General features: G+C 39.0%; 6 protein-coding genes across 7 annotated transcripts; 1 reads left to right on the top strand and 5 right to left on the bottom strand.

The window, feature by feature from the left end:
* Positions 1-10,275: 10,275 nt before the first annotated feature.
* Positions 10,276-32,740, bottom strand: rrbp1a (ribosome binding protein 1a). Of its 2 annotated transcripts, XM_056252993.1 has the most exons (28): positions 32,535-32,739; positions 29,226-30,815; positions 25,609-25,763; positions 25,368-25,490; positions 23,660-23,812; positions 23,161-23,279; positions 22,341-22,494; positions 20,385-20,517; positions 19,956-20,107; positions 18,278-18,312; positions 17,933-18,008; positions 17,798-17,835; positions 17,611-17,692; positions 17,481-17,518; positions 17,300-17,375; positions 16,343-16,383; positions 16,154-16,241; positions 15,584-15,676; positions 14,771-14,863; positions 14,565-14,654; positions 14,394-14,486; positions 13,775-13,867; positions 12,602-12,685; positions 12,383-12,463; positions 10,948-11,031; positions 10,770-10,865; positions 10,440-10,583; positions 10,276-10,351 (listed from the first exon to the last, which is right to left on the bottom strand). In XM_056252993.1, exons 2-28 carry the CDS (start codon positions 30,796-30,798, stop codon positions 10,313-10,315), a joined length of 4,026 nt encoding a protein of 1,341 aa, XP_056108968.1. In that variant the 5' UTR covers positions 30,799-30,815; positions 32,535-32,739; the 3' UTR covers positions 10,276-10,312. The 2 variants fall into 2 exon arrangements, with proteins under 2 accessions (XP_056108968.1, XP_056108969.1); XM_056252994.1 differs by lacking the exon at positions 12,383-12,463 and having other exon boundaries at positions 32,535-32,740.
* A 4,501-nt stretch (positions 32,741-37,241) lies between these two features.
* Positions 37,242-46,866, bottom strand: snx5 (sorting nexin 5). Its single transcript, XM_056252992.1, has 13 exons — positions 46,718-46,866; positions 45,911-46,015; positions 45,589-45,699; positions 43,915-44,036; positions 43,673-43,796; positions 43,115-43,210; positions 42,927-43,032; positions 42,745-42,820; positions 42,381-42,420; positions 42,195-42,281; positions 41,641-41,800; positions 41,206-41,291; positions 37,242-38,671 (listed from the first exon to the last, which is right to left on the bottom strand). The coding sequence occupies exons 1-13, from the start codon at positions 46,751-46,753 to the stop codon at positions 38,621-38,623; spliced, it is 1,200 nt and encodes a 399-aa protein (XP_056108967.1). The 5' UTR covers positions 46,754-46,866; the 3' UTR covers positions 37,242-38,620.
* A 541-nt stretch (positions 46,867-47,407) lies between these two features.
* On the top strand, positions 47,408-50,161 carry mgme1 (mitochondrial genome maintenance exonuclease 1). Its single transcript, XM_056252990.1, has 4 exons — positions 47,408-48,082; positions 48,161-48,383; positions 48,582-48,714; positions 49,928-50,161. Exons 1-4 carry the CDS (start codon positions 47,560-47,562, stop codon positions 50,057-50,059), a joined length of 1,011 nt encoding a protein of 336 aa, XP_056108965.1. The 5' UTR covers positions 47,408-47,559; the 3' UTR covers positions 50,060-50,161.
* On the bottom strand, positions 50,145-53,029 carry si:dkey-76k16.6 (uncharacterized protein LOC566817 homolog). The gene is made up of 5 exons (XM_056252991.1): positions 52,897-53,029; positions 52,626-52,742; positions 52,426-52,534; positions 52,206-52,332; positions 50,145-50,737 (listed from the first exon to the last, which is right to left on the bottom strand). The coding sequence occupies exons 1-5, from the start codon at positions 52,969-52,971 to the stop codon at positions 50,341-50,343; spliced, it is 825 nt and encodes a 274-aa protein (XP_056108966.1). The 5' UTR covers positions 52,972-53,029; the 3' UTR covers positions 50,145-50,340.
* A 1,395-nt stretch (positions 53,030-54,424) lies between these two features.
* si:dkey-76k16.5 (uncharacterized protein LOC566887 homolog) lies at positions 54,425-55,951 on the bottom strand. Its single transcript, XM_056252973.1, has 5 exons — positions 55,651-55,951; positions 55,460-55,567; positions 55,249-55,369; positions 55,036-55,165; positions 54,425-54,894 (listed from the first exon to the last, which is right to left on the bottom strand). The coding sequence occupies exons 1-5, from the start codon at positions 55,723-55,725 to the stop codon at positions 54,495-54,497; spliced, it is 834 nt and encodes a 277-aa protein (XP_056108948.1). The 5' UTR covers positions 55,726-55,951; the 3' UTR covers positions 54,425-54,494.
* Positions 55,952-68,010: 12,059 nt separating this feature from the next.
* Positions 68,011-70,054, bottom strand: LOC130086794 (cystatin-like). The gene is made up of 3 exons (XM_056252988.1): positions 69,795-70,054; positions 68,481-68,591; positions 68,011-68,388 (listed from the first exon to the last, which is right to left on the bottom strand). The coding sequence occupies exons 1-3, from the start codon at positions 69,993-69,995 to the stop codon at positions 68,311-68,313; spliced, it is 390 nt and encodes a 129-aa protein (XP_056108963.1). The 5' UTR covers positions 69,996-70,054; the 3' UTR covers positions 68,011-68,310.
* Between the last annotated feature and the right edge of the window lie 430 nt (positions 70,055-70,484).

Below are 70,484 nucleotides of genomic sequence, written 5' to 3'. Positions count from 1 at the left end.
TGTCAAAATTAATAAAAAAGGCAGTATCCTCACAACTATGTTTCTTTTTAGAAAGAACGGATATTTCCAAGGATTTCCAGTCAGGATTTAGACCGTACCATAGTACTGAGACTGCTCTCATTAGAGTTACAAATGATTTGCTCTTATCCGATTGTGGTTGTATCTCTCTATTAGTGTTACTGGATCTTAGTGCTGCATTTGATACCATCGACCACAACATTCTTTTGAATAGACTCAAAAATTATGTTGGCATTAGTGGAATTGCACTAGCATGGTTCAAATCATGCTTATCTGACAGTTATCAGTTTGTAGCAGTAAATGAAGAGATGTCATATTGATAAAAATTTCAGTATGGAGTACCACAAGGCTCAGTACTAGGACCGTTGCTGTTCACCCTGTACATGCTACCCTTGGGAGATATCATTAGGAAGCATGGAATTAGTTTTCACTGTTATGCTGATGATACTATATTTCTCTATACTATATAGCTCTATATTTCTTCGCGCCCTGACGAAATGCACTAATTCGAGCGAGCTCTTAACGCATTCTAGTCCTTCACGTCTACTGCGATCTCAAAATTCTGGCCAGTTGATAATACCTAGAATATCAAAATCAACTGCAGGCGGTAGATCCTTCTCCTGTTTAGCACCTAAACTTTGGAACAGTCTTCTTAACATTGTCCGGGAAGCAGACACACTCTGTCAGTTTAAATCTAGATAGAACATTATACATTTCTATTATTCAAATCAGTTAAATGATTATTAGGCTGCATAGATTAGGTCAGCTGGAACCAGGGACACTTCCTATAACACCTGATGTACTCGTTACATCATAAGAAGAATGTCATTTACGCTAATGTTAGTCCTTCTGTTTAATCCGAGGTTTACTGAACTCAGCCGGATCCGGGCCGTATCCAGATCAGACGGTGGACCTGTGCCTGGACCCATCCACAACGCATCCCTGAAGTTCCAGCCTCATCAGCCCTGTGAAGGCCACATCGACACGACAGCCATCGGCACTGAACCTCAACAAACCCGTCTCCATACCGGCGTGATGACTCCGACTTCCAACCAGATGGAACTGAATAAATATTCTGAATGTTCTGATCCAATCTGACTTCTGACCTGTAATGCTACCTGAATCATAATCATACACTGTTCGTTTGTTGGCCAGAGGAGAAATGGCTCCCCGACTGAGCCTGGGAGGTAGTTCCTCGTTTAGCGATAAACTCCGCCTCTGCTTCACGTCCACCTTCCGCCATAGTTGTTTTCGATTTGCACGTGAGCTGCGAATGGGTCCTAAACAGAAATACGGTACGTCATCAGTGCGGCTTTACCGTTGCTATCGTGGGAAGATTAATTCTTATCGTGAGGAGCACTTTTACCGGTATAAATCGCAAACGTCTCCGGTTACTATCGTAACCTCGGTTCCCTGAGAGGCGGGAACGAGACATTGCATAAGCTATGACGCTGCGGGAACTCCTCCCTTCTCCACTTTTGGCTACTTTGGCCACTTTTGGCTAACGCCAGCTTGGAACAGCTGGCCAATTGTCGTGAAGTATACAAATACTGACAGGCTCGCGGGCAGTATCACGTTTTCCATCGGGAGGCCACTATAGGCACGGACCGTGAATCCGCACTGCTCTGGGGCAGGGCGAGTGACACAGTGTTGAGTGTATGAGGAAGTAAAGGCTCTTTGTGTGAAGGGATATGTTTTTTTGTGGAACTACACAAACAGACACAGCATTCACACAAACATTGCAAATGTCGTCTGCAGGAACAGAGGGGACATGACGCAGAACACTGCACTTGGGGGCAGGGCCTTCAACGAACTCTCCCCTCCTTTTGGATGGTCTGTAGGATGAAGGCTTGGCAGCCGAGGATGGCGCGGACTTCTTCTCGGTCCGTGACACCTTTCCCGGTCCCGCCCACGGCGAACATCCGGCTCGGGGAGCCGCAGCGGACTGCTTTGTCGGTCTTTGGGCGGGTCGAGGTGCCGACGAAGAGCAAGACCTCTACGAGAGTTGGAACGAGCGACGGGGCATCGTGTGACTGATAGCCTTCGCGCGCTTCTGCGCCTCAGAGAAACGTTCAGTAACAGACTCCACGGCGTCACCAAAGAGGCCAGAGGGAGTGATTGGAGCATTTAGGAGCGTCTCTGCGTCCTTTAGGTTAACCACAGGTGCCTGTTAAGGACGACCATGAAGCCCATGGAGCAGCCAAAGGCCTGGGCGGAGCGCTTTGTAACCATGAGCGCGAAGTCCGTTGCCACGCGCATGTCTTTCACGACGTCCACGTCGCCGCTATCCAGGGACCGCAGAAGCTTTGCCTGAAACACCTGCAGTACTGCCATGGAATGCCGCTTCGCCTGCAGAAGCCGAGATCCGCGCCCAGAGACGAAAAGTACGGGCACAGGTCCACGGCGACGGTCTCCTCGACGGAGGGCATGCGCACATAGCCTTGGGCTTCCACCCCGTCATGTGGGAGAAGATGGCCTGGGTGGAAGCGTGGACGTGCAGCGATTGGAGTGCAGACCACGACTTCACCACGTGCTCTGGACATCGTGGAAGAACGGAGAGCCTGGCGGCGGCACGACTGGAGATTCCCGGGAGGAGTTCCCGCAACGTCATGTTAAGTTATCACTCTCGAAAGGGAACGAGAAGATATCGCCCATCCCTAGCAGCGTGTACTTAAAAAATAAAATCATGTGATTTTCAAAAACTTTGAATGTCTCAACTCAATTTTTTACAAAAGATACCAAAAACTTTAAAGGGTTAGTTCACCCAAAAATGAAAATTATGTCATTAATGACTCACCCTCATGCCGTCCCAAGCACGTAAGACCTCCGTTCATCTTCGGAACACAGTTTAAGATATTTTAGATTTAGTCCGAGAGCTTTCTGTCCCTCCATTGAAAATGTATGTACGGTATACTGTCCTTGTCCAGAAAGGAAATAAAGACATCATCAAAGTAGTCCATGTGACATCAGTGGGTTAGTTAGAATGTTTTGAAGCATCGAAAATACATTTCGGTCCAAAAATAACAAAAACTACGACTTTATTCAGCATTGTATTGTCTTCCGGTTCTGTTGTCAATCCGCGTTCATGAGTCTGCAGTGACGCTGATGACGTAAGACCCTGCTGAGATGCAGAGGTGTGGACTCGAGTCATGTGACTTGGACTCGAGTCAGACTCGAGTCATGAATTTGATGACTTCAGACTGGACTCGACAAAATGTACAAAGACTTGCAACTCGACTTGGACTTTAATATCAATGACTCGCAGAGGCGGACAGAGTACAGAGCTTTGTTACTTGAGTAAAAGTACAGATACCCCTTGCTAAATTTTACTCAAGTACAAGTAAAAGTACTACATTCAGATGTCTACTTAAGTAAAAGTACTAAAGTACTTGTTTTTAAAAGTACTTGAGTATCAAGAGTACAAGAGTAGATTTTCTAAATATTGCATTACTAATCTACTGCCACAGTGCTTACATTTATGCACAGAAACGTCCTACATGGAGTTATGAAAAATGTTAATGTTAATACCTTGGAGAATGTAAAAGGAATTGAAAGTAAAATCAAGTCATTTTCATCTTTTTACCATGTTGCTTTATTTAATTTAATTTAATTTTTGGGGGGTCCCATCTTTAAATGCGGGGACAACACACACACACACACACACACCACATGTAAGGGTGGCGCTGCCAATAAAGCACCTAAAAGCTGTCACAAAGAACCGGCAAAAGGAATGATTATGAATATGTAAAATATAGCAAGGAGATATTTTAATTGTTTATTAATAAACACTTGTTAATAAACAAGTGTTTTCTTTGTCAGTGTCGGCTAGATGAAGTTGACGATGCTGACTCGCGATCTTCAGTAGTGAACGCGCCAGAGAGAAATGCACATTTCATACGGATTACATAAGCAGAGAGCAGTCTGTAGTCTGTTTTCTTTCGTTTTGATTTTTTCTGTTTAAAAGTAGACATGTCTGTGAGAGGCAAGTAGGCTACCTTATACACTGTGTTTCGGTTCATTTATGAGACGAGATCCAGTTCACGTGCCGGCGCCTCCGTTTCTTATCTATCGTCTGCTATTTACTTCTTATTTATTAAACCCAGGCAATTGGTTGATGAAACATTGATTCAAATTAAGATACAATTAATGCAAAACGAATTTCAGGTTAAAGAAAGGTTTTGTGTTTTCTGTTTGATGTCTCTGTGAAAGTTTTAAAGCATTTTTTATGCCGCTTTCAGAGCGCTCACGTCCGTAACGGAGAACACGTCCATAACATTGTTTTTTCCTCATAAATGCAAACCCGAAAAATCAAATAAAACAAAATTAATATTTTATGTACTGTGGAGACTGAGCGCCAACCCTTCTTCATTCGGTGGGTAGTAGCCTACTTTGGTTTGCGCAGTGTAATTCACATAATCAGTAAAAATATATTTTGCCTCCTAAAGTTATTTTTTTTTTAAATAAGAAATCCCTCGTGGCTACGCCACTGCCACATCTGTGTTAAACACACCACATACTCAAGAACATCAAACCAAATGCTTGGCTTACATTAATGTGCAATATAAAATCTGACCATGGAGTTGACTTTGGCGGAAAGCTGAAAGTGATTGCTGATAGGCTGTCCCAATCAGTGGCGCCTGCACAATCCAATCACGTTTGGAAACAACAAATTGAGGGTTTCCGAGATTTTTCTTTACTTTTTTTTTTTTTTACTCAGGTACTCACGGTTATGGATAGAAATGTATTGGAGTAAAGAGTACAATATTTGCCTCTCAAATGTACTTGAGTAAAGTCATGAGTACTCCCCAAAAATGATACTCGAGTAAAGTACAGATCCCTCAAAATTGTACTTAAGTACTGTACTCAAGTAAATGTACTCCGTTACTGTCCGGCTCTGATGACTCGTGACTTCACTTGGACTTGAGCCTTTTGACTCGAGAAGACTTGCTACTTCCCATGAAAACTGGGGGAAAAATGTTCACACGGCCGCGCCGCTCTGTTTATCTGCATCTGTGAAAAAAATGTGCACCACCTGTATGCATGCAGAGAGCACGCGCGCTGCCTGCACGACATCCAATCACTGTAGTCCCACGTTGTTTTGATTCGACAGCATCTAAGCAGGCACATTGCAAGACAACCAATCGGTGGATCTGGCGACTTAAAACGGGGGTTGGAGGTAACGAAAAAAAAAAAAAAAAAGCTACGTAGCTTCTCTGACTAAAAAAACCTTAACAACGCTGTGTGTGTATCAGGGCAATGTTTATTTTAATTTCAGAACATGCACTACATGGGTGCAAAATGTAAAAAAAAAAAAAAAAAGTTTTCACAAGCAGCAAGGGGGTCGCACACCGGACGAGATGCGCCGCGTCGCGTCTAGGACAACTCGAGGTATCGCACACCGGACGCGCACTTTCTCAGTTTATGGCCAGCAATATTGTTATGTTTAAGGACATTATGGAATTAAGATAATGTCTGTATTATGTTATGATTGCACTGTACAATCGTTGCTAGTCTGCAGACTCTGAACACTTCACCTCAGAGTGTCCGTTAACTGAATGAATTGAGAATCTCACCTGAAAATCCGATAACATCAGCAATTTTCATTTAAGCAACTGATTTCTGTAAATGAATGTAAAACTAAATGTATATTGCATGCAGCACAGGGTGAAGTCAGACAGTATTTACATTCAGTGCCGATCCTGACCTCCCTGGGGCCCTAAGCTAAATTCTGCTAAGGGGCCCTCTACCTGACCCGTGAAGCCGTGAATAAGAATAAGTACAATAATATAGAACAGAATGATATTTATTGAATAGAGTATTTTCTATAGAATATTAAGATAACAAGTGAATATTGTGTTGCAGATATCAATAATCCCTGTGAGTGATGACATCATTGAAATCAAGAATTAACTTTTGTACAAGTGAACATGTAATTCCTGATATCAGAAATAGACATTGGTAGATAAAAATGTAACTAAGGGGCCCTACTAGTAAAAAATTATCAAGAATTCACATTGCAAATAGTAAAAAAAATAAATGAATTCTTGATATAAAAAATGCATAAACTGTGAATGAATAAAAGCTAAAATGGCTTGCCATATGTTAAAGGTTTGTTTTAGTATGCATGTTGAAGCAATTCTTGATTTATGGTTATTATTTACTGAGGGATGTGCATCCATATTAACCAGTATGTCCAGCTAATCAACATTTTAAATTCAATATAGCCTATAAATCAATAGTCAATCAATGTCAAATTGTCAATACATTGCTTTCCATCTTGCATAAGCAGTTGTTTAGAGTTTTTAACTACACATTGACTGAGACTAGATAATCAGTGTCTTGTTTTAAAAGTATGTATAATGTGTAATTTGATGAGGAGTGTCATCATTCAGGCCCAAATATTGTAGGCTACAGTATGTCTGGTCTCTCTCCACATATATTTCTGCTTGAAAAATGCGCGTTTCATTTCGTGCACGCGCATATGAACGTATGATAACACACGCGACGCGGTTATCTTTTCCGAGCCGTTGCACTTTAAAAAACACAATAGAAATGCACATAAACTTAACTTTACTTTGCTGACATCAAACTTGGAGAGGAGAGAACACAAGTTTACCTGATTGTTGTTTCCGCAATTCACTCATGTTTTTCCCCCCTCTTTTTGTGACCAGAAGGATAGTTTCGCTTCATTTTGTCATTGATGTTGTAAACATTAATTGACGCGCTATGACACGAGGGGGAGGCGGGGCCTTGAGTAATTTGCGGGGCCCTACGCAGCTTGCGTAGTGAGCGTATAGGGCGGATCGGCTCTGTTTACATTAACAAAGCCGAATGGCGCTGCCGGTGTGTGTACATAGAGAATAGTGTGTTAGAATTTTAAAGACGTGGCGCTGCGCTTCTCGTCCGGTGTGCGACCCACCCTGAAAATTCACCTCACAAACCAGGGTTCTAAATTAACTTTTTTGATCACCAGCCAATGTGGCTGGTAACTTTCTAAAGTTACCAGCCATTTAGAATTTCCACTATAGCCAAATTTTTCCCGGTGAAAATAAGAGAAATTATGAGTGCCACTGAATGCATTAGATCATTTTATTAACATTGGCATGAAAAAACACATAAAGTAGCCTACAATAGGCCTACAACACAGAAAGTGCAAACATTTCATTTCAAGTTTGGGATCTATCTATCTATTAGGGATGTGCACGAATATTCGAATTTTCGATCTGTAATTATTATTCAAAAAATAAAATACTATTCGAATGGTTTTTCGCAGTTATAATTAAATGCACTGGGTGCGTTTGGATTGTATTTGATCACATAATGTCGTTGTCTGCCTCGCGAAGTTTGGAATTACTTAGATGATAATGATAGCCTATTACAAAATGGAATTACGTTTAATCAATTATTAATTAAACTGAGTTATCATAATATCACCACCACAATTAGAAATCACATGAAATCCAAAGAAACACCAGTCGACTGAGGAGGAAGCAGCTGTCCATCACTGCATTAACGACTGCAGGTCAGCAGCTGTACCCCGAGGGAATCGTGATCCGAGATGATATCTTTTGGTAGCAAAATGATTTTGAGACATATGCTTCCTTTAAGTTTCGTTGAGGGAGACAGGTTTAAGAACAGAAAAACGCAAAGTGCTGTTACTTCACTTTGCACACACTCACGTGTCTCTGCAACGTCTGTGTCAGCGCAGCACGTTTTCTCACTCGAGCATGTGGATATTATTGTTTTTCTCAACATGAACGTGAAACAATATAAACACGTTAATCATATGCTGACTCGAGTATGTACGTTCTGTACGATAACTGCGCAGTCTGCTTTTCTTTTTTTTTCTTTTTTTGTTGCGTTTTTTCCCCGTTTGCGCAGCTTGAGCTTAAATGCTTTTGTTGTTCATATTTTTTTGTTTACACATATTGTTTAATGTTTTCAACTAAAAGAAAACCTTAAGATATATAGTAAGCTTGTTGTGTAATTGCCTAATGTATACGCTTGTTCAGAAATAATGACAAAAACCTTAAACTTAAAAAAATAACGTAGCCTATCTCTCGTTAAACGACATTTAAATTTAAACCCAGCAGTCTGTCCCAACCACCGCCGCATTTAGTTTAATCTTAACTTTTTACTTTACTAGCTCCCTCCTCTTTCATTCTATGCTCCCTGCTCTGGCTCGTTCTTCATCTTCCTTGTTTTTTTCTGGTGGACGGACGCGTAGGCTACGCTCCGTTCGTTTCCAATTTCCATGATCATTTCTTGCGCTGGTTTCACTGCAAACTGCGCAGCCAATGGGCGTATGAAACGTCATCACGTAGCATTACGGCACAGTGTTCATGGGACATGTAGGAAGTACTGCCAGGGGGATAAATGACCGAGAACAGAGCCTTATGCATCACCGGCCAAACTGGCTAGTAAGTTTTTATTAACACCCGCCAAAATGAATTTTAACCCGCATTTGGCGGGTTGGCGGGTGTTAATTTAGAACCCTGTCACAAACGCATCGAAACTGCAAACACAAGATTTTTTTGGAACTTCAATGGGGAATAAAGACTAACAAGACAGATAACAATGTTGGGATGGTTGTTGCAGCACAGACTGTATTCAGTGTTCATAAATTCATAAATTGTATTTCTGTGGTAAAGGGCAGTGCTTGTATCGACTCCAGGAAGAGTAGCTGCTCTTGTGCAGCTAATGGAGATCGAAATAAATAAATAAATAAGTGTAACACCTGTTGACTTCCGTTGTTTATATCTGAGAGTACAGGCCGGGTTGATTGTGTTCAATAAAGCAAGTGTATGCAACTATATTGGCGTTAACCGTCCAATCTATTTAAAGGATAGAATGAAACAAACAACATTGAACACTACACAAACAGTAATTATTCATTTTCCATAGTGACACAGGAGGTGCCGGATCCAATAAAAAAGGTTCCGGATCCAACGTCAGAGGTGCGGAACATGTTCCGGCGTGTTCCGGCTCAAATTAAGCCCTGGGTAAGAGGACTTGAAATGACTCGAAACTAAAATGGTAGGACTTTGGACTCGACTTGAGACTTGTTGGCTTTGACTTTTGACTCGACTCGGGACTTGCCTCATCTTTGACTCGACTTGACTCGGGACTCGAGGGCAAAGACTTGAGACTTACTTGTGACTTGCATAACAATGACTTTGTCCCACCCCTGCTGAGATGTATCTGGTGCGTCCGTGTATTCGGGTTCAAATAAATATGGCTGGGCAAAAAAATGCATGTCTTCCTCTGTGTCGAAATCCTTAGACATGTTTCCGAAGATCGTTTTGTTTCCAGCGTGCGTCTCCCTCAGACTGTAAACGAAGCTCGGGCGCACCAGATTACACGTCAGCAGGGTCTTACGTCATCATCAGCATCACTGAACGCGGATTGACAACAGAACCGGAAGACAATACAATGCTGAATAAAGTCGTAGTTTTTGTTATTTTTGGACGGAAATGTATTTTCGATGCTTCAAAACATTCTAACTTACCCACTGATGTCACATGGACTACTTTGACGATGTCTTTATTTCCTTTCTGGACAAGGAAAGTATACCGTACATACATTTTCAATGGAGGGACAGAAAGCTCTCGGACTAAATCTAAAATATCTTGTTACGAAGATGAACGGAGGTCTTACGGGCTTGGAACGACATGAGGGAGAGTCATTAATGACATAATTTTCATTTTTGGGTGAACTAACCCTTTAATACAGTTGGTCATGTTGGACATTATAAAATGTTTATCCAAAGTATTTTTTTAATTATAAATCCAGATGCATCTATGTCAAAATGAACAGCCTTTTTGAAACATTGAAAGCCATATTGCTGTTTATTAATTAATTATCAAAGTTATACAGTGGTGTTGAAGCCAGCTACAGAGAGGGCATTCCAAATGCTGTTCCCATGTACCATACAATTATGCATACTCATTCACTTACAAGTAATTAATTGCACTAGTTGATGTACGAATAACGTACATACAGTTTCCCTTTTAACACTGACATCAGGAGGAGATGCAAGAACACTAAGAATATATAAGGCAGTTGAGGAATCATTTCTGACATAGTCAGAAGGTTTAAGCTGGAATGTAAAGTGAAAATAGTTCCAGCACACCTCCTAAATACAATTTTGTGCACTAGTTAGATTTCTCAAAAGTCTTCATACAATTTCAATCAAGACTATAGACCAAGGCAAAAAAAATCAAAAAAAAAATCAGGAATGCTTCATTTTGGTCATCTTAAGGCAATTTTTGGCAAACAATTTTTGTTTTCCACCTCAAACAGAAGTGCCTTGCTTCAGCTCTCCATCACCCTCCTGGAAATCGAAGCACATAAACAACATTAACATAGACATCCAGCAATTCATCTTACTATATAAACTTATGTACAGTATAATGTTTTACCTTGTCTTGCAATTGATCCTGCAGGGTTATGACTTTCTCTTTCTCTTTAGCAAGTTGGTCCTGACTGTTTCTCAGAAGCTGCTGGAGTTTGGTGGCTGCCTGGCCCAAATCTTTGGTCATCTTTCGCTCCTTCTCTAGACACTCCTAAAACACCAGTCAGAAGCATTATTGTCATGTCAGCATTAAAGGGTACATTAAAAATGTAAAAAAGTACTAAATCGTTCCACCCTTTGAGAGTGATTTCACATGCAACATCAAACTCTAGAACTTGTGAACATAAAAAAGGCACAAAAAACTGATCATACTGTTTATCATCTAGTCAAAATGTACCTTCAGCTGAACAACATCACCCATGACTGCAGTGTCTTCAGCTGCCTTCATCTGTTCTAGATGGCTCTGAAGCTGTCTTTTGAGGGCCTCCTGAGCCTAAAAAGGATGGAATTAAAGAGTTTAATGAATAATGGGCTTTAAAAATCAAGAAGAAACAAGGTCATGGACACTGCTGTACCTGCTCCACTTCTGCAGAGAGCTGCTGGTTTAGAGTCTGTTCACCCTGCAGTTTTTCCAATGTCTGTTCCAGCTGAGCCTGGACCTGACCAAGCCAACAGAACAGTATCACATCAGCTATGAGAGCTACTGCAAAACCTTTCCATGCCATCCAACACAAGAGCTGCATTAGTACACACTGCATTCAAAATACAAGCATAAAAAAGAAGTGCGAGTTTCAAATACAAAAGACATGTTAGTGGTTAAAAAGGTGTGTGAGAGCGAAAATCCAAGAGTGGATGAGATATTCAGAGGTGAAAACAGGCACCTAGGTTAACAGAAGCCGCTGAAACAAAAATGCTGAAATATGACTGGTTAGAATTATGAGAAAAACGTCTCCTCATTGGCAGCACTGGACAGGGAAAAAAAGATGTGTATGGTACATAATTATAGCCTCTAGTACAGGGGGAAATTATCCTCAAAAATAAAAATAGTATATGGTCAAGTAATTTAAACAAAATATGACCAAATTTGAGACGTATTGTAACACTGACTTTTTTTGTAAATAATAACAATAGTGTATTCGGTCAAAAGTTTGGAAACATTACTATTTTTTAAGTTTTTGAAATAAGTCTCTTATGCTCATGAAGCCTGCATTTATTTAATCAAAAATACAGTAAAAACAGTATTATTGTGAAATATTATTACAATTTAAAATAATGGTTTTCTATTTTAATATACTTTAAAATATAATTTATTTCTGTGATGCAAAGCTGAATTTTCAGCATCATTACTCCAGTCTTCAGTGTCACATGATCCTTCAGAAATCTTTCTGATATGCTGATTTATTATCAATGTTTGAAACAGTTGTGCTGCTTAATATTTTTTTATAACCTGTGATACTTTTTGTAGGATTCTTTGAAGAATAAAAAGTTAAAAAAGAACAGCATTTATTTAAAATAGAAATCTTTTATCACAATATACACTACCGTTCAAAAGCTTGGGGTCAGTATTTTTTTTTTTAAAGAAACTAATACTTTTATTCAGCAAGGATGCGTTAAATTGATAAAAATGTATAGTAAAGATTTATATTGTAATATTGTAAAATATTTCTATTTTGAATAAATGCTGTTCTTTTTAAGTTTTGTATCAATAAATCCTGAAAAAAAAGTACCACAGGTTCCAAAAATATTAAGCAGCACAACTGTTTCCAACACTGATAATAACTGAGTATCAAATAAGCATATTAAAATGATTTCCGAAGGATCATGGGACACTGAAGACAATTAATACACACTGTCTCAAAACGTAGTCGGCAAATCATTTTTTGTCAGCAACCATTTTTTGAAAGACTACTTCTGTATGCATTGCTTCGCTTTGAGACAGCCATAGTGCTAAATAATCTATCTAATGCTGCCAAGTGAGATGCAGGGTGCCTTTCTGCGTCGCACCCTAACCTGACACTCCTCTGCTTCAGGCTGCCCATTCTCCACCACTCCCTGAGCTCGCTTTGTCACGTCACTCAGTTGCTGCCTGACCTGGAAAAGGAAGCTGTCACTCAACAAAACCAACAGCTTTTTTTTGGCAAAACCTCATGTCTGGCACAGGATTGTGAATAAACAAAGGATAATGGGTGTAAACCCTTAGCAAATGTTTGTATGTCAAAGGAAACCAACCTGTGAAAGTTCCTCCCTCTGTTTGTGTGCCTCCATCATGGCCACACTCAGCTGTCTTTCAGATTCTGCTAAAACCTGCTTCAACTAAAAAAACAAACAAACCAACTGTTAAAGGTGCTCTACGTAACTTTTAGCGACCTCTAGTGGTGATGTTTCAGATTGCAACCAAATTTTACAAGAGCGCTCGTGCTCGAACTCATAGACAATACCGTCTATTACGCAAATATCTCGGCGAATACTTGACGGATTCGTCGAGCACCGAGCTCGTTGGGACCATCTAGTCGAGCTGAAAAGAACCATATAAGTTCCATAGTTTTTGGTGGTGTTTTCGCGGAGATATTAGCAGAAAACCATCGGGCGCGCTGCAAAATTGCAGACGCCGGTGACGTCACGATCTTTGAAGAAAATCGCTCGTATCTCTGGAACGCAAAGACCCAGAGAGCTCAAATTCGGGGGAGGAGGTCCCAGGGGAACCCTTGCCCGAACGCTAGAGTGGCGGGCCTCGGGGATGCCCCCCCGGATCGCAGTTCGCTGGGACCCCCGATTTCGAACGGCTATAACTCGGGGAGCCGGGCGAGTTGGACCTCGGGGTGGGCTCGTTCGAAAGGCCCCGTCCAGCACTACAAACGATTAGAGTCTTGGGAATATTGATCAAAGATTGACTGAGATATAAGCCGAAAAACATGCGCCTTTAACCGGACGTAACTCCCTGACCGTCTACATTGACTGTAGGAGAGAGGCTCGGGAGCGCACATGCACGTCACATCCGTTGGATTTCGTGGTAAATCCGACCCGGAGACTTCACATAGAAATAGGAATACTGGCCTTCAGAGGTAATAGCAAAACTCGACAAGTGGATCATTTTAATGTGTGATTACAACCCCTTCACACACAGGCAATAAAAAAAGGATTCATTTTAGTAGAAAAGTTACATAGAGCACCTTTAAATGGCAGAGCAGAACGAGCCACAAGTAAGTCATGTGTTATACGTATCAGAAGCTCAAGACCTATTCACAACATCAGATGAAATTAAACTGCATGTATATCAACCCATCAAACTCTTATTTATAAGACATTTAATAATGGATTGAATGACTAAGATGACTTTGTTTTGCTTTTGCATCTCAAATTGTGTTTTAGTGAATAGGCCTTTAGGCAGGAGTGTGCGCTCACGTGCGTCATCTCTTCAGATTGGCTCTGGCTGTCAGTGGAAGCTGACTGCTGTTTCTCCACCTGGGCCTCAAGCAGCAACACTTTCTCCTCCAGCTGCACTCAGGGAAAAACATGGAAAGATAAGGGAACAGATTCCATGAGAAATATTGAGAGCTGTCATAAATGTAATTCTTTATATACACTTGGTTCAAACTACTGAAGTAGCATAAAACTACACATTAGCTTGTTTTGTGTATAAATGCAGGGTATCTGCAGTGTTTTTCAAATCAAATTTACTTGCATTCCACTGATGAAATCTATACCTGTTGGGTGCTCTGGTTTGCCGCTCTCAAACTCTCTGTTGTCTCTTCTAATTCCTGCACCTTTTTGAGTGCCTATGAAAACACAACATGACAGATTGAAACTTTCACGCTCACTGTCCCTTGGTGGTAGTCATCTTCCAAATTTCCCCCAAAAAGTTATCCATAAACACAGCTTGTCCAAGTAAACTTGAATAACAAAACCATAACCAAATCTAAAAGATATTTTCTATAACCAAAGAAAACAATTTTTCTATATGTGTGTGTGTGTGTGTGTGTGTGTGTGTGTGTGTGTGTGTGTGTACAGTGTATAGACCCACCATCTTCCGTTTGTCCTCTGACTCAATTATCTGGGTCCTCCACACCGTCTCCTCCTCCTCTACACTCTTCTGAAGTGTTTTCAGCATCCCCTCCTACAGAATAAGATTAAACAAATATGGCTCAATGTCATTCCCATTCAAATGTAACAGATTAATAGTGTATAATCTCACCGTCTCAGCCAGTACGCTCCTGTACTGTTCACACTCAGACTGTAGTGTGCACTGACTCTCCTGGGCTGCCTGTAGTTTCCCCATTAACTCCTATATAATAAAACAACATTGTAATAACTACAAATATGCCTTACATGCCCACTAGTGAGTGATGAAGAGCCACAAAGATGATAATAGCGCAAGGCCAGAAACTGCAGCATGCTCACCTCCATCTCTGTGCTTAGCTGGGATTCTTGGCTCTGTTGCTTCTGGTTTAGCACCTCTTGTACATTCACAGCAAAGTCCTGAAGCCATTTGGTCTGAAGGAAAAGAAAGAGAGACTCCGGATTAGGCACCATTTAAGGATGTGAATAGAGGAAGTGATGGAAGATATGTACATCCTTTATTAATAAAGTGACTCCATTTAATGTCAATGACAAGATTAAGTACACTACCATTTGGGGTAACTAAGATTTTTTGTTAGAAAGAAATAATTTAAGCACCGATGCATTTAATTGCTCAAAAGTGACAGTAAAGACATTTATGACATTACAAATGTAAATAAATACTGAAATAAAAAATGCATCATGGTTTCCACAAATGATATTAACCAGCACGGCTGTTTTCAACATTGATAAGAAATGCTTCTTGAGATCCAAATCAGAATTTTTTGAATTATTTCTGAAAGATCATGTGACACTGAAGACTGGAGTAATTATGCTTAAAATTCATTTGTCATCACAGGAATAGATTACATTTTAAAAGATATTACAATAGAAAACGTTATTTTAAATGGTAATAATATTTCACATATGACTGTTTTTACTGTATTTTGATCAAATAAATGTAGCCTTGGTGAGCATAAGAGACTTCTTTCAAAAACATTTAAAAAAAAATTTCCAACCCCAAACTTTTTGTAGTGTACGTATAGAGGGACTTATGTTACATGTATTTGCATTTCAAAAACAAGCCAACATTACAAGTGAATTCAAAAACAAAACTGAGAAATGAAACAACGAGAAAACTGAAATCCTAGACACCTGTGCTGTCTCTATGTTGATTTGTGGAAAAAGAGAGTGAAGAACTTCTTTGGTCTCGGCCTGAAAAGATTTCAGCATGCCCTCCAAACTCTCCTGTAATGACATTATATGCTCAGAGACAACTGAACACAGTATTTACATTAACAGCACCAAACCTCTTAAACTTGACATTCTATTTTCTGTCTTAGGTAATAGCTGAGACTCTTAGCACAACTAAACACTGACTAATCCAAAAGAAACTTTCAAATAGTGAAACAATGTGAAAAAAAGATTTGAGTAAGATTTGGGAACTGCAGTGTAAAATAACACTTCCTTGATGATCCTTGATATGGTGTCACCATTTTCAATACCAGTAGTACCGGTCACATTTTACACACACAGAAAGACCTATATGGTATCTTTATGTCAACACTCCTGAAATGGAAATGCAAGAGCTCTGCAACAATCTGCTTTATACAGCAACGCCATATACCCAGCTGACATGATGATGTATGCTGCCTACGCATATTTTTATGAATCACTGTGTACATGCAAGATAATGACACGTCCACAATTGTCTCGGCTACTTACGTAACTCTTGCCTTGTGACTGATTTAGTTCATTGAGCAGCTGCACTTCCTGTTGTAGTGATGTCACAAGGCTCTCTTTTTCAGATAGACTGAAAAACATCACGAAAAACAACTCAACAAAGAATGATCTTAATGTGGGTGGCTGACAGGAACAAAGATGCAGTGGCCTTCAGTAGTACTGAATATGTACCTTTTATGTAGTGACTCCAGTTTGGCTGTGCTGTCTTCCAGCTGTAAATGAAGAGTGCATTTATAGAAATAGTCCAAAACACTTTTTTTTTTTTTTTTTAAAGGGGACCTATTATGCCCTTAAGTCTTGATTTAGTTTTTGGGGTCTACTACAATAGGTTTTTATGCTTGAATGTTCAAAAAATAATTTACATTGTTACAGCACTTCGCTTCCCAGTCTGTCTGTAACGCTCTGGCTGCATCTGAAATCGCATTCTCGAGCAAGTTCTTACTTTGCGACCGCTAAAAAAGTATGTTATATATAGTATGAACGCGTGTATTATGAATGTAATTTGGACGCACTACATTCGCCTTGTTGACTATGCAATGTGACCTACCAGGGTCAGTTACGTTGCTTTACTGCCATTCACAAATCCTCTCCAGTGGCCTCATGGGATAGTAGTATCCATCATATACGCACTTCAGAATCTCGCCAGAAGTAGTAGGTCATCTGGGTACTTTGACTACTCTTTTATGAGTACTGTGAATTCGTACGTACTTCTTTCGTCACATATTGTTTTTCGCCTTCTATATATGAGGGAAGTGTGTGATTTAGGATGTAGCCTTTGCTTAGTTCCAGTCTATATGAAGCCCCACCTTCCGAAAGCAAAATGTGCTCTGATTGGTCGGCTGGACCAGTGTGCTGTGATTGGACCACCGATTCGAGCCTGTTTCGGAAATGTTTCAGGGAGTTCAGAAACAGTGCTTGCTTACTGATATAGAGGATAACTCTCTTTGAATGGGACTTTTTGCTTTGTAACTTTGCAGAGATTTTTCTTGTTCAAACAGAAACATCACACACTAAAAGAAAGTTGAAAATATAAAAAAAGCATAATAGGACCCCTTTAAACAAACTAATTATACACTTTAGCTTTAACATTTTTGAAAAACAGAATAATAACAGCCAAGTCTCACTTACTTTAGTGTTGTACTGTTCTTTACACTGCCTTATCTTTTCTTCAAACGAAACCACCTGAGACTCTTTTTCTTTCAAACTACAAGAACAGGAAAGAGAGAACACATGCCATTAAATCTTAACAGAATATGAAGAAAAGAAACATGAATGTGAAGCTGTTACTTGGATCACAAATGACGCATACCTGTTTTGTAGCTTTTCCAGCATTTCTGTGTTTTCAAGCTATAAATAATAATTAAATTAAACGGCATAAATGGTTAAGACTGAATTTAATTGTTATTTGAGGGTTGCAAGTTTGCATATGATAAACTTACTGTGTTGAGGTCTGAACTTTTTTCTTTAACCTGTTGGAGTTCTCCCTGAAGAGTTGCTATTTGCTCATCCTTTTCTTTTATGCTTTAATTCAAATGAAGAGATAAAATAAACAAATTAAAATCATTCAAATCATCTAAGCACTACTGAACTATACTAGTAAAGCAGCAAAAAACATCCTCATTGTACCTGTGCTGCAGTTGCTGCATCTCTGTTGTGTTATCCATCTGAAGGGGACATGTGATTGGTTCAAATAAGGTAGTACAATAAACAATAAAAAACGTGTTACACACTACAAGTTAAATTTACGAATGAAACTGGCACCTGATTGGCGATGGTGTTTTTGAGGTGGGTCAGCTCTTCTTCAAGAGTTGAAACTCTACTTTCTTTCTCTTTCAGGCTAGAGATTAAACAGTTAATGTGAATTCATGGTCAACAAATGTTGAGAGTGCAAAGCTGTTTCAAATGTATTAATGTACAAAAATTTTGTGAAGTTTATGCTAAATACAAGAAAATGTCAATTAAAAAAACCTCAATACAATGTCATCTGAAAAGTTTTATCTTTTCAAGTTAAAGCTATGTTTTAAGGATATATAGATATTTTCATTGGAAAACAAGGCAAAAACAGTGTTTAAAAAAAAAACAGCATACACAAACGGTAAATCGTACCTGCTCTTTGCTTGCTCCAGTTCAGCCATGAAAGCCTGTAATGACGATAAATGCACATGCTTATGAAATTACTGCTCCACCATACATTATATATTCATACATATGTATCTCACTTGTTGTATACCCCATCTCTAAGTTGCTTTAGGATCAGGGGTGTCCAAACTTGATCCTGGGGGGCAACTGTCCTGCAGAGTTTAGCTCCAACTTGCCTTAAAGGTTTCTAGTATGCCTAGTAATACCTTGCTTAGCTATTCAGATGTGTTTAATTAGGGTTGGAGCTAAACTTTGCAGGACAGTGGCCCTCCAGAGGCAGGGACACCCCTGCTTTAGATAAAAGCCTCTGCTAAATTAATAAATGTAAATGAAAATGCATAGACTGATACAGATGAACAGTTATTATTAGGAATAGGGGTGTAAATCGGACAGTTCATCACAATACGATACGATATTGATTCTCTCAGCCAGCAATACGATATTTGCCGATACCTCAAAAAATTCTTCGATACATTTAAGATTCCATTCGATTCAGGGCTATATCGATTGATTTATCGATATTTAGATATTATGTGCCAAGTTTACACAACTAGTTACGTTTATTAACTCACAAATGCAACCAAAATAAATAACATGAACGTTTAATTCAACTTTTTGAAAATTGAACTTGCTCTCCCAATAGGGACATTTACAACAAGAGTTCATTTGCAAAAACAGATGTTTTTTTTTTATTGTGCATTCCAAGTAATATAAATCAAACTGCAGCTGGGTTGTTTTGATTAAGTAATAACTCAAAAAATACAGGTAACTTACAAAATTAAAGTTCATTGAAAGTATATTTTTTATATATTAAAAGTTCTTTTTTTTTTTTTGCAAAAGCAGATAACTCCAACAATCGTTTTTTTTTTGGCAAAAGCAGATAACTCCACATTTCATGTTTCAGAGTTAAACAAAACCAAGTAATTGCTATGATGCATAATAAAACACTCGGTTAATCTTTGTAACGTTAATCTCCTCAGCTGACATAGACACCTGACAAACTTTATTGTTGTGATTACACGCAATACAGGGAGCTTTTCCCTCACCACTAACTTTAGCAAGGTTGCGTGAAAAAGTTTCAGCTTTTAGATATCACAGGTTCATCACTTTTAGTCAGCTTAGACGAAACTGCTCTTAGCTAGCGCATCTTTTCGAAGTGACTAACAGCCTTGTCACCTGACCAGAAAACTGCGCGCTGATTCGCTAAAACTGACTTTTCGGGTAGTGTTCACAAACAACAAGGGTGCTTGTCGGTTTCTGCTGTAAAACATGAACTCCGGCTTTTGTGACAAAACGTGTTTGGGTTCAGTCAATCTTGTCAGCCGTCTATTTCAGCTGAGAAAATGACGTGAGGATGTGGAGAGTGTCAAAATAAAGGTACCGTATATATCGATATTTTAGGTGTGGCATCGATCCATTTCGATGTATTGTTACACCCCTAATTAGCAATGTAAAAAGTTAACATGCAAATAACTAAATGTTTAACAAACTTCAACCCATTTATTCAATTTGACATCTACAAATTATTTTATGAGACTTTTATATAAGGTGAAATTGAATGGTTGATACACACATAACATATAATACATGACTATTATTATGTGACACAGATAAATGTATTGGGACATGGAAAGTGGAGTGTCACCTCTGAATTGTGGTTTTGTTCTTTGTTCTGGCTCGCCTCTAGTTGCTGCTCTCTCTCTGCCTGCATATGTTTCAGCTGGCTTTGCAGACTCTCCAACTGTTCGCTCCGCTCTTTCAATTCCGCCTCCACACTGGCCACACGAGCTTGAGCCTCTGAAACAGTGGTTAGGAAGAGAACACTTATTTCTCATTATTAATTCATCACATATCTGATGTTTTTTTGTCCAAAGCAACACAAGCAACCTGATGTTAAGTGTTTTGCTCAAGGGCACTTTGGTGATACTGCAACTATCACACCTTGCAGGATTTAAAGCCCACATAGAACCATTATCTTGCTTTTCTAATTATACAGAAATGATTTGAAGCAATCTGGATCCATCTTGTGATTCAACAATGTGCTTCCTTGCTTAAGAACAAAGTTGGTGCTGACCTGCGTGAGCAGTGGTGTCTTTCTGCTCAAGCTGTGTCTGAAAGCTGTTTCTGCTGCTCTGGGTCTGTCTGAGCTCCTCACTCACTTCCTCCAGATGCTTCTGCAGGGCCTGTTCGCTGCTTATCCAGTTCGCCTACAGGGGACAAACCATAACACAGAAAGCACATGTCAAGTTTGATCGCGCAACTCCGCTGAATTCAAAGTCTTAATGAACAAAGCAGGTTTGAACATGTTAAATTCCCACTAAGTGGATCCACAAAAATGTTATTACATTTACATTACATTTAATAACAAAACGTCAAACCAAGATGTAAAATCTGGGTCATTCCGTGACCCAGAAAAAAAAAAGTGTCAAATGTATGCAAAGTGACCCACATCTGGTGTTTGACCACTGAAAACGTGTACAAATTACCAGTTTACTCATGGAGCCACATTGAGATCCCCATATCTCTGGGATTGAACCATATTGGGTCTTAAAAAAATTAAGATACCAAAAGAAATGTTTGTTAAGAATCAGAATCTAAAAGGATATTAAGAGACCTTTAATACTTCTTGAATTACAGGCATGCAAACTTAGGGCAAAAAACACAAGAAGTGCTTTTTTGAAGTGTCATCGTTGGCATATAATGCAACAAAGATTGCTAAAGTCAACAGATTGTACTAATAGATCTACCAATCTCTGTGTAAAAATAAAATAATGATGCTGCCTTCTTAAGCCATTAAGATTCAAGTCATAAGCCATTTTTACCACCCTGTAAGTTGGCTCTAATGTCATTTTGACCCCCCTCTACAAAATAGTTACTCAGTCAATATACACATACATACATAACATTTTATGTTTTGCCTTTCTTCATTTTATATTTGCCTTTCTTCAGAAAAAAATATTAACAAAATCTAAAATTTGACCTGGATAAATTTCCAAAATTTGGTTGATTTGACATGTAATGACTCATCTGTAAACAGAAGATGCTAACATTTTTCTTAAAAAAAAAGAAAAAAAAAGATTATATACATATTTTTAAATGTAAAATGCCATTTGGTGTGATATTTGGTAATATAACAACATATAATGCAATTTGATATTTTGATATATTATGAAAAAGGCATTCATTTAGTTAAGTGTGGCTTAGACATCCAATTACTTTTTGGAACAACTGTACATTAAATTCATTAATTTTAGGTCCTGATGATAATTTAGACTAAATTCTAAACAGGGACTATGCAAACATAACATGGGAGCATTGACTCTCCACACATTACCCATGTCTCTCCCATGCAGTACACCATCTAGATGCTCAAAATGAGCTCAGTAAACACTTCAACAAAAGGCAGCTTTTTATCCGGTGGCCTTTGATTTGTAGATGTGGATTAGCGAAAAAAACGCAGTTTGTTCTCAAAGCTAAAGCCATTTTATCTGTGCTTCCAGTATGAATAATCAAATACTTCTGTCTGAAACTGTACTACTTAGGCAGGCTCACATTCCAAATCGCTCGAAGAAGCACTTTCTTGTAGCTCTGGCCATGTTCCAACTCACGGAGCACTGCTGAGCGATCAAACTGGCAATCAAATGTTCTGCCAGCATGTGAACAATCCCATTACTAGAGGCACCAGCATTGGGGGGTCAAAGTCTGAGCTGAGCTTTACCAGCAAGCCTAATCAAGCTTCTTTAATACACACACAGATTGCAAGAAACTATGCTTCATACCTGCTGATGTACAAGGCTAAACAGCCCAGCAAGTGGTAGCAGAATGCTCTAATGAGGCTGGTGTTCATGCTGGGAGAGGTTTTATAAGAATTAGAGTGGCATTTTGAACTCTTTCATAAGAGGGGTATGGTACTGCTTGGGCTATTGTTGTTCAGCTCTTTGGTACAAAACTAACTACAATTCAGCAAACTAAACAATACTGATTGGTGTCTGTGGTGCACAGAATGGTTTAAGAAGGATGGACCTCTTACCTGCAGCTGGGTCAATTGTTTCTCAGCTGTGGCAGCTTTAGACTCCAGATTTTTCCTGAGTTGTTCTTCAGCCTGCAAGGCATCATTCTTCTCTACCAGTTCCTTATTGAGCCGAATGCTGTCCTGATGCAGTTTGGCCAATTCAGCATTTTGTCTGATGCAGCAAAAAAAAATTAATAATTAAATGGAGAGAAAAAAAACAACAACATTCTGAACACACCAGTGTAGTATTAAAGTCAACATGGAACACCATTCGCAACACATTTTGCTAATGTAATTGATAAACATCCAAGTGAAATTCTATCTGGTTTGCATCAAAATGTATGTTACGTATCAGAATGGTGCCAGGGACTTAAAGGGATGTAAAAAAAAAAGAAAGAAGAAGAAATATATATTTTTTAAATATTTATCACTGAAGAATCCTGTTTTAAAAAAAATCTGGAACACACAAGCAAAAAACAACAAATTGGCCAATTCAGCATTTTGTCTGGACCAATAAAGAAACAAATAAATAACAAATTTAAATGGAGGCAGAATGTCATTATATTTGATAAATTATGAAGACAATGAAAAAAAAATTGGAATGAGTCATGAAGAATTGTGCACAAAAAGATCAGGAATGTGCAAGTTCAAAATAAATAGAACTCAATTTTGTAGTAGGCAACCACGGCTGCTTGGTTCCTATATTTTATATGTCATGCTAGGTAGTCTGTTGCAATGTTATTGGTCAAAGGTTTTGAACATCAAGGTGTGGTCTCTGAAAAAGATAAATTAAGCAAGCAAGACATTTTGGGGTTTGGCAGGAGCTGTAGGTTCATACTTGCTCTCCGTCTGACTGGTGGCTTGGTTAAGCGCATCTCTGAGGATGGAGTTCTCTTGCTGTAGACGGGCCAGCTGAGCATTAGGGCCTTTCTCTAACTGGTCCTGGAGAGCCGAGATCTGAGAACGAACAGAAAGGGCTTGTCACGTAAATGTCACGTAAATATTAGGGCTGCCAAAGCTCACTAATGTGATTAATTAAAAGGATCTAATCCTGGTAAATTGAATACATTTACCTAATTTCACATTACAACTAATATTAATGACAAAACCATCACTGGTACAATCTACTACAAATTTTTACACAAAACATTTCATAATTTCAGCCAAATCATAATTTGAGGCTAATCATATTAATAACCCAAACTGCCATGCAATTATTATTTTAATTTACTGTCCTACTAAATATTTTTTTTGCCTGATGTCCTTGCAATTTCATAACTTTTCATAGAGTCTTGCTACCATACAGGTTAACAGTAGAGAATCTGCTGAATTCTCACTTTGGCATTGAGCTGCTGAGACTCAGCGAGGTGGTCTTGATAACTGGCCTGCATGCGTGCTTGCAGGGCGATAATGTCCTGCTCTCGCTTGCTCAGCTGAGAGCTCAACCTGGTCTCTACAGATGCCACCTTTGACTTCTCCACAGACAGCTCCTACACACAAACACAAACACAGGTCATGATCTGGCGTGAAAATAGGCTACTGTTCAAAAGTGTGGGGTCGCTATGAGATACATATATTTTTTAAGAAATTAATACTTTTTTTCAGCTAGGACATTTAAATTGATAAAAATAAATAATTTTAGAATGGTACAAAAATAAATGTAACAAAAATGTCCTGAAAAGAATGCTAAAAAATGTATCATGGTTTCCATAAAGATATTCAGTAGCACATTTGTTTTCAACATTATATATCCACAGTATTCCTGCGCCCCATGACGCTTTGCGCGAATTATGGGTGTAACTTCCGTTAAGATGTAAACAATCAGTGAAAGACTAAGCTCTATGGACGCAATAATAGATTTTTAAAACTTTTACGATGACATTACATTATTCTACTCACCCTTCAACCATTGAACATTAAAAGGACATTTAAAAGTGTAAAAGCATCAACAAGGTAACTTTCAACAGACCATGAATAATCTCAAAAGCATCTTTCCACAGCTAAATCGGTCGATTAAATATCACTGTGGTAATCTGTATTATGTAACATACATACGTTGCCTAAATAAAAAAGTGTTTTACTTCAGCATTACGTGATACTATTTTAAAGTGATTTCAGTCATTTTGACAGATAATAAATTGTATTTACCTGTGAAACCAAACCTGGAAAGAGACGTGAGGATTTGGAGAGGATTCCAGTGAATTATTAATGGTATACATCGTAAATTAAATCGGGAGAACAGGGCACAAATGTGCAGTATGTGTTGACCTTTGTCATACTATTACAGCGGAATTCAAAAGGAAAAAAGAAAAGAATCATGAGGAAAAGAATGCAGAGCTCTTACTATGGATATTCTTGTTATAACATGTCACGTTAAAATACCAAGTGTTACGTTATTCTCATGTTATTCTTAGATAAAACATGAAAGAAAACTGATTGCTCATTAAGTCAAACTGACGGATCAGGTTTATTTGTAGGGCAACCTTATGATTTGAAATGATTCGTTTCAGTCTTTTTGAATGGAAGTTCCCCAAACCGGAAGTGCCGCCCATAATTCAAAACGCAGTAAGCTTGTCAGGAATAAGGTGGATAAGAATGTTTCTTGAGCACCAACCAGCATATTAGAATGTTTTCTGAAGGATCAAATGACACTAAAACCTGCAGTAACGGCCGCTCAAATTCAGCATTAGCATCACTGGAATAAAATACATTTTTAAATAAAAAATAGCTGTAAATATTTCACAATATTATTGGTTTTTACTGTATTTTTGATCACATAAATGAGTGAGAATAAGAGACTTCTTTTAAAACCATTACAAAATCTTACCGACCCCAAACGTTTGAATGGCATCATAGGTTCAAACCTTGCAACTGTCAATATCAGACTAAAGCAAAACATTTAATAAAAGGACTGTCCAATTTTCACCTAATAGAGTCCATAATGATAGAGTGCTTGTAATGCTTGATGCATATGCACATATCAAACTTTTCTTAATTTTTTATGTGATTATTTTTTTATACTAGCTTGAGTGTTTCAGGTCTTACTTTACTCAAATCCCTCAGTCTGCTTTTAGCAGCTGCTGAGTCCTCCTGCTCAGCTGCCAGCTGCTTGTCTCGTTCCTCCAGCTGTTTCTTCAGCACAACCACAGGATCACCCTTCTGTGTTGCCTATAAACATGCACAAAACACTGTTTAGACAAACTTTTGCAATAAAGTGATGGGTATAATAATACTCACTTAAAATATAAAACAAGACAAAAACATAACTTTAGGAAGTTGGCCATACCTTGTGCCACGTGTCTTGAATAATTCCAGTCTTATCAGACAGAATCTCAATGAGCTTCTGGGCCTCTACTTCAGTGAACTCCATACTCCTCACCGTGGAAAGCAGAGACTTATAGGGCAGGAACAGTGGGCTGTCTGCGGGGTCTGCAGCCATCGCTAGTGAGGGAGAAAAGAGACAAAAAACAGATAAATTATTAAGGTTATGCACGAGTAAAAGGGACACAAATCACAAATCACAGAGATAACTGCCATCCACAGAGAAGATACAGTTGCCCCCTTTTGTAGTGCCAGTGTTGTTTTGAAGCCGAATCAGAAAGCAAAGAAGTGCTTTGCAGCAGATCAGTCTCTGGCCCAAGCACAGTGTCTACTAAAACTCTTTGTGTTTAAGAGTTAATTTTCCAACCCATTTATTACACTCCTAACACCCACAGCATAATCAGCATCCAATTCAGATCAGCACAGTAAAAAAAAAAAAAACAGAAAGCCCTGTTGAAGTGCAGCTTCAAGGGAATGACGTGTACGATACAGTTAACTGGACTCGTACAGTGGTGTGTGCATGTGCTGCTATAATGTCCTTTATTGACTCACTTTGTTATTTAGACAGTGCCAGCATGGCACCAGTGTGTGGCACCAGGGTGAGATGGCACCCAGGACTGGCAATAAACTCCTATTGTCCAGTCACTAAAGGCCTTTGTGTGCTCCCCTAATGAAGCAGCTGAGGCAAACGTATTGTTTGAACAGGGCCAAGAGGGCTGAACTTCGTAGAGAGGAGTGGAATTCTGAGTGCATTTGGAAATCCACCTGCACGCTGGCGCAAAACTCTGCATTTTCCCATGGTCAAAGCAGTGCAATACCTCATCACAAGTGAGTGGTATTATATATATATATATATATATATATATATATATATATATAAAAGACTATTATTTCATTAATATAATATTACAGTATTTATACATTTCTTGAATTTGAATTATACATAGTTTTAGTTATTTTGTTGTGTTTATTAGGTTTTTTTAAAGATAATTTTCTTTATTTTAGTTTTAGTATTTTTAGTACTTCAACTTAAAGTGAAACAAAAATTAGACATATTGCCTTGCAAATAACTGAAATAAATGCATTTAATTTATATATATATATATATATATAGTTTTAGTTAATGATAACACTGGATGGTTGACTCTTCAAACAATAGATTAACTATTATATGAGTGAGGTTGGGTAATATATCTAGAATTATTTTTATTTGCTTTATGCAAACTTTAACCATTATGTAGTTTTGCACATTTGTGCAAAATAGAGACAAAGTAAAGCCAAACTTATGCATAACAGCATGAGAATCAAGGACATGTTCAGACTATGAAACCATTATTAAACTAAACTCAAACTATCTCATGTGCCTAATAGCCTGTGTACTAGCACACACGTGCATGAAATCCAGCACATGAGCAGAAGAATGCAGCTCACTGCCTCAATTCCCCTGTGAGTAGCACTTCAGACATAAACCTACTCTGAGTTCTCTGCAACCAATCAGAGCCAACATCAGCAAATAAGGACTAGTGCTATTCCAACACACCGCCCACAAAGGAAATAGAGCACCTCAGCGCTATTTGTCAGAAGAGACAATCCAGACGGTACTCAGAATTAGATGAATGACATCAGGAAGTAACATGCACATAAACTCCTGAGTCAGCCACTTCACATACACCATATATTCAGGTTTTCCAGGCTCAGCTTGGAGGTTTATTACATGTAGATGTCATCAGTGCGGTCTAGCCAAAACAGTTTTATCTCTTTGTATTTAAGGGTCTGGCAAACCAATCAGAAGTATCCTGTTATTGCATACTGAAGCCAAACTTCCTTTAAGACATACCTGGGTCCTACACAAACATTTGGACTGGCTTTTTTCATTTTCCGGGTCTAATATTAGTGTCTACTACATCAACCTGATAATGACATTAATGATACTGATAATGAATTTTTTTTAAATAAAATAAAAAGTAAGTTACTTTAAGTCAATAAAAAAAAAAATATATATATATATATATATATATATATTAAATAAAGATATTAAAGACAATGAAGATTATTTCAAATGAATGTTAACCTAATATGGTCCCTAGGTCAAAGCGTTGAAGAGATGCTGCACATGAAGATGCATAATATGAGGTCTTTAATTGTCCACATTCAAGCATTTCATTCAATGGACTTAAACAGCTTTCCCTTTTCCAGCAGATTTAGTTCACAAACAACTGACAGTCGTGACCTAAATAGGATTTTCATTTACAACAAAAATCCTAAAATTCTGCATTAGTAATTAGTAACTTAAGCTCCAAGGATCTCGCATGCTTGGCTCATTTGGTGCATCTGGCAAGTCAGACTTGGGAATTCAGAGAATTGTTAAGTGATGCAGTTGATGAATTGTTCAGTGCCATTTACAAGCTGATTTAACATGTTATATGAAAATAATCAGCTTGTTTATGAGTCGGAGACTGCCATTGCGTCTCTTCAGTACAAAATAACGTGGAACGACATGTTATTATGAAATGCAGTGGGATTATATGCTTTGGAATTGTAGTTAAGTAAAAGAAGGTTTCCAAAATAAAAATACTAACATAAAAAGTACAGACATTTGAAAAATGTACTTAACTTCAACAAAGTAAAAAAAAAAATACTTTATTAGTGTCCACCTCTAATCGATCACCATTTAAATGATTAATCGCTAACCTTAATAGCCTACTGCAAAATGCATCTACTGCAGTGGCAGAAAGCCATCATGACAGGGTGTGCAGATGCCACTCAAAACAGCAGTTTCCTCACGAATTAATTTTTTTTGTTACTCTAAAATAATAGGCTAGTTGTACAAGTTTCGTGCACATGTATTTTTCCATGTGCATGTCTGTACTGTACGTGTGTGCATTTGTATGGGAGATACATGTGAGCAAATGGGTTGTTTTGGTATTATAAGTGTTATTTTCTTCCCAAATGTGCATAGGATATTGTGCATATTACAGAATTTTAGTTATATACGAAAATGAGTACTTTTATTCAATCTCCATAAAGTTTGGTTTTGCTTGAATTATATCAAAGCCTTTAGAATACTCAGATATTTTCCTTGATTTATAAATGATCTTCCAGTTCTTAATATATATTGATATTTTAATAATTCTTCACTATAATATATTAATTCAATGACAAAACAGATTGGATTCTTCATGAACACAGACTATAACCATCCCCGTGATATCCCATAACGCTATAGCCTTGTTTAGCATCATTAACTACAGCACGGTCGCTTAATTTTTCCTTGTGTGTTTGATGCACTTGTTTTGCTTATGAGCCATCATGCACCTCAAATCAACGCACTGAAATGATGACCTTGCGTAATCGACCATCGATATGTTTTTACCAACTAAAACGACAATTAATCGATCATCGATTAATCATTAGCATCCCTAATGCTAATAAAGTGAAATGTCTTATGTTAACAAATTTGAGTTTCAACAAGAACCAGGAGGGGGCAGCCTCCTTTACATCATCAGGTCTGTGTATCCTGGTAGTAATTATGTGAACACTTAATATGTTTTTTTTTTTTTTTTTGTGGAGATAACAGCATACCTGGCTCTGCCTTTTTCTTGGATCCTGCTTTCTTCTTGGGTGGAGCATCCTGTTTGGGCTCTTCTGCTTTGGCCGGCAAAGCAGTCACTGCAGCAGCTTTTGGAGTGCCCACTGGAGGCACTGCCATAACAGGAACCTTTTTGGTAACCATCTCCAATGGAGCCACTGATTTGGGCTGAACCTCAGCAGAAGCAGACTCTGCTTTGACTTTCCTTTTTCTCTTCTCCTTAGGAGATGGGGCAGGTTGGGCATCTTCAGGAGTAGGATGGGATGCAGTAGCACCTGTAGCAGCCTTTTGGGAAGGGGCCGGGGCAGGTGTACTGGGTTTTTGTTCAGGTGGAGTGGATTTCTGGGCTTGGGTGGGTGGAGCAGCATTCTGGGCCGGTGGAGAAGATTTCAGGGCTGGAGAATTTGAAGCAGACTTCTGGGATGGTGCAGGTAGAGAGGATTTCTGAGCTGGAGCATTTGCAACAGCCTTTTGGGCTTGTGCAGATTTTTGTGCGGGGACAGGTGGGGCAGCTTTCTGGGCTGGAGCATTTGAAGCAGACTTCTGTGAAGGGGCAGCTGGAACGGACTTTTGGGCTGGGGCAGGTGAAGTGGATTTCTGGGCAGGAGGAACTTGAGAGGGTTTCTGAGGAGGAGCTTGAGAGGGTTTCTGGGCAGGAGGAGCTGGAGAGGGTTTCTGAGCAGGAGGAGCTGGAGAGGGTGTCTGAGCAGGAGGAGCTGGAGAGGGTTTCTGGGCAGGAGGAGCTGGAGAGGGTTTCTGGGCAGGAGGAGCTGGAGAGGGTTTCTGGGAAGGAGGAGCTGGAGAGGGTTTCTGGGCAGGAGGAGCTGGAGAGGGTTTCTGAGCAGGAGGAGCTGGAGAGGGTTTCTGAGCAGGAGGAGCTGGAGAGGGTTTCTGGGCAGGAGGAGCTTGAGAGGGTTTCTGAGCAGGAGGAGCTTGAGAGGTTTTCTGGGCAGGAGGAGCTTGAGAAGTTTTCTGGACAGGAGGAGCTTGAGAGGTTTTCTGAGCAGGAGGAGCTGGAGAGGATTTCTGGGCAGGAGGAGCTGGAGAGGACTTCTGAGCAGGAGGAGCTGGAGAGGATTTCTGGGCAGGAGGAGCTGGAGAGGACTTCTGAGCAGGAGGAGCTGGAGAAGACTTTTGGGCAGGAGGAGCTGACTTCTGGGCTGGTGGAGCGGGTTGAGAAAAGTTGGGTTGGGGGGACCGAGCTGGGGCATCTTGTTTAGGTGCTGGTGCAGCAACTTGTTCAGGGGCTGGAAGAATTAGAGGACTGGGCTCGGCTAGTACTTCTGTGACCTCAGGGGTGGTCTCTGACACCAGGAGCTTCCCGTTGGGCTTATCATCCTTTTTCTTACCACGAATTTTCTTCTCTGCTGCCTTGTCCTTTTTCTTTTTGTCTGATCGTTGATTAGATTGGGTCTTCCCTTGCTCCTTCCGCTGCTTGGCTATAGCTTCTTCGTAGGATGTCTCCTTCATGGAAAATGTTGAGACCAGTGCAATCCCAATAGCTGAGAACACCATGAAGCCACCAAACACCACTATTCCAAGGGTCTGAGGGTCATAGATGTCCATGACTGCTAGTGTCCTTTCTAAAAAAATAAAAAAATAAATGGAAGGAAAAAAGGGTGAGGTTTGTGGCATTTTTATGTCAATATTATCATGTTTTATATATTCAATTAATGTTCCACATAAAGGCTTTTTAAACACAAGAGTGGCACCTTAAGCGTTAACAATGTCCCAGTAAGGTGAGTCCATCTTACCTTACAGGATTTCCTAGATTTCCTTTATCAAACACATATTTATCGCTTTACTATTTTAACAATTTATTCTAAGGACATACAAGTTGGCTTTTGAATGTTGGCCTGGATGCACGAAAGAAAGTCTCAAATTTTACACTGCATAATTGACATTCCCTGTTCCAGAAGCATCTAGTTTATTCATTTGGAAAGGAGGTCCATTCAACCAAAAAACAAGTTTCTACAGAAACTCGCAAGAAGAAAAAAATATGCCCAAGCATGCTACCCTCAACTTCTATTACAAAATTTTAACAAAAGCTTCCACCATACAATATGCAAACAATGCATTTAGTAGAAGAGGATCATTGCAACAAAAAAAAAAAAACGTTTTCTACAGAAAAGACATCCAAGTATGCTACCCTCCACTTCTACTATAAACTTTGGGGAAAAAAAGCTACATCTATACAGTATGCAAACACAGCGCATGCAACAGAGTTTTCCATTCCACCATGCGCTGCTTTCTGCCAAAGCAAATTTCAGTCCTCTGCTGCTTCCATGGGATTCTTGCCATACCAATCTCACACTTCAAATGTGCACCAAAGCATGAATGCATGGTGGCAGAAAAAAAAATCTTCATATTCTAGAAGCAAGAACAATCTAGACAGCCTTCAGCGCACAATGTATACAATAATGAGGTTTGGTGGCAATCTGTAACTTGTACATAGGAATGCTACATTTATGGGGAAACAGATGCACTTAGACTGCTCCATTTCGCATAGCCCTTGACTGTGTTATATATATATATAATATATACACACAGACTTAAATTAAATTAAAAAAGCCAAATCAATATTAGATCAAACAAACATGTATTATGCTAATACCATGACATCCATTTATAATAAACCTGATTACTAAAAGTAAAATGGGCCAATAGGAGATGAGGACCACCTTTAAGTTGATTTCTGTTGTTTCTTACATATTTAAAACCGTTGTAAGAAATGAAACTGAGGGGGGAGACTCACAACATTTTGCTTTGAAACTGAATAAAAAGGCTGATAATTATTAGTTGGAAAAGTGTTTGTTTGTACTCCATGCTCGCTTTTGACACATATTCAAAAGGTAAGTTAGCTGTTGAATGAATATACAATAAGAAACGAAGAGTGAGACAACTCAACAGCTGTAACGTTAGCTACTTTTCTCCCTGAAACGTGAATGAACAACGCAAACCAGAATTATGTTTAAACAGTTTTCGGATAATTCTTGTTATAGGAGCTGAAATGTGTATTTAATAGACAGTTTTCATTTGCTAGGTCACAAAGGAAAAGCTGATATTAACTGTCTGCCTACAACGGAGCATCACCCAAAATCAAAATGTGAAACCACTTATTATAGTCATGCCATTCGCTTCGTGACATCTATAAGATGCCTTTAACCCACCTGAGTTACGAGATAGTTAAAGAGGAGAGTAAATAAATGGGAGAGATCAAAGTTTACGTCTAACGTTAATTGCTACTGAAAATCTTTTAAGCTTTTAATGAATAACGCCATAACAAAAGCTTTAAATCTCACCTCCTCTCGCGGCAGATTTCCGTTGGATGAATAACTTCAGGAAGAGTTTAAACAGAAATGATTATCTCGTGCCTTACCACGCCAGCAAAAAACAAACAAAACAAAAAAACAAAAAAAAATCTTATTCCCAGCTTGAGGAGTCAGTCGATGTCTGTGTGGAGTCGTGGCACTTTCTCGCGCTGGCAATACGCCGGCAGTGGCCCACATTCCGTCCATCCAGGGGACAGCTGATTGGCTAGAGTAGAGTCAGTCAAACAGTTACGAACCAATAGAATTTTGTTATCGTAAAAGAAGGCTGGTCTTTTTGACTCGAATGGGAGTTGTAGTTTTTTTAACTCGTTTTTCAAAAAGGGTTTCAAAAATTACTGTCACAGACTTCATTTGACTACCAAACTATTAATTTTAGCAACCTTTTACGTCACCAGTCTGGTTGCTTGCCTGTATGCATTTTAACCATTCCTTTTATTTGTTTGTTTGTTTGTTTTTGTTTTTTTAATGTTTTTTTTTTATTATAGATAGCCTATATTAAATAGGCCTATTCAGAAACATAGGCCTTAATTTATTATTTTCAGATAAAATATGAATCAATTTAATTTTCTTCAAAATACAGTTTTGTTTTTCCCCATTTGTTTCTCCCATGAAAATAACATAAATATTTTCATTTAATAACATTTAAAAGATTGAAAGTATACATGGTGTGGAAAATTAAGAAATAATACATTGCTGAATATTTATATAATATTAAAATCCAACTTTGGAGATTGGTTAGACTAATGAATACCATTTTTAACATTATTATGAGGCCTAAAGGAAAGGTAGTCAAACGACCTAAAGTTAAAGGTAGGCTGTACTAAGATAACAAAGACTGTTGTAAAATAAATGTTTAAAGCAATGTGTGAATTATTTATTGCTAAAAGTGAATGTCCTTACAGATCAATATATCAGTCTTTATTTATCTTTGCCTTAAGCTTATACCAAGACACTCAGTTATGGAGCTGTTTACTGAACGGAGACTACAAAAAAATCTTAATTTACTTTTGAAAGGTTAGTCTTTGGTGTGGTTGTATGTTCGTCACATTCATTTGTTTAGCAGCGGGTGTGGTTTCCATCTGCAAGAATGTGGCGTAGAACTGTTTTAAAACCTTTCAAATTGTAGGTATTATTTTATATTATAAGCACGCCATTATTTAATTATAATTAAGAAATTCTGTACAATTCACAGCAAAAAAATACGAGGAGAGATTCATATGCACTGAACTAAATTTTAAGGAGTGGATGCACATTCCACATTCATTTCTTTATTGTGTAACATCACAACATCAAATTGAACAAGAGGGCGTTGAAAGAACAAAACATAGAGTAGAGCAGATTTACCTGAATGTAAGTCCAAACCTTTTCATGCCTATCCTAAGAAACACCTCTCAAGTAATTTCCAACATGCTTTATATTTTATTATTTAATAGATCAAATGTCTTTTTTTCTCTCTCTTTGCAGCGCACACTTCTATATAAGCATATTCTCAATAGGGACAATGCTTGAAAAATTTATACTGCGAGATCTACAAGATAAATACATTAACCTTAAAAATCAAATCAACATAAATGCCCTAATATTTCCAAATCTTTATTCACCCTTAAAACTGTGCTTCATAATTGGTTCATAATCGTCTTGAGTTTTACAACAGGTCCCATATGCATGTAAATGTTAGAAATATCTGGCATGGAACTAGTTGACTCACAGATTTATCGGTCAGCCATTCGAGGCCATGTCAACGTGGTCTGTTTGCTTAGTGAGTGAGAGAGTCAGAGCTGCAGCACATGGTCTAGAAAAGTATATGTCATAGGAGTATTTTTGTTCATTGCTTGTTTAATAATGCCTAACCCTAACCTTACGGTACATGCATATAAATACGAAAGAATATTAACATTAAATGTTACAATTATTTTCTATACAGAAATTTTCAATTCAGAAATCAAGTTGGAAGCAAAAATGTAATATAGGCTAATGAATTCAGGGAAAAAAATAAGACATTTTTACATCTAAACAAAACATACAGTACAAACAGTCCGCAATTTAAACGTCTTGTGCATTTTTCTCTAGTCTAGAGCACAGATGGAGCCCAGAACATTATGACTGCATGGCAGTGTTCAGCTGTTACTGTAGTGTTTGATGTTTGTTCAGAGTAAACAAAACGGCTTCTCTATATCTTTATCAAGAGAAGTGCGTGGACAAACTGGTCTGCTTATTGAAGATAGGCCTAGAAAAGTCATACATATTTATTTTTGCTGCTGTGCCTAAGGCCCGCTTACTTCTACCAAGAGAGCACTCGTACCTAACCACCACTTCGGTCTTAATAGACTGAGAGTCGAGAACAGATGCACTCCATTGACTTTAGAGAACATCATGGAATACTTCAATGCACTTTAAGCAACTGAGTTTCTAACTATCCGTGCTGTCTGGTTTACAGCATATATTGTCTGTCAGTGTGAACGCTCTTATGAGTCGGTTTGTAGTGTCTCGCTGGGTATCCCTGCACATATTTAAGATCTCATTGGTCTAAAAACACACTCCTTATTGTTCAGGAAATATGTAGCCTAATAGACATTGAAAATATATACTCATAAATATCTCATTTTTGGCTCTGATTGTGAAATGCAGCAGTTTTGCATTTATATCACTATCAACTTAAAATATTAAACTGCAATCAACCATTATTAAACGCAGCAGTTTTGTGCCATATAGGTATAACGTTGAAAGTTGAAATAACATCAACTTTACCTATTTTTAAGTGATTCATTGCATTCTTCACTCGACGGTTTACATACCCCACCCCCCACCCATCTCTCTCTCTCAATTCAATTTTTTTTTCAATTCAAAGGGGCTTTATTGGCATAAAAGTTTTTGAAACAATGTTGCCAAAGCATATACAAAATATACAAATAAAATATATAATATATATATTATATATAAACATTTAACACAATGTTGGATATATTTGTGTATGTGTGTGTGTGTGTGTCAGTCTCTCTCTCTCTCTCTCTCTCTCTCTCTCTCTCTCTCTCTCTCTCTCTCTCTCTCTCTCTCTCTCTCTCTCTCTCTCTCTCTCTCTCTCTCTCTCTCTCTCTCTCTCTCTCTCTCTCTCTCTCTATCAAAAGTCATTGAGGTAGGGCCGGGGAACCTGGCCCTTGCTGACTCCTATTTTGTGCAGGTGCCGTAATTTTGACACAGGACGATTGGGTAATAAGGACAATATTGAAATTCTGTAGAAAAGGAGGTCCTTAAAATGATTTTTAGATTATGGTTAAAAGGAAACTGGGACACGTAGCCTATATAAAGATTTAATGGTATCGTAAGTGCACAATGGAAGTCTAGTATGACTGGAAAGTGGGTGGAATTGTATTGGATGACCCAATTAACATCTTATATTTCTTTCAGCTGTATTGTAAGGAAGAATGTACACTCAGTCTGTGCACTTCCCTTCAGGGTCCCGAACTCCCTGGGGGATTGCTTAGTTATTATGATCAACAGACTGACATTATTTAATTTTGTTAGGCTATCAAATAAACAAATAAATAGATATTCAAATTCTGTTATTTTATTTCTGAAATTACTTTATTATGTGTTGACAGCTATGACATGCCTTAGGGTCAAAGCACAACATAATAGATAGTAAAAAAGACCATAAAAACTCCTAGTGCTACTAGGTTGTTTATCATTGAATTTCACATCTGATCTAATCGTTACTGGATAGCTTCAGAAGATGAGGAACTCTACACTTATGTACAACAATTCAAATGCAAAACCATAAAATTTCCACCTCAACTGCTGACATCAACCATATCTATTGTGTGTTTTGGAAGAGCTGACCCACATCCTGACTGAAATTAAAACATTTTCCCACTTGTTTGAAAGTCCAGCTTCCCTCTTCGTTGATTTAACAAATTAAGCTTTTTGTTTTTTGCCCCTGCCCTTATAATATTAATGAGCTAAATACTTTCATCATGAGACTATCCAAATATCCAAAAATAGTGAGCCATGAAGTCTAAATTAAGGCATGAAGACCTACAGTTCAGAGGGCAATGACAGGGAAACAATCACATAATGGAGAAGTAACCAGTTCCTCTTCTCATCGACAGAAAAATATGAATCAGAGGATAATGTAATGAGCCCTACAGCTCACTGGACACTGGGGGAAAAACTTCAGTCAGTGTGCTTTTGGCAAAAGGGAATGAGGAAGACAATTCAGTAATTGTGTCTGGTAATCCCATTAATTGATCTCCAGCTGTGGTGGTATCTATACAATATAATAAAGCCTCCTCCAAAGCCATTGGTAAGGAGCTTTTTTTTTTTTAAAGCTGCTAAAGGTGTGTCCTAACTTTTTTATCATCTCAGCTCTGATGTCTGATATTTAGCATTTCTCACAGCAAGCAACAGTAAAGTGACACGTCATTGAAATACATAAGCACTGACACCCTCTGGTGGAAAAAAGGCTAACTTAAAACATTAATAACTTGTTAAAAGACCAAATGTCATTCAATGAACAATGAGACTAAATGTGAGAATATGTAGGTTTGTAATCACATAACCTTAAGGTATGTAAATCTTTACGTTGAAATTTAGACCACTCAACATCAACATCTCATATATAAAAACTCACATTTACATCATAGAAAAGGAGGAATGAAAAGACATAAAAAAAACACAAAATGGGAAAGCAGGGCATATTCATTTTCATCATTGCAAGTTTTCATAAAAATGATGATACTCCATATGAAAACACTTTTTTCATCTATACAATCATTTACAAAATTTGTCATCTGAGTCTGCACATCATTATAATAGTGCTTTTACAAATCAATCTCCATTATAAGAACAGCACAGTTACATATTTTTGTGGCTTTACATAAAACCAAACTTTACACATATATTGGTCCACTGAATTTAAATGTAGCAAGTCTTAAACTGTTAGTAACAACATCAAGAGAAATCGTTTAGTCAAGTAAAAAAATACATTTGAATAAAGAATGCTGATTTATATGATAGGAAAAGGGTGTGGATACAAACTATTAAACTAAATTAACTAAATATAAACTTAAATCAGAAGCATTTTTCACATATGACTCTATAGGATCTGACTTCAGTCATCAAAAAAAGATGAGTTCATGGAAAACATGCAGCTTGAGGAAAACATATATGGAACCACCATCTTATTCATGGCTGCATAACCTTTACCATAAAAAAACTCTGGATTCCACAAACTACTAATAGTAACAAAACAAAGAAAGTTGTGAGATTCACCCACACAAACCAAAAGGGGACATCAGAGTCAGTCTGCAATTTCACAGTCCTTTACGTTTAACATAAAAATCACCAAATGCAATACAAAAAGTGCTGTTTTTGACCCTGACAGTGTAATTTGACAGAATTTGAATGTAAATTAATTCCCATGGCGCTTATATTTTTGTCTAGTAATCTATGACAAATTGGGTCGTGTCTTTAAATGAGTCTCAATTGAAAAGAAAAATGTGAAATCCACACTTCAGAGATATATACTGCTCTGTCATCACATGGCAAGTTTTATGTAGTAGTTCATGATTAGTATGCATCAGCTTTCCAGTGTGACAGCAAAAAGCAGATTAATCACATTTAAAGGTACAAAATTGCAGTCAAAAACAAAAGAAAATCACGTTGTGTGCTTTTGTTTCTTCTGTCATTGTGGTGGTTTATAACTGTCTGCATAATCTGAGCTAAAATATCTCAGCTAATGCTTACAAGACCTGGAATACTTAACACAGCAATTGTGTTATTGAACTTAAATAAATTGGAGAGCTTAGGGTGATGTCATGTTCACTGCCCTCAGTTTGGTGGCAAGATTCAGGCAGTAAAAACAAAAACGGGCATGAGAAAAAAAAAATAGATATAGTGTAAACATGGAAGAGACATTGCTGGTGGTGGCTCTTTTTTATGTTTTAGAGTTATTATTGAACCACATTAAGGACATTTGAAGTGGTGCATCCAGGTTCCCCTCTATTGGGTTGGTAACAATGCTAGGAGCTCAAGATGGTCCAGTGACCTCATCGTGTGGGTCAGTTGCCTTTGAGCATCTCAATGCTGCCTTGCAGAAGGGACACACTGTTCTGTAGTGAGTGTAGAGAACAGAGAACATGACAGAGTAAAAGAGGGAGAGAGAACAGATGGAAGAAAGTCAACATGTTGGGCCAAACCATGTTAAAAATCAAGGTTCTCACACCTATTGATTAACAGATCCCCACGAGTTTCCTAGTCGATCATATTACTATACACATTACTCTATTTTAAGTTATTTTTTAAATGATAAACAGTGGGGTCCCCCTAGTGGTCTGTGAACTATAGCCAGGGGGTCTGCGAAATAATTTATAACAGCCTACCGTTTTTTCCGGACTATAAGTCGTGTTTTCTTTATCATCTGAAAACATGCTATTTATTTCAAAGTGACTTATATAATGCATTTAATGTCAAATAATACAAAGTAGACACTTAAGGTTTCTATAGATAGATAATCTATCTGTATTTCTTATTTCTGTGCGTCAAGTAGACTATTCACTGTGTTTTGGTTGATTTTGGGGCACGTGACCCAGAAAGGAGACAGAGACGGCATGAACCCGCATCCTGTCGTTTTCTTTATTTTTAAAAGGCATGACATTTTGTAGTCATTTTTAATGTATAACCAAATAAAAAAATGGACATTTTACGTTTTGAATGATGTACTCTTGTCTTATCTGTATGGCGATAAATAAGAGTATTCCTTTGTTTCCACTGATGAGGAAAAAATCCCAAGTAATCTCGTCTCGCGTGCGCGCACAATATGTCAGTTCTAGCACTGCTAGATTTGACATTAGAAGCCTGATCATTATCAAAATAAAATAGTCAACCGAACTTAAGTTCGGCTTAATTTAATTTATCTGTTGTAGCTACAATATAAAGGCAGTCAATCATTCATAGCCTACTGTCGACTTGCTGTTATTCCAATTTCATTTCTCCGCATGTGAAGATGCTGATATGTGTAGGCCTATACTGGGACTGAAGCATGCAGCTTTCTTTACATAAATAGTTAAGCATCCAAATGTTAGGCTACATCACAAATATGGAAACTTTGGACCGAATGAGGGATGCACGAGCCCAACGTCCGTACAGTTTCAGTTTTGATTAAACTTAATTCGTTTAGACTTGATGTTTAAAATAAATGTTGTCTTTATACTATTATTATTATTTGTATTATCTTATAGGGTAGCCTACTTATTTTTCATTCTCGTTTTGTTCTGCATAGGCTACGATTAATTTAAGTATTTGCTGTGGAGTGAGGGGGAAGGCTAACGCCTCAAAAACGCAACAAAGTAGGCTATTACATTCAGGTGCAACTTATTTTCTGGAAAATACGGTAAATTATAAAATTGTGCTGTATTATTAAAAAGTGCATAGGGACAGGGCCGTACCCACAATTGAGGTCCCCGAGGTCCGGACCTCTGTAATTTTTCTATGCGTGTATATAATGAAAGTTGTGAAAATTTCCTAATATTAACTCTGATTTGGTGCTGCAAGGATATATTGCACATCGCGATGATGACTGACCTTCTCGTCTGAGCTGCTTCAGCAGACTAACAGCTCGTCAATGTCAATTATTTGACATTATATGTCAAAGATGAATTCAAAGTAGGCGGGCTTATGTTCACAGAAGCTGCAAGCCAAGCGCGAATTCCCGCACGATGCTTCAGTTAACGGTCATAAAGTGCGAGATAAGATGTAGGCCTAAATAGCTAAACTAAACAGCTGTTTTAGATAGAAGTTTTAAACGAACGCTTTGGGAAAGGAAATATAGCTACAGGTCAAGAGAAGCATATACTGTGCCCAGGATGAGATTAACATTATGGATTCCTATTTAACACAGCTATACTGTATGTTTTTTAGCTAATTACAGTGGATATAAACTCAATTTAACAACACACGCACCTATTAAACATATTGCCATTATTATTGTATAAATATAGGCTAGGCTATATTTGTGTGCAGAATAATACTTGAAACATTTCTCATTTAAGGCCATTCCTGTTTGGAATATGTGATTGTGTTTTGATACAGTCTACATGTAAACAATAATCATATACATTCTGCATTTCCATTTTGTATGTGGATCATTCATTATCAAATTTAAACTGTCATCTTGACAAAAAAATTGATGCCACTGCCCACTGACATGCTTTTAAAGCTAGTTATCCAATTTTTGGGCCTTAAAACACCTTAAAATGCACATGTGTGTAGATCAAGAACATCAAAAATTCCTCAGGTGGGGGAATTTAAAAAAAAAATCAATTCAAAAGTGATGCCCCCCAACCCCCCTCGCAAGATCACTTTTGGGACCTCAGTAGGCTGTTTAGAAATTCCTGCATAGGACCCTGGGTGGAGACCATTTGTGCAAAAATATTTCATTAGCCCCTCCCACATTAACTTTGGGGTCAATCACTGTTATAAATATGGAAAATGTTTTTGCCCTGTAAGGGGTCACTGGCTCCAAAATGTTTGAGAACCCCTGGGGGTAGTGTATAATTACAATTTTAAAATTCTCTGATTTACCAGGTGTTCCACGACTGTAGGAATATATGTACCACCTGGACACATGACACTTCATCATCCTCACCTTGGCATGTTTTATTTCCAGCTCAGTCATCTCGATCAAGTTCTTACGAAAGGCTATAACACGCCTTGCCTTGAAGCTGGTGAGCTCTACAAACACATGAAACCAATGTTAGTAGGTAATTACTCACTTAAAGGAAGTTCACCTAAAACAGAACCTCTTGCATGATAACTTTTTTAGATTTTTTAGAACTTTTTTTTTTTTAGATACTTTCTAGTTTCTCAACAATATTCTTCCAACTTTCTCTGCAACTAACCAGCTAACCAGGCACAATTTCAATAGTTCATAGAGATCACTCCTTGCAGAATTCAAACCTAGATTCAATTGGCTACCTGCCTGGATCTATAAACACTATATTAACTCTTCATATATTATAAACTCAGACCATCAGAGTAATAAAAGTAATAAATAAAAAGAGGTTTTGATTGTAAAACACACCTTTCCTGCCAGACTCAGAGAGCTTGTCAAACTTTTGCAGACACTGCTTCTGGTTCTCCTCAGCCTGCGCGATGTCCTTCCCCTTCAGACGAGCCTTGTCAAGAGCTTTATTGGAATTTTCGTAATCGGCAAGTGCCCGTGCACGTCTATACAAAAGGTCCTTAAGGAAGCAATGGCATACATTATTGATAAACTTATAATTCAGATAAATCAACTTATTTGAGTGTTAGTGAACAATGACCCAGGCTGGTCAGCCAAGTGTGGGTTCTCTTTACACAGTGGCATCCAGACGAGCTACAGTATAAGATTTATCAGATTAAAAAGAAATTCTGTTGCTGTTACAACCAATGATGTGCACTTGAGGAACACAACGATGTGCATGTCTGACAGACTGGCAAAAAAAACAAGGCAGGTCTGGTGGGCAAAAATGGGTTTCCACCCTACAATGAACACATTCTGGAAACAACTATAAAACATACAATCTAATATACTTGGTTGAATTATACAATCCATATAATATATAACTGATGTAACAAACAGAGGGAAGGTTTCACCTTAGCAGCCTGGATGTCCCTTGTGTAGTATCTTAACAATTCTGTCAGCTTGAGCTCTTGATCTGATGCCACCCTGTCCTCCACTTTCTGCAAAACACATACATGACATAGCAAGTTACTTGATCTTCTGAACATGGCAACAGTCGGTTTGTAAGTTGGTAAGATAAATCCTACAGAGATACTCACTCGAAGCTTTTCAAACACGTCAGCACATTTTTCTAAGTGCCTGGAAGGAGAACAAAGATGAAGTAAAAATAAAAAATCTTACATCAAGCTTCAACACTTGTTTTTTTGGAATGTATTTGTTGTCAATTTTGCTGCTTTAAATGTAAATAATATAAAAATAACATGTTTACATTTTTTGCGATGGTGCTAGTGAAAATTTTGCCAGGGGAAGTGAAAGAAAACCCTCTAACAAATGCAACTAATAACTTTACTAGTTTCACTTGCATATCAATTAATTATGCTATGCTGCTTAATGTAGGAAACATTTATTGCTGTTCTTTGATAATGCATTTTTATGGCAAGCAAGATGAAATACACTTCTCACTTTTTAAAGGCAGAGTTGTTGTCTGCAGCAGTGCTGTTTAGAGCCCCAGAAATGTGGTTATAATCATCAGCAACATCTAAAAAAAGAAAGACAATCTTTTTGTGAATATGAATATCTTTTAGCATAAACAAATAGCCAAAACGTTTGCAGCCAGATGATTCGTTTGGATGAAATGGTCTCACTTTTGTGTGAACGGGTCATTTTCTCAGCCTTAGCAGCGGAATCTTTGATCTTAACGGAATAATCCAACAGAAAAGTCTTCTCCTGTTCAAAAAACTCATCAACCTCCTGCAAAAAGAAAATAATAAAAAAATTGACATATCATGAGATGAGACAGAACACTGCTGCCTGTTGTGATTGACACACTGACCTTGACCCCTGAGATGAGGACCTCATCAGCGGTCTTTACCATGTTCTTAAAGAACCCACCAAACATTTCCTTGGCGTTTTTCCTCCTTACGGTGAGCTAAACAACAAATGAAAAGAGAATTCCAAAGTCAAGCACGATATGAACCGATCAGAAGGCAGAACCATAGTGTGCACTCTTTATCGCCACTGGCTGACTGGCTGAGATCCAAGAAGGTCATCCGTGTCTTTGTTATCAGTATAACTGACACTTATCAGTGCAATACAAGACTTAGAGTTTTAAGAGACTTTCTTTCGTTCTCGTTCTCTTTCTCTCTATATGAATCAGCAAAAAACAGCTGTCCAGTCAGAGACAGTTTTTGTGCTGAACTATGCAGGAAGTGGCCCCTCTCCCCTCCCACTTTATCTTCTGCACTCATACTCCGACCTATCTCCATGTCTGTGTAAATTGCCAGCATTGCAGCTTCTCAGGAAATTAACAATGCCAACAGTCCCTCTCACTGTCTCTCTGTTTCCTGGTCTGGGAAGAACAGGACTAGCTTAGACAAAGCGGAAGACTCACATCCTGGTCGTATTCCAGGAAGATCTGGAAGTTTCTGTCCTTGCTGAAGACAGGGTGGGAGGAGAGTCGCTGAAGAAAAACTTCATGAACCTGCACGGTCTTCTTAAAAACAGCGAGATATTCTCTGAAACGATACACTGATTTAATTATACACATTTAAATGTCAATAATGCCACAACCTATGTGCAAAAAAAAAAAAATATATATATATATATATATATATAATGTAGAATTTGACTCACGCCTCAAGTTCCTGCTTCATTTTGGCATATTCTTCCTTTGTCATGCTCGATTCCCCCTCTCCCAATTTATGCATCTTCTCCCGGGGACCCTCAAAGTCAGGTTTTGGTGGGGCGGGAGGAATCTGAGGAATATCGACAAGGGAGGAAGGAGGAAAGTACACTGTAAAAGCAAGCCAACTCAATATGAGACTACTTGGCTATTCCAACTAGAGATGCGCGGTTGGCGGTTACAGCCGCGGACTCCGCGGATAATCCGCGGATCGGGCGGATGACGGGACGAAAAAAATATTTTAATTAAATTCGGCCGGGTGGCGGGCGGGCGGTTGAACCAATCAAATGAAAAAATATACATTGTTAAATATTGTTATATGACTATATACCTATATCAAAAAAAATAAAAATAATCGAGCACACTTTGAAATAATCAAATTTTCATCAGCTATTTGAGTCTATGCAGAGACTGCTTGTTGTTATCAGAGATGGCAACGCCGGCGAAGGAGGTAGCTACGTGACAAACTCAAAAAAAGGAGAATTAAAAACAAAGGAAATAGAAGGTCAGAAAAGTGTTGCCTGGAATAAGTTGTGCGCTCTCTTGATATGCGCCCGTTCGATATTTTTTCTCGTAAAGGATTCCACCAATTGGCCCAGACATTGATTGACATTGGAGCTAAGTTCGGTGCCGTTGACGCTGGACGAGCCTGTTCTGAAGACTCCCGTTATTTTTGAATGCACGGGAAGAGAGCGGAGAGCGCGTCTTTTTCAGGCACAGTGCAATTCATTTTATACCATCAACAGGCCTAACAATCATATAATAAACTATAGAGCCTCGATATTAAAGAAACGCCGAAGTCACTCCTAGGCTTTTTCATTGGTGCGCCATCAGCTATGCCTACAAAAGACAGATGAAATCTAATATTAATAATTGATCCATGTCGGTATACACAGCCTAATATTTTATAATGAAAAATAGCCTACACAATGAAGATAGACTATTGACTTTTTAGCCTACTTATTAAATCCAGGAAATTGGTTAATGAAACGTGGATTAAAATGAAGATACAATTAATACAAAACGAAATTCGCTTTAAAGAAAGGCTTTGTGCTTTATTGTGAAAGTTTGAAAGTCTTTTAGTGCCGCTTTCTGAGTGTTCGCGTCCGTAATGGAGAACTGTCACGCCCTATACAATAGCAGCATGTTGAAATGATGTGCCAAAATGCGTTTTCTATTAGGCTACAATAAAAATATTGTACAGTAGCCCATCAGATAAGGTCAGGTGTTCCGAAGTGCGTTTAATTTAGGCTATTTATTTATTTTTGTCCCTGCGCGCTGATCGGAGACGGAGTTTATTGCTGATTTTCTGAGAGCTTTCTAGTCTCGCGGCTGTCATCAGCAGCGCCTTGTATCGCCTAATCAGCGGATGGCGGGCGGGTGCGGTTTTGAAAATTGGTCAAAAACGTTGGTGCGGATGGATGGCGGACGGATGATGAGTTTTGTGATGCGGTTGCGGATGAAATAATAGCCCATCCGCGCATCTCTAATTCCAACCATGTACAATGCAAACAGATGGTCAATAGATAAACTCTATGGTTTGCATGTTGGCCAACAGTTGCCTTCTGTTGCTAGTGATGAGCATTCATAAATCTAGACAATATGGATATGGGTTTTAAACTTACAATGAGGCCAGCATAATCCTCAGTCTCCACAATTGTGTCATGGAGCCAGATGAAATCTTCGTGCTGTCGTGGCACAGAAAATTCTGGCTTCTGAAAGGAACTAAGTGTGGTCTGCGAGGAAGTGAAGAGCAAATTGACAGTATGAGTCAATGAGTTGATCTAAAACTAGAAACTACATCATTGGTATTTGACAAAACAATCACTGACAGACAATCAAACTATTATAGATCATGGTAAGTTACACTAAATAATACATTAACGCATGCAAGCTACTCAAGCACTGACTTATTTGAATGGCAGCAAATTTGATCTGTTGGCTCACCTTGGTGTGGACGGTAAATTTGACTTTGTCACGCTCACAGAGGGCATCAGGAATATCAATGAGGAGAGATGCATCGTGATTCAAGTCGACTGATACAGAACGCACCTGTATCAAGATAAATAAATAAAAAGATTTGTTAAAAACTCAATCTGACAAATCAAGAAGAGCGCTTTAAATAAAGACTGAGAACTGTAGTTATGTCTTGTCTATTGTATTTTACTCTGCCATAGACTGGAAAAAATATATATATGCTTATGAAACCATGTTGGTAAAGAAAAAATGTTATTCATTCACCTATTCAACAAAACATACTGTCGTTTACTACATAAGCAGTGTAGTGAACGGTCATAGAGTGCGGAAAAAGCAGTTAGAGAAACTTCCTCAAATGATGTCTTCAGAAAAGAGACTGTAAAATAATAATATACATCATTCGACGATTCGTTTTTACCTATTGACAAAACAAACACAACTAATGACGCATTGGCCAATATCACACCAATATAATTACACTACCAGCTAAAATATTATCATTATTAACAAACAGACAGATAGACGGACGGACGATAGATAAGTTAGCAGCTAGATAGACTAACGTTATGACACGAAGACGGCTTTAAAACTGGTTTGCCGTTGTTGTTATTATTGGGGAACACAGCTAGTAAGGGGTCAAAGACATCACAAACGTGCTATTAAGTTTCTCACTATAAAGTTCAAAACAGTGCTGGGCGGTTATTAAGCAACCGAGAAAGACGAGTGCTTAATTCATTAACAAACTTTGACTCTATAGAGAGATATGGCAACACTTACCTTCTCCTTATCACTGTCCTGTGATATAGATGTCATGTTCAGAAGATATTCCACTTATTGTATCGTCTCTGAGTTGTACATTAAACTGTACTTTTAACTTTCCAACTGCTGCTCGTGCTCCTCACTTTCCACTCTCGCCTGTCACTGTGGACATCCGGCTCGATTTTTTCTGGCAACACGTCAAAATAAAAGTCTTCTTTTTTTTTTTTTACTTTCTGTTGTCCATGTTTTGACTTGTTTGAAAGAAATTGTGTTTATACAGCTGCTTCTCACAAGTCACATATCGTCGTGAAGAGAGAGAAAAAACATATTACATACCCAATTTATAGAACAATAATAATATTAAATAACTTCATTAACAGCATGTGATGTCGCGGGATGTGACTTGTGAGAAGCTGCTGTATGTAAAGTGGACGTGTAGTATTTTTTTACAGTCTATGGTAGTAACCGTAGTAACGTGTTAAAAAGCTTCGAGTAATTTCAATACAATTGTTTATTGGATTTCTACTTCAGAACGTTGAGCCTGTATACATATAGAAGTTATGCGTTTGCTGTCAATTAAATACAAAAACTACTTTCAAATCCTATTCCTTAAAGTTGCATTGTGGGAAATGCTGTTTTACCGAAACATGTTCAACGTACGTTTGACGAAGTTCAAACTACAATTACCATAATTCCCCAGTAGATCCAGTTCAAACTGCGCTCCATTTGAATCTGAAATGTAGTAACATCGTGATCGCTTACTTTTTTTTGTTTATTTATCTTAATCTATCTATCCATTTTCCAAAGCATGAGAAAGTTGATGTAAACATCCCCATAGAAACCGGATAAGAACATTACATATGACGATTACAATGCAAGTATTGAAGCTATTAATACAATGCAAGTGTGCGAGATCAATGGGCTTCCCCTCTGGTCAGTTCTCGCGTGTGGACAACTTTTCAACCAGCTGTCAATGGCGAGCAAGCAAAAAGGTCAGTCAATACAGCACAGTGGACACAGAGCGCTACTCGTCTCTGGTGCGTGCGGTGTTGTCCTCAAAAACCAGTTCACAGACTCCTGCGAGCATCGAGGATGAGGACTGTCAGCTGTACGGACCTGTAATAAGATCCAGACCGCCTTCACAACAGCCCAAAGTACCTAAAAACCTGCATCCACTGTTAAATGAGGCCAAAGGTCAGTCGGAATATGTGCCGGGACCTTTGGCTCGTATAACATTACAGAGGGACTCTAATACGACATCACCTAGTGTGACCCGAATCCTACAGAAGACCATGCCACCTGACCAAGCCTTTTACCTGGAGAGGTGGAAGAGAAGGATGATTGCTGAACTCGGAGAGGAAGGATTTAAAGAATACAGCTTGAGTAAGAATATTTATTTTCTTTAATTGAATATTAAAATATCTACTCCTCTCCTCCTAATTAATATGTGTTGTGTTTTAGACATTTTCAGACAAGGACAGCTGTTCCATTCTGCCATTGAGGACCATTTCACCCAGGAAACCCCTTCTAAAGAGGACCCTGATCGCCCATTGGAGGTGTCCGGATTTGTAGAGAGTGCGTCTCATGTGCTGAATGATATAACAGGAGTGAGAGCTATTGAGAGTGCTGTGCATCATTCTACTTTACAGTACCTGGGGATTGTAGATTGTATTGCCCAGTACAGGTGAGATGAATTCCTTTGAATCAAAAAGTCATACAAGAATTCATAATGAGATTTATCATACACCTTTTTTATTTTTTTAATAGAATCATGTATTCTTGATGCTTTCTTGCACATATTGACATTGTTATTCATTCCTTTTTTATATATTGGTCATGTTGAATTGTCCCCTAAAACTAAAGTTTATCTGCTTTCATACAGAGGTTCATTGTGTGTCATTGACTGGAAGACCTCTGAAAAGCCTAAGCCCTTGCTTCGCCATACTTATGACAATCCATTACAAGTAGCTGCATACATTGGAGCCTTGAACAGTGACAACAACTACAGCTACCAGGTAAACATTACTATGACCCCATTTACACCTGGTATTGAGATCTGAAACAAATATATATATAGTTAGGCCAGCAGGGGGCCCTAGTATAATGATGCGGACACTATACTGTCACAAACAAAACAAAAAAAGCATCGTCCTTCGAATAAGACGTTAAACCGAGATCCTGACTCTCTGTGGTCGTAAAAAAATCCCAGGATGTCCTTCGAAAATGAGTAGGGGTTTAACCCTGGAAACCTGGCCAAATTTTCCCATTGGCCTCTGTCAATCATGGCATCCTAATCATCTCATATAAATACTGATTAGCTTCATCACTCTAGCTCCTCCACCAATAAGCTGGTGTGTGTTGGGCGTTCTAGCACAGTATGGCTGCCACTTCACATTGGTGGTGGTTGAGGAGATTCCTTCCTTTCATATGTAAAGTGATTTGAGTGCAAAGAAAAGCGTCATATAAATGTAACAAATTATTATTATATGCACAAGACATCACAGAACTACATTTTGCCTGATGTCAACATGCAGTCACACAGATTAATTAATGCAGGTACTTGAATGAGAATTCAGCTTGAACTATCAATTTTGTGCTAGGATTGAAAAAAAAAAGCCTGCTCAAAAAGAAGCGAAATGATAAACAGATGAATAATGCGCCAACTGTCTGCACTTAACATCGTTTTTTTCACCTAATCCGTGCTTACATACTGTATTTTAATACAATACATAGTCGGATATCCCAAAAAACCTGTTCTCATTTACATATTTTCTGTCAAAATATGAAAAGAGTATGATATAGTGACTGACTACATGCTAACCAGCAGTCCAAAAAGTCACTAGATTTGTCGCTAGTCATTAAAAAAAAGGTAAAGGGGTCTAAAAGTCGCTAAGTAGAAAACAGTTATTTTGAATTGTAATATTTCACAAAATGTAACTGTAATTTTGATCAAATAAATACTGCTTTGATGAGCATGAAAATAATCTTACCTACACTAAACCTTCGAACAGTAGTGTATGTACATACTATGTAGTCATAAGATCGCTCCCCTCAAAATCTATTTGAAAGTGGTCACATGTTAATACCCTGTGTAAACGGTCTTGTCTGACCACTAATGAACATCTTATTGCCAGGTATATACAGGGCCTAAAGGCATTTACTCTCTTTAAATGGCTTGTTGAAGTTTTCCATTGGAGTCTTCCATCATGTTCTGTTGTTTACACATAGGTAAAAAACGGTTTAATTGTGGTGGCCTACAAAGATGGATCACCCGCACATGCTCACTTTTTGAACTCACAGCAGATTAGGCCATTCTGGGAGAAATGGCTGCTTCGACTAGAAGAGTATGCAGAAAAATAAAACGGCTTACAAATCAAGCTGATGCTACACAATGTGTAGTTTAACTGTAAATGTTTGTTTTACATGTGATACAAAGAATAAATAGTTGTGTTGTACACATTTTATTGATGGAATGGATTCCTTATTTAAATAAATCAATTGTTTTGGTTGTTGATGTGGCCTTGAGGAAGTTTTTTTTTTTTAAGTTGTACTACATTATATCAGTAAACAGCTTTTACATAATACATAGCATTTCAGACAGAAGCTAAACAATTCTGATTGGTTGTTCTGATATGGCCCATTTAAAAATCATTAAATACAAACCAGGCTGCCCTGTAATCCGGTTCCTCTGTGAAACCCAGGCTTGTAAAGAGCCTGTAGGATAACTGGTTCTTCTCCTCTATAAAACAGTACACTGGATAGCCTTGAGAGTGGAGTCTCTTTGACATAATGGTGACCAGTGCTTTTGCAAAGCCTTTTCCTCTGTGTTCTGGAACCGTGTACAACATTCCCAGAGCACAGGAGGGATACGTTAATATCCATGCTACTGGTCGATCATCTGCGTCCAGGACACAACAAGAGGGAAAGTTCAAAATCATATTCCTAATCATTACTTTGCTGTGTTCACAGCCAAACTTCCAGCTACTGTTGACTAGTGCAAGATGAGACTCGTTGAGAGAAGACAGCTTCAGTGATAAACTGCAGGAAAAAGAAAACAAATTTTAGTTTAACCTGATATTTCTCACTAAAGGCAGGCTCACACTACAGAACTATGAGGCTACGTGAATCGCCACAGTGCTCACACTACAATACAATTTTTCTTGTCGTCTTCTTGTCTTAGCAGCGCTCATACGAAACAACACAAAAACTGATGGTAAATAAAATATATCATAATGTTAAGTATAGAGCAAAGACCACTTATTTACATTTTTTAAATATATTTTTTGTTAGATTCTTAGTATAAAACAATTATGATCAAATTGTCACCTTGTATTCATGTATGTTTAGGTGCATGATATCATTAGAGCAGTTTACCATGTTGTTTCATCACTCACACACTACAAGATCACGTGGCGATAATATCCAACAGGTTTGAAAATTTCGCAGCGTGTGAGACAGACTCAGATCACGTTGCTGACATCAGCGACAGCAACAAGCACCGATTTGGTGGCGATCCAGGGGTTTTGTCACAGACCTTGGACATTTGTCAGCGACAGCAAAATCTAGCCAAAAGTCCTGTAGTGTGAGTGTGAGCCTGCCTTTAGGGGTCACACTTGCAATCCTTGGTGGTCAATACAGACCAAAGAAAATAAGGGTAACATTTGTTTTTAATAAATGATTGCAGTATTATGCAGGATGTTGCATTTTGAGGGGATTTCATGGTACTAGACAACATAACCTCTAAATTATACACTAAAATAATACAAATATGAGAAAAACTAGATTAAAATGTTTGAGACAAACTTTGTTGGCCATCCAGAAAGTTTGTAGTTTAAAAAGCTTTAAGTTTCAAGTAGTTATAGTGTGTTAAAAAGGTATTTATTAATCCAATGCATGGAAGGCAGGTTGGTGTCATCTGGTGGGAAACATAAAGAAAATCACATGCAATACTATAGTGCACTAGATGCCAATATAGCCTATAATTGGGCTGTGTAATCCCTAGTTACTTATAAAAAGGTTTTCAGACATTATCACTTACTTTTATTAGGTTTTGCATTGGATATACAATTTAGACATTATCAAAGAAGACTACTTCATTGCTTTGTATTTTCAAATTTCCCATTTTCCCATTCATATCCAATGACATTCATTTTTGACTGTTAAGTTATGTGAGACAATTTTTTAAGACCATTTAGCCTTTTCTAATCATGTCTACAATTTGTTTGTTCATATAGCAAGTGGCACAAGTTTCGTACCATTTCAATGAAGTAAAAAAAAAATGAAAATTCAAAACATAAACCTTTCATTCTGAAATTACTTAAGACCAACAGAGGGTTAAGCGTGAGATACAATGATGATGACAACAACCGAAGAGCCATTAAAAGGTTACATGTTTCACTTACAGTGCTTGTACTCAGTGACAAATTACTGCAATATAGCTTGAACTATGAACTGCCATAAAATTGTGTCTGAAGTGTGGTGTTAATGATTACAGCGTATACTTCACCTATCAATTTGTGAACATTTTGATGGCTCTCGAAGAACCAACTTGAGGCACACTGCTTCTTTCTTCACGGGTACACCTCTGTTTATAGCCACTAATTCCAGCATCTTTTCATGATGAAGCTCAGTGGCTTGAGACAACGATTTAAATGGAAAAAGTTTTAGACCTTTTCAGTGATTTATACTAATGTAAAAAAAAAACTTGCAAAAAGAGATACAAGTACCTAAGCAAATATACATTTTCCAGTCAATGACATCTGTCTGTGCCAGCAGGTCTCTGAGGTAGACATCGTTTTTTGAAAACACAGTCAAGTCTTTGAAAAGGTCTCCTGTCTGTAGAAAAAACAGAAATGGGTTGTTGAACCTATCCTAAGTGTTGTGAAATATCCAACCAAACACTTAAATTTTGCAATATTCCTTATACCTCACGAATTTCTGGTTTAATGAGTAAAACTCTGAAGTCTGGCCACAGGTCAACAAACACACTAACAGGATCAGCTCTCTGTCCAGTTCTGTTGAGTTGAACAATACATCCATATACCTATATGTATCCAGGACAAAATAAAATATTATATATATATTTTTATATATATACACACACACAACGTTTAACGCTAACGCTGACAGTTGAGTTGCATGTAGGCCTGGGCCTGGCTAAAGTAAAGCATTCTATGAATTTTAGAAATTTTTAAAACCTGCAGCGACTGTGGAAAGTAGTTTTTAAGGTCTACTTCCAGGGTCTTCAGATCCTCTGTAGTCAGCTGACGCATTGTGAGGGGTCTCTTCTTTCTGCGTCAGCGTGTCTACTGTATTGCTCGCAGTCAGAGACAAGTCATATATTTGTCGCAAATTCTCGCAATGCATTTAAAAGCCTCCGAACCATAGAACAGACCAGGTTCCAGGGTTGCCAAATCCGCTGTTTTCCCGCGGAATGGACTACGTCTGAACGGTTGCCGCGGGTTTTTTCTTCCCCGCGGATTAAAGTTTTGATATATTGCACAAATTGTGTTTGACTGAAATGCTTGTATTGAAATATTTGATATTCTACCATTGATAAAACTGCTAGATTGTAAGTTTTGTAAAGTAGGGTCACTGGTATAGAGCCTTTGAGCTGTGTTTATTATCATGATAGTGCTTTCATTTTGAATAGGCCTACCACTGACTATAAAATGTGTATTTTAGGTATGGGAATGAATGCCACAGGCCTATTTTGATTTTTGGTACGTCCCTGGTCATTTTAACGCAGAGCTGGCAACCCTACCCAGTACGTACGTAACTAGGTATACAGGAAGGGGTTGCTTTTTATGGGTTTGCGTCATGGTTTGCGTTTGTAAACGTTAAAGTTTAGAGTTCACGAGTGCTCATGCAACGCATTAAATCTACAGCGTCCTGCCCGCCCCTGCGTGGAATCGTTTCCGGATCGGGACCTTTATTTATTTCCTTTGTGAACAATATTTAATTAGAATAGTTTTATGAAATATACCTATATACATATATGGTTAAAATGCCTGTAATTGAGTGATGCATATGGGAACAGTTATCATTTTGTACTTGTGGGGGTAATAATTGAGTAATTTTACGGTGCCCTAGCATTGAGAATCCCATTTTATAAATAAAATTAAAAAGTATTTCCCCCACAAAAATATGTAATAAGATGCTACTGCAGCCACAAGTTTGGCAACAGGGAATTTTTTGAGGCTGGTTTATAAATATATTTGAGAAACTAAGTAATTTCCAGCAAAATACAACTCTGGATGGGATATTGTATTACATTTGTGTAAATGTATTTAGGTTAATAATTTTTTTTTATTTAAAATGGAAATTGCTCAGGCATTCTCCAGTAACTCAACTTAATACTTGACATGACACAGATTTCCCCTAACATGAGGCTAGTAGTGTAATTACCCTTCTGATGTTCAAACATAAGTTTGGTGATTTGACCATTCATAAAACATTTTTAGTGAAAGTTCTAGAACACAATGTCATCAACAAAATGTATAGAAAATGTTACAACTGTGTATAAAATAGATATTTTTGTACGTGACTGCACCTTTATGTAATCAGAGTTGCAAGGGGAGGGAAAGTTAATGTTTTTGATTAAAGATTACAAGTGCATATTAATTTTTTTTTAAATAATGGCGTGCATGAATAAATCATTTATAACAAACACTGCCGTTTTTATAATAAACACTACCATTAAAAAATTAGAATTGTGAATTTTGATTTCATGCTGACATTCAAGGAAGGTTTTTTCAGTCACATATAGGAGTACCGGTAATAGTGAGTATACATTCTAACAAATGAATTCGTACCAGGCAGCCCTATAAGAGCAGTCCTCAATAAAACCAAGGCTTGTAAAAAGTTTGTAGGAAAGCTGATTGCTTTCTTCAATGAAACAGTAAACAGGATAGCCCTGAGAATGGAGCTTCTTTGCCATTGTAGTGACCAGGGTTTTGGCATATCCCTTCCCACGGTGCTCTGGTAGAGTGTATAACATTCCAATGGCACAGTAATCATACAACAGTACCCAGGACACAGGCTGGTTGTTCTCATCTGTAATGCAGCATGTGGGGAAATGGCTGATGAGATTCAGGATGTTCCTGTAACCTTTGTCATCCCCACCAAATTTCCAAGTCTTGTTAACTACATTGGCATGTGACTCATTCAGGACAGACACTCTGGTCTCAAGGTCACTGAGGAAGAAGGCAAAGACATAAGGGATATTTTATGCATTATCAATCTTTTATTTAAATGCATATACTGCAACACAAATCGATATTTGTCGGTTCATGACAGAACCTTCTCAAACAGAATAAATAGAGGGACCATCTTACCTGGTAATGAGCTCCGGTAAATTACCGGGATCAGATAATATCATTAGGTGCACTAAGGAGAAACCTTTCATATTGACACCCCGAGAAGCAGCAATTTCCTCCAGCATTGGTGAATGACGTAGATCACATCCTAGCATTAATGTAGGGTAATTAAAATAACAGGAAGTCGCATTAATAATATAATATAAAATTGGGGGGAAAGACATAGCCTACCTCCTATTAAGAAGTATGTGCTCCAGTCAATTGCATTTTCCACAGTCAGCATTCTTCTCAGGACTTCTTCATCTGTACTGTAAAGAGTCACCTTCTTCATAAAGTCCTTTGCTCGATTATTCTAATGATTTCAAACGAACATTAGTGATGTTGACTGTAAAGTGGTTGGACAAAGTTTTGGATAGTTAATAGCTAAACAACGAAATCTCACATTTGGATCTGGTCGAACAATGATAGTGGTAAAAGCTGGCCACTTATCCACCAATACTTCCAACGTGTGTGGTTTCCGTCTGTTTATAGCAAAAACAAACCCATAAACCTAAAAAAAAAAAAAAAGTATTTGATTAAATGCGACAGTAAAAGCATTCGCGGATTACTGTGACATAAAATAAACATAATTACCTTTATGGATTTAGGCAGATGCGCATATAAAGTAGTCTCTGCTATTTTTAACTCATCTGAATTTAATAATTTCATGTTTCAATTTTTCATGTAAAATCAGTCAATTTTTTAAAGTGAAACTGATTTTGCCAGAGGTGGCAAATGTGTCTTATCCAGAACAAAGTCAAACACAGTCTTAAAAGACGCTTGGTGAAATGGCTAATATTTAGCCTGAGGGTGACCAGACGTCGGTCACCGTTATCTCCAATATCTCGCGACAATGCCGGTTTTTTTTGTGCTGTCCCCGACTAGAGCTGTTCCCGGAAATGTCCACGTTCGACAGCATGTACAAAACACCCAGCAAATACACTGCAAAAACTCCCGACTAACACTGTCTGCTTGTTACAAGACCAATCATTTAGTGCTTATTTATTTTCTCCAACAGAGGGCGCTGCAAGCTACACTGATGACTTGGTCGCGCGCCGCTATCTTTGTCCCATAGACTGAAAAAAACCATGAAGCTGGACGAGAGCAGAGCACTATCATCATAAGTTATCAAGAGACACACCATTATAGGTTTCAAGCAAGTCACTAACTATTCGCGTGGTTAAAGTAATAGCTATAGCTGTTTGTATGCCTACAAATAAACATAAAATAACATTTGATAGGTTAAAAAGTTGGAACTACTAAAATAAGATTAGAAAATGTTAAAATATTTGTTACATACAGTTTTATTTACGCTTTGCTCATATTTGTTTTACAACCCCAAAACAGAAAAAGTTGGGACATTTTGTAAAATGCAAATCAAGAATCTGTGATTTGTTCATTCTATTTAACCTTTTATTAGCTGACAAAAGTACAAAGAAACGTTTTCCAATGTTTTCACTGACCAACATAATTGTATTTTGTAAATATGAACACATTTTGATTTTGATGGCTGCAACACACCCCAAAAAAGTTGGGACAGAGACCAAATAAAAGTGAAAAGATTATCCAAATTAGATTATCCAACTATTTTGAAACAGTCCACAATGAGCAGGTGAATTGGTAATAGTTGAGGGTATCATGTTTGGGTGTAAAAGTGCTTCTCAGTCTTTTTAAGCAAAGATGGGTCATGGCTCATCACTTTGTGCCAAATATCTTGAGAGAATTGTCAAACAATTAAAAAATCACATTTCTCAATGCAAGATTGCAAAGCATTTATGCCTTTCATCATCTTCCATACATAATATTGTCACAAGATTCAGGGAATCCAGAGAAATCTCAGTCTGTGTTGAGTAAGGCAGTAGACCTCTGTTGAATGTGCGTGACCTTTGAGCCCTCAGATGGCATTGCACAAGATACCATCATGCTACTCTGTCAAATACAGCCACATGTGCTCAGGTCAGGAGTAATTTGGAAAACCGAACACAGAACACAGTCTGACGCTGCATCAAGAAATGCCACTTGAATCTCTGTTACGCAAGGAGAAAGCTTTACATCAGTTCTATGTGGAGATGCCGGCGAGTTCTCTGGGCATGAGCTCATCTCAGATGGTCTATAAGAAAGTGGAAATGTCTGCTGTGGTCAGATGAATCCATGTTTCAGCTTGTTTTTGGGAGAAAATGGAATCGAGTTCTCAGTCCCAAAGACGAAAGGGACCAACCAGACTTTCACCAGCAACAGGTGCAAAAGCAAACATCTGTCCTGGTATTGAGGTGCATCATTGCAAACGGTATGGGTAACTTGCATTATTGTGAAGGTACCATTGACATGGAGGCATATATTTGGATTGTACAGAGACCAGTGACAGAGACATAAACTGCCATCAAGATGACATCTTTCCTGCATGAAGCAAGACAATGCCAGGCCTCATTCTGCACGTGCTACAACTGAGTGGTTTCTAGACACTCTGCACCATAGAAGGGATGTGCCTGCCTGTTTACTCCAGTCCAGATATGTCTCTTATGGAAAATGTATGACCCATCATGAAAAGGAGAATCAGGCAATGATGACCACAGACTGTTGAGCAGCTGTCTTGTATCAGACAAGATTGGGCAAATATTCCACTAGCAAAACTCCAACAATTAGTATCCTCAACTCCCAAATGATTAAAAAGTGTAATTAAAAGGAAAGGTGATGTGACACAGTGGTAAACCTGTCTCTGTCCCAACTTTTTTGGGGTGTGTTGCAGCCATCAAAATCAAAATTTGTTCATATTTACAAAATACAATTATGTTGGTCAGTGAAAACATTGGAAAACTTTTCTTTGTACTTTTGTCAGTTAAAAAAAGGTTCAAAAGAATGAACAAATAACAGATTCTTGATTTTATTGCATTTTACAAAATGTCCCAACTGATTTGGGGTTGTAGGCCTATTTGAAGTGTTTTATTGCCATACCAACAACATCTGACTATTTTCATGGTTTCACAGTATATGTTAGGCTACAGTTATGTTCAGTTTTGAATTTGTTTTCTGTCCTTTCTGTTTTCCTTCATGTCTGAGTTCACTAGTTAATATGCATACCTATACTATACCAATGTAGTGGGGTCTACGTTTTTTAATCAGTTTTATTTTGATAAACATGACACAATATAACATCGCGACTTCATTAAACATGCTTTTACTGATATAAAAAACAGATTTGTGAAATGTGGGGAGCAGGATGAGGCAGAGAGAGGAGGAGCGGAAGCATACAAGGAGAAGCGATGATCGTGAAGGACGAGAGAGGACCAGGCCTGGACTATTTTATTGGATGTTTTGTTTTATTATGTGGCAGTCGTCCGTGAGGGACTGCAGTCTTTACTTTCGTTTTGTTGTTGATTTATTTTACAAAAGTCTTTGAATGTTCGCCGGTTCCCACCTCCTTCTTCCCACAACAACGAACTGCGTTACATGAACATTAGTGGAACTGAGTAGGCTTGTTTGAGATGAGCAAAATCTGCGCAGAACCGATCACCGGTGATCAGCGCGAGATGCATGCCGGTTAGAAATGTGTCCGAGCGCGGTCCGCCTTGCTCTGATGTCATGCCGACGTATGTCAAAAAACTCTCGCGACCGCAAGGCGCACGTGTCGGATTCTGCAGTCGCGCGCAGTTGCTCTCCACCGACTGCGCTGATCAAAAGCACGATGGGAAACGACTTGCTGACGACACAGCTTAATGCTCATTGGTTTAAACAACTGTGATGTATTGTTCTCTTTCAAAATCATGATTTTAAAATTCTGATATCATGTTTTATGTGTATTATGTGTGGATATTCCCAAACTCTCTGACAGTGCGATCTATGTGATGTAATTTTTAAAAAAATAATAATAAAAACAAGTCTGTATTAAAGAAAAAATGATTGATAAACACGCCTATTTAAAATGGAATTAAATAAGTACTTTGGGTGTCTTGTTCATTATATTTATTTTCATATAAGAGCAACAGAACTTAAATTTGATCTTTGATCTCACAGGTGTCTGATCCACTGCGAGAAGAGAGATCTGTCCGGCTTGCCTGTATAGCGAGTGGATAGTGCCACGGATAACCTTCCGAAGGTGACAGTCGTGTACTTTTACGTGAGAGAAGGGGTACGTCGCACCACAGACGCGTGAAACTAATGTGTGACTCCAACGTCGTCGCACCACAGATGCGTGACACTAACGTGTGACTCCAACGTCGTCGCACCACAGATGCGTGACACTAACGTGTGACTCCAACGTCGTCGCACCACAGATGCGTGACACTAACGTGTGACTCCAACGTCGTCGCACCACAGATGCGTGACACTAACATGTGACTCCAACGTCGTCGCACCACAGATGCGTGACACTAACGTGTGACTCCAACGTCGTCGCACCACAGACGCGTGAAACTAATGTGTGACTCCAACGTCGTCGCACCACAGACGCGTGAAACTAATGTGTGACTCCAACGTCGTCGCACCACAGATGCGTGACACTAACGTGTGACTCCAACGTCGTCGCACCACAGATGCGTGACACTAACGTGTGACTCCAACGTCGTCGCACCACAGATGCGTGACACTAACGTGTGACTCCAACGTCGTCGCACCACAGACGCTGAAACTAACGTGTGACTCCAACGTCGTCGCACCACATTGAACTACTGTGTTGCCACCAGCCATTTTGTTGTATTCAGTGTTTGCATTCATTAAAAAAAACTACATTGCCACCACAATAAATTAATATCTCACCCTTGTGTTTTTTCCCTAGCTTTCCTTGGTTATCTTTCTTATCAATCATTGTTAACTTTTTTTTAATTGCTTGTGTTCTGATGACATTAATGATATACAACTTTGTATAGGCTATGTGCACAAGCGTAATTTCGAACTTCCGCTATTGTCAGAAGTCGGCATGTCAGTTTCCGGTTTACGGCTGTTCATCCGCATCCGCTATAAACGAACAAGATGAGTGCTGCTGTTGTACGAAAAAAAGAGTTGTTAAACACATCTAAGTTTCTAAGAACTGTAGGTGGATCTATCATCTAACGCCCGTTTCACACATACCCCGTTTGCAGTGCGTGTTGCGGTGCAGGAGCAACGCGCGCTATAGTGCTTTCACATATGATGCGTTTGCAGTGAATAACTGATCGGCGACATTTGGAGTGCTGTCAGTACAGACAAAAACGACAAAAATCGGTGTTGCCTACACCGTGTTATCCTCTTTTTAAAATTCGCACCCTGTTGACTTCAATGGGGCAAGTTCTAAACCTGATTTTAGCCTCTTAACAACCTTAATGTGTCATTACAAGTGCACAGCCATGTGAGTGGTGTTATTAAGAGTGACCACGGTCAATCTGACTGCAGTAGATGTGAAAGATATTAATAAAAATGATGTTAATTCAGCCAGCTCACATACCTGTATTTACTTCCTGTTTTCGTTCGAAGTCCACAGTAGTCGATTGTCGAGTTCGCGCGCGCGATCATTGGTAACTAATATCAGAGATCGCGCGCGCGAACTCGACAATCGACTACTGTGGACTTCGAACGAAAACAGGAAGTAAATACAGGTACTGTACTGACAGCACTCCAAAAGTACAAAAAAATTAGCTCAATGTTAAAATTGACCGGAGTTCTCCTTTAATTTGAACAAGCACAACATTCAGCATTCAATCAAATATTCTTAAATATATATTTTATAAATAATGTTATTTCAACATAATATCTCATTATTTCAACATAATATGTGTGCGTATTATACAAGATGTGCATTTGTAAATCCGGTGACACGAGTGCATTAGGCCTATTTTTTATTAATAAGTTAGTGTCGGCTGCTAAAATGAAGTTGACGATCGCAATCTCCGTAATGAAGGCGCCTAGAGAGAAACACACATAATGGATTACATAATCAGAGAGTAGCCTATTTCTTTTCGTTTTGAATTGTTTCGTTTAAAGACATTTCAAGCATTCTATATAGATATATTTCTCATGTCTGTAACTGTGAGGCATAAGCTTAGTTTCGGTTAATTTATATTGAGATACGCACCAGTTTACGTGCAATGCAAGTGACCGCGCCGGCGCCTCCATGTCATGATTATATTGTCTGCTATATTTGCTTCTTATTTATTAAATACTGGCAAATGGTTGATGGAAAAAATATTAAAATTAAGATACAATTTATACATAACAAAATTCACTTTAAAGAAAGGCTTTCCACAAAACTTAATGAAGTTGTCAAAATATTGTTTCCCAATAGCCTATATTTCGAATCCTATCTTACTCATGCTGTTCACTTTTCATAACAACATAGATGGGGAAAAAAATAACATTATAATATTTTAACAAATATGAAACTAAATGCGCTTATTTAATGGCTACAACACGTATAGTATAGGCATACAGATTCTCTATTTGTACCGATTGCTGCACATTCATTTAATTCTGAATGTTGCACACATAAGTTGAAAAGCATTTGTTTGTGAATAGTAAAACATATCTGCAACATTTATAAAGTTCACGGATAATTGTGCGTGCATTTATTAATCATTATGATACTAAAATCATAATAATTTATAGTATATAGGCTATTATATACAAAAAATCAGATGAGCCCAGAATATGAACGTAACGTGTTTAATTAAACGTTTAGCATTTTCTTCCCATAGAAAACTATTATAAGGCTTTATGCATATAATGTCTCCGTATTATGTCGAAATAACAATTTATTATGTCGAAATAATTTTTGGGGGTGCTATCGGTGTGCTTTGGTCTTGGGTGCTGAAGCACTGCTTGCCCCTGCAGTTATTACGCACCAGTGGCCCTTTTTGGGAAATAAGTTAACTAATTACTATAAAAGCAATAGCCTATAACAAGTAGCCTACATCTAATGCAAACTTTGAAATATTTTAAAGCTGACATAAAATGGGACGGTCTTTTTATTAATGAATACAAAAAACTGAATACAACAAAATTGCACAAAACAAAACATTTCAACACAGATAAAAAATAAATAAGTGTAAAAAAATACAGGGACAAAATATAATGTATGAGATTACCAATGATTACTGTAGGTTATTTGATCTGATTAATACAGAGGGACGACGTGTGTATCAGGCGTTTTATGATGCGACGTACAGAGGGACGACGTGTGTATCAGGCGTCTTATGATGCGACGTACAGAGGGACGACGTGTTTATCAGGCGTCTTATGATGCGACGTACAGAGGGACGACGTGTGTATCAGGCGTCTTATGGTGCGACGTACAGAGGGACGACGTGTGTATCAGGCGTCTTATGATGCGACGTACAGAGGGACGACGTGTGTATCAGGCGTCTTATGATGCGACGTACAGAGGGACGGCGTGTGTATCAGGCGTCTTATGATGCGACGTACAGAGGGACGACGTGTGTATCAGGCGTCTTATGATGCGACGTACAGAGGAACGACGTGTGTATCAGGCGTCTTATGATGCGACGTACAGAGGGACGACGTGTGTATCAGGCGTCTTATGATGCGACGTACAGAGGGACGACGTGTGTATCAGGCGTCTTATGATGCGACGTACAGAGGGACGGCGTGTGTATCAGGCGTCTTATGATGCGACGTACAGAGGAACGACGAACGACGTGTGTATCAGGCGTTTTATGATGCGACGTACAGAGGGACGGCGTGTGTATCAGGCGTCTTATGATGCGACGTACAGAGGGACGGCGTGTGTATCAGGCGTCTTATGATGCGACGTACAGAGGGACGACGTGTTTATCAGGCGTCTTATGATGCGACGTACAGAGGGACGGCGTGTGTATCAGGCGTCTTATGATGCGACGTACAGAGGGACGACGTGTGTATCAGGCGTCTTATGATGCGACGTACAGAGGGACGGCGTGTGTATCATGCGTCTTATGATACGACGTACAGAGGGACGGCGTGTGTATCAGGCGTCTTATGATGCGACGTACAGAGGGACGGCGTGTGTATCAGGCGTCTTATGATGCGACGTACAGAGGGACGACGTGTTTATCAGGCGTCTTATGATGCGACGTACAGAGGGACGGCGTGTGTATCAGGCGTCTTATGATGCGACGTACAGAGGGACGGCGTGTTTATCAGGCGTCTTATGATGCGACGTAAAGAGGGACGACGTGTGTATCAGGCGTTTTATGATGCGACGTACAGAGGGACGACGTGTGTATCAGGCGTCTTATGATGCGACGTACAGAGGGACGACGTGTTTATCAGGCGTCTTATGATGCGACGTACAGAGGGACGGCGTGTGTATCAGGCGTCTTATGATGCGACGTACAGAGGGACGACGTGTTTATCAGGCGTCTTATGATGCGACGTAAAGAGGGACGACGTGTGTATCAGGCGTTTTATGATGCGACGTACAGAGGGACGACGTGTGTATCAGGCGTCTTATGATGCGACGTACAGAGGGACGGCGTGTGTATCAGGCGTCTTATGATGCGACGTACAGAGGGACGGCGTGTGTATCAGGCGTCTTATGATGCGACGTACAGAGGGACGACGTGTTTATCAGGCGTCTTATGATGCGACGTACAGAGGGACGGCGTGTGTATCAGGCGTCTTATGATGCGACGTACAGAGGGACGGCGTGTTTATCAGGCTTCTTATGATGCGACGTAAAGAGGGACGACGTGTGTATCAGGCGTTTTATGATGCGACGTACAGAGGGACGGCGTGTGTATCAGGCGTCTTATGATGCGACGTACAGAGGGACGACGTGTTTATCAGGCGTCTTATGATGCGACGTACAGAGGGACGGCGTGTGTATCAGGCGTCTTATGATGCGACGTACAGAGGGACGACGTGTTTATCAGGCGTCTTATGATGCGACGTAAAGAGGGACGACGTGTGTATCAGGCGTTTTATGATGCGACGTACAGAGGGACGACGTGTGTATCAGGCGTCTTATGATGCGACGTACAGAGGGACGGCGTGTGTATCAGGCGTCTTATGATGCGACGTACAGAGGGACGACGTGTTTATCAGGCGTCTTATGATGCGACGTACAGAGGGACGGCGTGTGTATCAGGCGTCTTATGATGCGACGTACAGAGGGACGACGTGTGTATCAGGCGTCTTATGATGCGACGTACAGAGGGACGGCGTGTGTATCATGCGTCTTATGATGCGACGTACAGAGGGACGGCGTGTGTATCAGGCGTCTTATGATGCGACGTACAGAGGGACGACGTGTTTATCAGGCGTCTTATGATGCGACGTACAGAGGGACGGCGTGTGTATCAGGCGTCTTATGATGCGACGTACAGAGGGACGACGTGTTTATCAGGCGTCTTATGATGCGACGTACAAAGGGACGACGTGTGTATCAGGCGTCTTATGATGCGACGTACAGAGGGACGGCGTGTGTATCAGGCGTCTTATGATGCGACGTAAAGAGGGACGACGTGTGTATCAGGCGTTTTATGATGCGACGTACAGAGGGACGACGTGTGTATCAGGCGTCTTATGATGCGACGTACAGAGGGACGACGTGTTTATCAGGCGTCTTATGATGCGACGTACAGAGGGACGACGTGTTTATCAGGCGTCTTATGATGCGACGTACAGAGGGACGACGTGTGTATCAGGCGTCTTATGATGCGACGTACAGAGGGACGGCGTGTGTATCAGGCGTCTTATGATGCGACGTAAAGAGGGACGACGTGTGTATCAGGCGTTTTATGATGCGACGTACAGAGGGACGACGTGTTTATCAGGCGTCTTATGATGCGACGTACAGAGGGACGACGTGTTTATCAGGCGTCTTATGATGCGACGTACAGAGGGACGACGTGTTTATCAGGCGTCTTATGATGCGACGTACAGAGGGACGACGTGTGTATCAGGCGTCTTATGATGCGACGTAAAGAGGGACGACGTGTGTATCAGGCGTTTTATGATGCGACGTACAGAGGGACGACGTGTGTATCAGGCGTCTTATGATGCGACGTACAGAGGGACGGCGTGTGTATCAGGCGTCTTATGATGCGACGTACAGAGGGACGACGTGTTTATCAGGCGTCTTATGATGCGACGTACAGAGGGACGGCGTGTGTATCAGGCGTCTTATGATGCGACGTACAGAGGGACGACGTGTGTATCAGGCGTCTTATGATGCGACGTACAGAGGGACGGCGTGTGTATCATGCGTCTTATGATGCGACGTACAGAGGGACGGCGTGTGTATCAGGCGTCTTATGATGCGACGTACAGAGGGACGACGTGTGTATCATGCGTCTTATGATGCGACGTACAGAGGGACGGCGTGTGTATCAGGCGTCTTATGATGCGACGTACAGAGGGACGACGTGTTTATCAGGCGTCTTATGATGCGACGTACAGAGGGACGGCGTGTGTATCAGGCGTCTTATGATGCGACGTACAGAGGGACGACGTGTGTATCAGGCGTCTTATGATGCGACGTACAGAGGGACGGCGTGTGTATCATGCGTCTTATGATGCGACGTACAGAGGGACGGCGTGTGTATCAGGCGTCTTATGATGCGACGTACAGAGGGACGACGTGTTTATCAGGCGTCTTATGATGCAACGTACAGAGGGACGACGTGTGTATCAGGCGTCTTATGATGCGACGTACAGAGGGACGACGTGTGTATCAGGCGTTTTATGATGCGACGTACAGAGGGACGACGTGTGTATCAGGCGTTTTATGATGCGACGTACAGAGGGACGGCGTGTGTATCAGGCGTCTTATGATGCGACGTACAGAGGGACGGCGTGTGTATCAGGCGTCTTATGATGCGACGTACAGAGGGACGACGTGTGTATCAGGCGTCTTATGATGCGACGTACAGAGGGACGGCGTGTGTATCAGGCGTCTTATGATGCGACGTACAGAGGGACGGCGTGTGTATCAGGCGTCTTATGATGCGACGTACAGAGGGACGACGTGTTTATCAGGTGTCTTATGATGCGACGTACAGAGGGACGACGTGTGTATCAGGCGTCTTATGATGCGACGTACAGAGGGACGACGTGTGTATCAGGCGTCTTATGATGCGACGTACAGAGGGACGACGTGTGTATCAGGCGTCTTATGATGCGACGTACAGAGGGACGACGTGTGTATCAGGCGTCTTATGATGCGACGTACAGAGGGACGGCGTGTGTATCAGGCGTCTTATGATGCGACGTACAGAGGGACGGCGTGTGTATCAGGCGTCTTATGATGCGACGTACAGAGGGACGGCGTGTGTATCAGGCGTCTTATGATGCGACGTACAGAGGGACGGCGTGTTTATCAGGCGTCTTATGATGCGACGTACAGAGGGACGACGTGTGTATCAGGCGTCTTATGATGCGACGTACAGAGGGACGACGTGTGTATCAGGCGTCTTATGATGCGACGTGCCTAGTTCAGACGTCTGATTTTTTTATGCATTTCTCACATACGCCATCGCCACGTCGCCGTAAGGTATACGTTCCAACTGTGACGTCGCCGTGACGTCGCCGCCGGTCTGTCGTCTGCCGTCTCTATCAATCCCATTCAAAAATAGACACGGACTGACGGCGACGGAAGGGTAGACTGCTCCTTCTCCTTCTTCAGTGTAGTCTTAGAAATGTCACTTTTCACTCGCCATAGTTTGCTGGTGTTTGGAGAGCATGAGCCTCTACCCCCGCTGATCCCACCCAGCCCTGCACCCTTGCTGGTCCCGTTCAGCACAAAGTATTCAGTGTCTCCGCCCAGCCTCCCTCTCCCGCCATCTTTTTCCCCTTACGGCCACGGCTCAGTCAGGCTCTGCCTTCTTTCATCTTCCCTGCTCTCCTGTACTTGTACTCAGGCTACTCTGTGTCCTCCTTCTGAGACTCCTCCCTCATTTGGACTGTCAGCGCAAGGTTGCGCCTTTCCAGGATGGGGCATAATGTCACAGTTATGTTCAGTTTTGAGTTTGTTTTCTGTCATTTCTGTTTTCCTTCCTGAGTTCGTTATTAGCTAATACGATCACTCATTTGATTAGTCATTCTGTTCAGCTGTTAACTAACAAGTTACCTTTGTTTGTTCCCTGTATAAGTTCCCTTGTCTATAAGTTGTCCGGCCTCGCCAATGCATACGTGTTATTTCGATTTACCTGTCTTCATCTGTGTTTGCATATTAAAGACTTTATTGGAGATTCATCTTCATTGTGTGTGTATACCCGATTGTGACACATGGCAAGATCAATGTATTTTAAAAGACATAAATAGTAGTAACATACAGTAGTAATGAAAAACGACAACTGACAACTCGCATCATTATAACAAACATACAAAATTGTTCATTGCAATTTTAAATTTTTTTTCAAGATTTATTCCTTGTGAAACGTTTTTGAAGGTAATTTATTAATAGATAAGCTTCATAGCGGAGTACTAACTATGCTGTGCTGAAATTAAAATAACATAATACTGCTATACACCTTACATTTCTACAGTGTAATTAGTATAAATTATTTTATTAGTATAAATTTCTGTACACCACTGGCTTGTCACGCAAACGCCATAGGGATTATTGGAACATGCATGATAAAAATAAATATCCTTATTATCCTTCATCCTTTTTATGAGGGAAAGAAAAACAAAACACTATAAAGCTGATCAAACTCTTTTGCAGTTGTGGTAAAAGAAATAGTTTCAACCCTTGTATCAAAATGCTTGTATCAATGCAGTAATTCTGCAGAGGTTTATTTGATATTCGGAGAAAAGGTGTGAGTGCAAGATTGAGGTATTTATAAAACTGTAAACATTAAATTTAAAATCACATACAAATATATCAGTTCTGGTATTTACACTCCTATAACTGTTATTATCATAAATACTATTGGGTTGTTTTCTTTGTTTATGTATACATTCACAAAATAATATACAGTGTTCTCAATCCTCCAAATCAGTATGACTCCCAAAATGTATTTAACCAAAAAACAGTGCACAGACATATCTCATTCAACCATGTTTTAATAAGTAAAGGATGAACAAATATTGGAAAATGCAGTTTATTATTTAGAAATTCTTACAAATCGTAGATTTTTTCAAAGCAATTGAGTCTAATGAGATTACATGATTATTGTGTTAGTTAAGCATTCTTATATCATGATTTGTTGTTGACATCAAAGGTTATCATGACAAATCAAATTCCTATTTTATGAATAGTAAAGACTAGTTTACCATAATTAGCAATAAGTCAATTTTATTGCTGCATGATTGTTAAAAAGCCTCAAACTGCACTAGAAACATGCTCTACATGCAGGTGTTTTCAACTACTTTAATTGATTTTAACCATGGCTGGCTCCAGACCACTATTTTGCACTGAGTGACCTAAAAGGAAAAAAAGGAAATCTCTTTTAATATGGAAATTGATAAATGCAAACAGGTAACTGTAATACTGTAAATGAGACAGTGTGTCTTACGTCTGCAACAGCAGGGTCCTCATGAACGACACACAGGGTCTCAACTCCACCCTTCCTGCAAGATGTTCTGGCCACTTTCACAGTGAAGATGTATTTCAGGCCCGAGACAACCTAGAGCAACCAGAAACATGTTCAGACATTGTTGGGTAAACCCTGATGTAATGCGTCACAATTTCACAAAAACAACCTACATTAACTGATGCTTAAAATATCTTTCTTACCATGATCATATCATGATGTGAGCAAAGAGGACATTTTAAGCAGTAAAAAGTTGTTCATAGCAATTTTTGGTAGTTTTGTCAATTTTCAAAAAACATTGGTCATACTTCAAATACTGTTTAAAACATCACATCTGAAAAATCTTTTACTGTCTTACCTTTTTTTTTTAAATCCCTTATGTGGCCTATGATATAAATAGTTTCCATGTTGGGGCCAACAATTCTTTTTGTATATTGCTTTGGATACAACTGGCAAAAATTTCAAGGGTTCTGAAAATATTTATTTGTTTTAACATATATTCTTTATTTATTCCTAGTATATTTTCCAACATCTCTCATAACTATTCATTAGATACTTAGTACTTCCTCATACCAGTGTTAACTTCTTTGCTACAAATCACTTTAACAATATTGATAATAAATACCTTATTCCATTGTTTGCCATTAAATCCTATAGGCATATGGAATTACTAGCTGAATACTAGTTGCTACTGGATAACTTACTATTAAAAAAATAGTAAGTTTAAAAAATATATTCAGACAGTTATTTGTTATACATTTATTTGTATACAGTCACATATTGTCACACCTTTGTGACTGTCACTGCCTTGTTTTAAACAGGATTATGTCAATTAAATCAGGTTTGTTGACACAGTCATACTCGCATGTGACAGTCATACACACCATGACGCAGAACCTGATTTCACCAAGTGTAACATGTTCCTGGATTAACATTCTAATCAACCAATCAGATTTGACTGATAGGTTTACAGTTAATGTCAAGTTACTTAAAACCAGGGTTAGGTGCTTCTACACCATTCCTATTCACCTATCATTTCCCTCTGATTTTAGGGATATCCTAACTTATGTCTTAGGTAAGGTTTAGTTGTAGGGATCTGGTTAGGGCTACAAAACTGACAGGAATGTTGTTCCAGAATCAACAAAATATGTTGACATAGAATATGTAACATAGAAACACGTCTCGGCGAAATCAGGGCGTTCCACCATGACAGCGGCCGATGTTTCTCACTGGGTGTGATTTAGCGACGTTCCGAGTATAAATGACAAAACAAACGTTTAAAGTAGGCCTACTTACTTGTTTTTGAACCTTGACGACTTCGGAAACCTGACGCACAAATACATCATTGCTTTGCTTGTTGTACTGGACCATTGCAAACTGTAACGCATTCTGAGCTCCGTCGTCGTTCATGTCTGCATCTATAGGACCTCCAACCAGCCCAGCGCTCGCCACGGCCAACATCACCGCCAGAAACGCCACAATCATCTTAAAATACATGTTTAAGCTGTATTAATTGACTCGGGCTGTCTTGACTCTTGATTCTCCCTTATGTCGTTAAATCGAAACTGGATGGAACCAAATATATGCTGTCTGAGATTATAAACAAACGTCACTCTCTACAGGGCTGCGAATTAGGGCGGGGCCTCACGCATCCACCAATCGTAGTTGTAGGGAGGGACAATGGGTTTGAAAGAAACAAACAAACTTTTTTTCTCTTTTTAATTTAATTACAGTGCTCGCAAGTTGCAAGGCGACTACTGTATTTGGAATATCTTTCTGTCTGCGTTACACTAATATGCAATTATTTGACATTGTTTTGCAGATAATTTTATATCTATATTTTAAAAAAAACATATTACTTAATGTCGGTTTATAAATATTGTATTTCAATTATTTATGCTTGTTTTGTCCTGTGTTGTTGCTATTTATTCAGATGTTTGACAATGTTTTGATGCTTTATTGGTTGTATAGGCTACATTTTAATGT

Source organism: Rhinichthys klamathensis, unplaced genomic scaffold (assembly GCF_029890125.1).
Source record: "Rhinichthys klamathensis goyatoka isolate OS25496 unplaced genomic scaffold, OSU_Roscu_1.1 h1tg000100l_1, whole genome shotgun sequence".
NCBI lineage: Eukaryota > Metazoa > Chordata > Actinopteri > Cypriniformes > Leuciscidae > Rhinichthys > Rhinichthys klamathensis.
Note: the sequence above shows the minus strand (reverse complement) of the source record. Positions and strands in the feature narration are given on the sequence as shown.

What these genes read in the sequence shown, in the direction of transcription:
- si:dkey-76k16.6 (XM_056252991.1), bottom strand. Translation starts at nt 52,971, where the DNA reads ATGCGTCAGCTGACTACAGAGGATCTGAAGACCCTGGAAGTAGACCTT. An exon ending in GAAAATGTATATTTGCTTAG is followed by an intron (nt 52,333 to 52,425) that starts GTACTTGTATCT and finishes CGTTGTCTCAAG; the next exon opens with CCACTGAGCTTCATCATGAA. An exon ending in AAATGTTCACAAATTGATAG is followed by an intron (nt 50,738 to 52,205) that starts GTGAAGTATACG and finishes TTTTTCCTGCAG; the next exon opens with TTTATCACTGAAGCTGTCTT.
- LOC130086794 (XM_056252988.1), bottom strand. Translation starts at nt 69,995, where the DNA reads ATGTATTTTAAGATGATTGTGGCGTTTCTGGCGGTGATGTTGGCCGTG. An exon ending in TCGTCAAGGTTCAAAAACAA is followed by an intron (nt 68,592 to 69,794) that starts GTAAGTAGGCCT and finishes TGGTTGCTCTAG; the next exon opens with GTTGTCTCGGGCCTGAAATA. An exon ending in AGGACCCTGCTGTTGCAGAC is followed by an intron (nt 68,389 to 68,480) that starts GTAAGACACACT and finishes TTTTCCTTTTAG; the next exon opens with GTCACTCAGTGCAAAATAGT.
- mgme1 (XM_056252990.1), top strand. Translation starts at nt 47,560, where the DNA reads ATGACGATTACAATGCAAGTATTGAAGCTATTAATACAATGCAAGTGT. An exon ending in ATTTAAAGAATACAGCTTGA is followed by an intron (nt 48,083 to 48,160) that starts GTAAGAATATTT and finishes GTTGTGTTTTAG; the next exon opens with ACATTTTCAGACAAGGACAG. An exon ending in ACAACAACTACAGCTACCAG is followed by an intron (nt 48,715 to 49,927) that starts GTAAACATTACT and finishes GTTTACACATAG; the next exon opens with GTAAAAAACGGTTTAATTGT.
- si:dkey-76k16.5 (XM_056252973.1), bottom strand. Translation starts at nt 55,725, where the DNA reads ATGAAATTATTAAATTCAGATGAGTTAAAAATAGCAGAGACTACTTTA. An exon ending in CACATACTTCTTAATAGGAG is followed by an intron (nt 55,166 to 55,248) that starts GTAGGCTATGTC and finishes CATTAATGCTAG; the next exon opens with GATGTGATCTACGTCATTCA. An exon ending in TTACCGGAGCTCATTACCAG is followed by an intron (nt 54,895 to 55,035) that starts GTAAGATGGTCC and finishes CTTCTTCCTCAG; the next exon opens with TGACCTTGAGACCAGAGTGT.
- rrbp1a (XM_056252993.1), bottom strand. Translation starts at nt 30,798, where the DNA reads ATGGACATCTATGACCCTCAGACCCTTGGAATAGTGGTGTTTGGTGGC. An exon ending in GACTGAGGGATTTGAGTAAA is followed by an intron (nt 23,813 to 25,367) that starts GTAAGACCTGAA and finishes GTTTGTGTGTAG; the next exon opens with GAGCTGTCTGTGGAGAAGTC. An exon ending in AGGATCAATTGCAAGACAAG is followed by an intron (nt 10,352 to 10,439) that starts GTAAAACATTAT and finishes TTCGATTTCCAG; the next exon opens with GAGGGTGATGGAGAGCTGAA.
- snx5 (XM_056252992.1), bottom strand. Translation starts at nt 46,753, where the DNA reads ATGACATCTATATCACAGGACAGTGATAAGGAGAAG. An exon ending in AGGATTATGCTGGCCTCATT is followed by an intron (nt 44,037 to 45,588) that starts GTAAGTTTAAAA and finishes GATATTCCTCAG; the next exon opens with ATTCCTCCCGCCCCACCAAA. An exon ending in ATGAAGCAGGAACTTGAGGC is followed by an intron (nt 43,797 to 43,914) that starts GTGAGTCAAATT and finishes GTATCGTTTCAG; the next exon opens with AGAATATCTCGCTGTTTTTA.